Consider the following 72,089-nt stretch of genomic DNA (forward strand, 5'->3'; position numbering starts at 1 on the left):
GCACAAGTGCCGATTTCCCTTGACCCTTAGGGTCTATTTATACTAATGAGGCTCCTAGGGTTTCACCCTTAAACCCTAATTGGATAACTTAGGCCCTAAGCAATCCAATCCCCTTCGTGATAAGCCTTTGGACGATTTTCAAGGCCTATCCAAAGTCCTTAAAACCGTCCACCATTATCTATAAGGGATTTACAGCCCAAAGTACAACTATCATACAATTGACAGTTTATGCCCCTCTATTCAATTAATCTCTTTAAGTCACCAAATTAATTCTTAATTAATTTATGACTTATATTAATCAAATAATAATATTATTACTCTTTATATTATTCTCATAATATATTAATAATATTACTTCTCTCATAATAAATCATCCTGTCAAGTTGCTATGGTGAGGCAACCCAAAAGGACAATGCACAACCGGGTCAAATACTTGCCTAATATAGTTGCAGCCTTAGACACTATTCCAACAAATACTTGCGGGATGTTAGAGATGGGAAGGTTAAGGCCACCCATGCAGTGCCTAAAAATAAGTAAGGATTTGGAGCACGAGAAGATAAACTTGATCATGGGAAATAGGAAGGTTTCACCCGTCAAAAAGATTGGAGTTTACTCTTTATTGCTTAGTAGTGGGTTAGAGTTATATTTGAATAATTGTTGCTACTCGTCTGAAATGGCAAGAAATATTATTTCTTTTCATGGTTTGTACAAACAAGGTTTTAGTTTTTCATTTGAAAATGAAATTGGTGCTATTAATGCTTATTATAATGGTGTTTTTTATTTTAAAGCATTACCTTGTAATGGTGTATATGAAAGTGTGATGGTTGTAGACAACCTAGGAAATAATGTGTTGCACATTGATTCTTCCAATGAATTGGATAATGCATGCTTGTGGCATTGTCGTCTTGGACATGTCAACAAGAAGCGCATAGGCCAACTCCAAAAGGTTGGAGTTTTGGAGTTATTTGAATTAAGGTCGGATGACACTTGCGAATCTTGCTTACTTGGAGAGATGACTAAGTCACCCTTCATTGGTACTTGTGAAAAGGGGTAAAGGTTTGTTGGATATCATACACACCGATGTGTGTGGGCCCTTCAGAACCGCCACAAGGCATGCTAACCGCTTCTATATAACTTTTACTGATAATTACACTAGATATGGCTATGCCTACTTAATCAAGCATAAGTCTGAAACCTTTGAGAAATTCAAAGAGTTTAAACAAGAAGTGGAGAATCAATTGGGCAAGAAGATAAAGATGCTTTGATCCGATCGGGGTGGTGAGTATCTTAGTATCGAGTTCCTTGACTATCTTAAGGAATGTGGAATAGTTTCATAGTTGAAACCACCCGGGACACCACAGATTAATGGTGTGGATGAGAGGCGTAATCGAACCTTGTCGGACATGGTTCGTTCCATGATGAGTCGAGATTTGTTACCTATCTCATTCTAGGGTTATGCCTTAAAGATTGCCGCCTATATCCTTAATCTAGTCCCAACTAAGAAGGTTGCCAAAACACCTCACGGGATGTGGACAGGGAACGTTCCCTCGTTATTACACCTCAAGGTTTGGGGCTGTGAGGCTTTCGTGAGATGCGAGACTCACGACAGTCTCGAACCTTGTAGTGAGCGGTTGCATCGGCTACCCACATAAATCCTTTGGTTATCTCTTCTACAGACCGACTGAAAATGTTGTCTTCATTGCGAGGAGATGAGTCTTTCGCGAGAGAGAGCTCATATTCCAAGGAGACAGTGTGAGGAAAATTGACCTTGTAGAGATTTAAGAGTTAACCGGTGAAGGAGCCTCAAACACTAGCAATGAACCTAAGGAGGAAACTCCTGTTGAGCTGATTGATGAGTCTGTACCTCTGAGGCGTTCCAGTGGAGTTAGAGTTCCACTTGAGTTTTATGGGTTCCATATTACTGCAGAACATGATACATTTATCAGTGATATCACATTGGTAAATTTGTATGAACCTAACAACTACAAGGAAGCCATGACAGGCCCCAAGTCTGCAATATGGAAAGAGTAAACACACTAAAACACTCAAATGGCTCTCTGAAAACTAGTCTAAGCAACAAAATGAGCAGAATGAGCAGAAATAAACAAAGAGTTGGAATAGCTACTTTATAATGGATCCCAAGGAGCCTATTTATAGGCTTTGGGAAAGCCCATGACATGGGTTAACCAATAAGGTGTTGACACATCACCATGACTTAGTCATCAGTTAACACATTTTCCATACTTAACAGAGAAGATATGGAATATTCCAATTCCGTTAGTATTCCGTTAGGGTTCCATCCATGTTTTTAGTCTTTATTTCTCTTGAGATTTCTTGATAAACATTGAAAGTATGATGAGTATCATGAGCATCATGTTGCTCCATTGTCTTCTAAGATGTCATCAACTTCTAGAAGTGTCATTGATCAAGTTTAGTTGTTTCTTGAATGTTGGAATGTGTCCTGAACTTTAAGATGTATAAGCACATGATCATGATGTGCCATAGATGAACTGGATGTGCCATTGCGAACTTGGACGTGACATCATTGAGAATGTTCAATAGATGAACTGGATGTGTAATTGAGAACTTGCACGTGACATCATTGTACTTGATGTGTCATGTTCAATCCTGTTGATCCATAAATGTGTTTAGGATTCTCTATAACTTGAGATGAGCCACCAAGTATTCATGTTGATCCATTAACATCTTGTTAAGCCATAGAGTTATGGATGAGCCAACAATGTTTCTGATTATCCATCAATATTACAAATGATCAATCAATGTCTTGATGCTCCACATATGATCTAGATGTGCCATCTGAGATCATGAAGGTCCAACTTGCTTTCAGCAAGTGCACCATGAAAGCTGCAAGTACTCCTTGTCAACTTCAAGTGCTGCATGTCAACTTCAGGTGTTCATTGTCAAGTTTCAAGTGCTCCAACATCTTATTCTTCAAACACTTGTTGAATCTTCAGGATCTTTCCAACTCGAAACATTTTGATAATGTTTATTGGAAAATGTAAATCAATACTCAACTTATTTCAAGTGACAATCACATAAAATATTTCCAACACCTATTAAATCTAAAACCATTTTTAAAACTATTACATCCTTGAAAGAATTACATCAAAAACTTACATATTCTCCAATGAATTACATAAAAAAACCAAACACATTCTTGACAAATGTGTTGTTTAAGTAGGAAATTCTCATTCGTTCATTCTATCGTTTTCACTCATTTTGTTTCTATCATTTTTATTCATTCTTTTTCTTTGAGTAGCCTAGCGGTTTATTGATTCAGTAACCTGCAGATTTGTTGGTTTAGCATCCTCATAATTCAGTTGGGGGGGGGGGGTTGTTGATCTTGAGTCTTTATACTAAATAAAACATCAATTCTTCATAAAAAACCAAAATATTTAGATTAAAAAAATAAAAGGTAAAAAATCATTCATGATAAATGCAAATTAAACTATCAAATGTTAAAAAAAATTCTAAGAACAAAATCAAATAGAACTTATTCGATTATGTGATTAAAAAGTTAAGAAATTCAAATAAATACATTCTTAAATAATGTTTGGGTGATACAAATAAATACATTCTTCAAGAATGTGTTCGGTTAGATAGAAAATCAATTCAATCTATAGTACATCAGGGTGTTCAAATGCGAATTTTCGGATAATGGATTTTGCTATGTGAATCCATATCCGAAATTTCCAATATCCTAAAAATTCAATCATCCACAACTGCAATGGGAGGTTAAAAATTGTTCAAGTGGGTGTAAGGTTTTCATGCATCTGTTAAAGACAACAAAACCATTTTAAAAAGGTTTCCTTTTTAAACTTTGAAAGTACTAAGGAAGTCTATGTTGTCTTCTTGATGTCCGCTGATTAGTCATAATGTCATATACCCTTAAATAGTATGACTTTATGAAGATATAAGTCTAATCCATATTAAAATTCAAAACTAATAACTACTCTAGTATTTAGACGAGTATTAGTAAAGAAGAAATCTTTGGGAATTTAAATGGTTAAAAATAATAAATGAGTATCATGTCTATATTCCAACATTCATTATTCAATGAATAAAACTAAATAAATACTTAAAAAATTCATCCATTAGCACCCTATTCTTTAAGAGGAAGAAATCCTTATTAGTTTGAATGTGAAAATGTCACGTAAAAAGAAGCAAAGAAAGAAACGCACAACGACTAAAACTTAATTCAAATTAAAATATCGAGAAAGTAACACTTGGATTCTTAGGTTTTGAGAATAGAGGCTAGGACAGGTAGACATATGCGTTTAGGGTTCCCAGGAGAGATGGTGGTCATGTGTAGCAGCCCCTAAGAGTTTGCTATCAAAATTTTGGTCTTCGTTATTTTCTTTGTCATTATTCACCTTCTGTGGAGAACATAACAGTCGGAGATGAGGTACCCATTTACGATTTGGGTAAAAGAAATGATAGATGGTGGCTTGTGGCTTGTGATGAACACGTATGTATAGAAGGTAAAGAAAGAGAAACAAATACCATACTTATATTGTGTAAAATGACAAATCAACCATTTATTAATTAAATTTAAATCAAAAAAATAAATATATAATGATTTGTCAGGAGTTGGTTTCACATTTATACAATATATGTTTGTTGACATATGAACCTATTTATTTCTCCCTCCCCCCCTCTCTCTCTGTATATATATATATATATATATATATATATATATATATATATATACTACAAAAAAAATATAGAAAACGGAGAAAAATTGCAAGAGAAAAACATGATAGGAAAAATAATGCAAAAATCAACGAAAGTGAACGCAAAAAAAATTGCAATTTACTCATACAAATGTCGACCAAACCACCAATGTCCTTTTTCTTCATCATCCTGCAAGAATCAAAACAATCTAACATCATTTATGTTAGGGAAAATAGTCGATACTTTTCAAGACTCAGAACAAATCTGATGTCACTTGCCAAGTTCTGATGACCCTTGTTACGAAGTAATGCGGATAACAAGCAAAACAAAAAGCACACAAAGACATAGTATTTATGTGGTTCGGTTAATGTGACCTACATCCACGGTCAGGATGGTAGTATTCTTTATTTTAGAGTTTATCGTAAATATATGTTACAAGTATAATTAATCATAGATTCGTCCTACTCACTACGGATACAAGATACAAGATGCCTTAAATGACTAAGAAAGAATCCCTATTAATACATGAGGGATCTGACCTAAAACCCTAATGGGTCAATCCCATTGGTCAATAGTCCATGAATGGTGACAGGCAATCATATTCCACCATACAACATCTTCTAGAACATTCTTCCATGTCGTACAAGCCATGAGCATCAGCAACACACATGATGGACCACCTTGACCATAATGGAGAAACATGATGCATAGGCGGAGCATCATGATCACTAATGGTCTAACATATATCATGGTGACACAACATGATCTATTTCTTGAGCATGAACATCTTCTAAGTAAACGTGGATCAATATGGCACAACAAAGGAATCAAGATGGCACATCATGTAGCAAGAGGGTCCGTGACGGTGCAACACCTCCTACATGGGACAACTTTCCTTCTTGATGGAGCAAAAACATCTTCATGGCTCAACTTATCCTTGGCTCAACATCTCCTTGGCTCAACATCATATTGGCACAGCTTGAAACATGATGGCTCATCATGCTATCATTTGGCACAACATCCCCAAGGACGGAGCAACTTCCTTCTACATAGTGAAACATGAAGTTTAATGTTACTCCATGTTGCTCCAAGTGCTCCAAGTTGCTCCATCTTGATCTAAGTGCCCCAAGTGCTGCAAGTGCTCCATGTTTCTCCATATCCTCCAAGCCACTCCCAGTTGCTCCAAACCACTCCAAGTTGCTCCGAACCTCCTTTTGGAAGATCTCTTCCTTTGTCACTTGATCTTTTCCTTTTGTCTAATGATCCAAATTCATCTAAGATGATTCGTTCTTTTGTCACTTGCTCCATGAACCTCAAGTGCTCCATTGAGATCTAAGTGTTCCAAATGCTCCATGAGAATGCTTTAGATGCTCCATGAGAATACTCCAAATGCTCGAGTCACATTTAACAATCTCCAACTTTACTTGAGCATCCTATGAACTCCACCTCAAACAAGAAATTCCTCTTCTATCTTGCCTTCAATCCCCGAAGGGCTTACCTCCTACGAGCATCCATGTCTAAGAAAAGCTTGAACTTTTCTCTGGCAACGACGTTCTCACCATGTCTTCTGGATTCTCCTTGGCACTAGACTTTTGAATTCATAACCTATAATAGAGCATGATAGGTTTCTCCACCTTCAAAGTAAGACTCTAAACAAGACCAAATGCCAATGATCTTCTTATCTCTGATCACTTTCATGGTCAAGGTCTATCAATCCTACCATGTCCGTATGTCGTGAATTTTCACCATACACTAGAAAACATCAAGCATTCCCTTCATGTGGTTCAAGATCCACATGACCACTTCCCAATGAGCATTTCCCCAATTACCTTAAACCATCAAAGAAGTACCAACTAGTTTGAACTAATCACGATAGAATGACAGCAAGACTTTCTCAATGTAGTGAGAAATATATAACCATCATGCTCTTCTATCACTCCAAATATCCATTCTTGTTATCTTCTTTTCAGCTCCTAAATTGTTCATCACAAGCTTATTCTCTAGAAGCATTTTCAAGTTAACTTTCCTGATATCAACATCACCATACACTTCTTCCCTGGGTTAAATAAGGGATTCCTCACATCTATGTTGTTCCATGCCCACAATGTTGTTCCTTATTTATCATAAAACTTCGTGCGGTTTCTGTTTCAAACTCCACCTTCTGGCTAGCATCCTAATCGTTCCCTACAACACTTGTACCACCTCCTCTCTGGTTACACATAGCAGATTCGAAGGTCATATCTCTGCTAATAATGAATTTTGGAGTTTTTTCTTCTATACACCATAGACTATGAACTTTCCCTCCAGATACATGTCCTAGAAATATGTGCTTCATTTCACTACACTAGTTTACCATCACTCACGCGAGCATAAGCAGAGCATCCAAACATTCGTAAACCAATGTTCTCAGAGGGTTTCCCTGACTATACCTCTTGAGGTGTCTTAAAATAAATTGTAGTTGATGGAGACGTATTCGCCAGATAGCAATCAATGTTGACTGCTTATGCCCAAAATTGCTCCGATAAATCAGCAGATAATCGAATGTACTGAGCATGCTCCACCAATGTTTGGTTCATCTGTTTTGCTACTCCGCTTTGTTGTGGTGTTAGCCATACAGTGTGATGCCTCACTATACCTTATGTTTTGCAGAAGTTGTCAAATAAAGCCATGCAGAACCCTAACCCATTTTCTGTTCTAAGTGGCCTGACATGGTTCTCAGTCAATTTCTTAACCATTGTCTCCCACTCCTTTAACCAGCCAAACATTTCATCTTCATCCTTTGTCTTCAGAAAATACACCCAGGTCTTCCTTAAGTAATCATTGACAAAAGTCACAAAGTATTGACATCCACCATGAGATTTCACATGAGAGGGACCCCATAGATATGAGTGAAAACACTCAAGAATCTCCTTACATGAATGTTGAACCGAACTGAACATCACCCTGGTTTATATCTCTTGAACACAAGCTTCACAAATTTTAGGGTGCAAAGTTTTTGTTGGATGTGGCTTACCCTCTTTGGGTGTGTAATGTGTTTAGCCTTTCCTATAAATAGGAAGTGAGTGGCTCCCACTTTATGTAAGAACCATTTGTGAGATTAGTCTAGTGAGAGAACTATTACATAACCCACTTTGTAATAGCTTACTAGATTAATGAGAGCTTAAACGAATTATTTACTCTTTGTGTTCTTCGTGGTTGATTGATTCTCTTAATCTTTACATTTCCACACTCGTCATCATTACCGGGTCACTACAATTGGTATCAGAGCGGGTGTTCTTCAAGTTTTCAAGAAAATTGATCCTTGATGACAACATGATTTGGTGAATTATAAATTGTTGTAAGTTCTTAATTTTTTAGAGTATTTTTGGTTCTAGAAATCTAATTGTTCTTTGATCTTGATTCAAATTCGATTTTCCCTCTCTATAATTCATGTGGTTTTTGCTTTCCCTCTCTAGAAGTTCATTCAAAATTTTCTTTCTCTCTTTAGAGATTTCTTTCAAATTCACTTTCCCTCTCTACAAATATCGAAGTTCTTGTGATATTTTTTTAATTGATCACAGATTTGTGTTTGGATTATGATTTCTGGATCTTGATGATTGAATATGTCAAGTACAAAGTCAGTGAAGAACAATATTATGGATTATGGTTGAATGGTGGATTGATTATATGGAATACTTTGATTTCTTATGGTAACAAGAAAGATGATCTTTATGCTCTTGAATTTGTCGAAGAAGTTCTTGAAGAATTTCATCTTGTTCATGATGTTCAAGCCAAGGGAATTCAATATGATTCTCATGTTGTTGTGAAAGTTTTTTGTTCAATTGGAGTTCTAACTGATGATTGTTCGTATTCTCGTGATTCGTTTGAAGGAATGGTGCCATATAGGAAGCCTTGAATCCAAGATGTTCAAATGTATGAAACTCCAAAATATTTGATTCAAAGTAGCCAAGTTCAACTTGTGAAGAATGTGTTTGTTCTTTCAAATCTTCAAGATCCTAAAAGAAGATGAAGTAGAACAACAACAACAAGAAGAAGAAGATCAAAAACAAGAAAATTTAGGTTTCCAAACAAATTTTTTCAAATGTCGTTTTGATGCCGAAATCACCGAAGGAAATTTGGGTTACAAAGATAAAACTCATCAAATTCTGTTATGAAATCAAATTCCATAGCCAAAATTGTTGAAGATTTTCAAATTCAACATGATGATAAAGTTAAGATCTTGGAGAAGTAAGAAGAAGTTCCATGGATGGTACAATGTACAATTTGGAGATTTCTTAATTCTAACCAAGGAATCTAGATATTCGATAATTGATTCATGTATTAAAATGGAAAAATGATTTTCAAGGAGGTTTCTTATATTCTCAAGTAGATTCCAAAAAGGTGGTGTTAATTTTCATACCTCGTTTATTGAAGAAAGTTATTGTTCATCGATTCACATAATTGAAGCCCAAAAATCTCGATCTTTTACTGTTCATATTAAGTTCAAGTCCATTATTATAGTCTTGTAACGGTTCATCTTTTTGAGCCCAAGTCATAATCGATTTCATCACGTGTCATCTCTATCGCGTCAATCATTAGTTCGATTGGGGTTTATGGATGAAAGTATTGAGAACTTGAGTTCTTAAGAATCGAATTTGTGATTATGTGTTTGATATTGAGTTTTCAAGCTGGAAAATTTGAAGTCGATATCGAAGAACTCGTGTCAATTGATCTGAGATTCGAATGCTTGAAGCATGTTGTTGATTTGTCATTGAGAAGGATTGATTGAAGTATTCGAAGTGAAGACTGAGTATCGAATTTGATAATTGATTTTGGATCTCGCTTTTGGTTATTATCTTTAGCATCGCTGTAGTGTTCTGTGTTCATCCGAGTCAAAGGAAGTGGTTGAATTGGGAATCAATTCTGAGAAATCGAAGTGCTAGTTTTCTCAATTTGACCCAATTGAATCTCATATTTGGTCTTGAAATTGGAATCTAAATTGTGCGTTTTCGATGATGGAAATCGCAACTGGGTTATACTGAAGAGGATGGTTCGTTATGAGTTTTGATATCTGTTGATAGCGTCTGGAATAGTGAAGTTTCAATTTTGATACGAAGAATGCTCCGATAGATCGTTATTGGAGATTCAAAAGTGATATTAATTGCGAAAGTTTGAGTATCGAGTGTTTGGTGTTTGAAAATTGATTTGTTGCTGTGTGTTCGTATCGAGTGGGTGACACTCATACTTGATATATGTTGGTGATGTCGAAAACGAAAAAGAAAGCAGTGCTCGACTTCAAGCTGGTCTCCTAATCGGGTTTTCGCATCTGGGAATGATTGGATCGAAACTTGTTTTGAGTTGTTCAAGTCAAGAGGCCTACTTTCGACTGGTGTTGGCTCTTCCTTGGAGTCAAATCGATTTCGACTGGCACTTGTATTCATTCGTATTAGGAAAGAATTGGGGAAGGAAAAAAATTCGAATCAAGAGTTTGCAGTCTCGATTTTCCTTGATATTTGCTTGACTCGAAATTGTCATGGCGTTAATAGTAGAAAGTCTTTTGCTTGGAGTCGAAATTAAGTTCGATGGTGTTGAATCTTCATTCGAGTTGAACTAATTTCGATTGATGTTGATGTACTTTACGTTCGCTTATAGAACCAAGTGGGGAAGAAAGAGATTTGATGTTTCACTTCAAGTCCCCACAATTTAAGAATTTTGACAATTTATAGGCAGTTTCGAATTAGGGGTATATTTCTGTGAAGTGGGAAGATTTTTTAGATTCAGTCCCTGAAGCTTATGTGAAATGATACTTTATACTCACTTTCGCATTTAGGGTAAAGTTTCGCATTTGAAACTGATTTTTAGCAACGGGCCCTACAATATTTGTGAAATTGATAGTTTTTACCCAATGTATGAATTTCTTGCAAATCCTTCTCAAAATTTGAAATCTTCACAACTTTTGAAGATTTTTTCCTCGACTTTTCGTGATTGTTTTTCGTACAGGATTTATGTGGTTTCATTTTTGTCACGCATCGAGGGGAATTTCGCATGGTTTATTCCTCGAGCATTTCTCATACTCTTGTTGGTTTTATAATCATTTTTTGATTATAAAAATGGGATAATGTTGATGTAACACCGAAAATTTCAAAACAATCTTTCATTTAAAAATAATCGTTTAATTCTTAAAATACTTTGCTTAAAATCTCATTCATAATCGAATTACAAAACATAACTCCATTTTCACTTGCATAATAAACCAGAATCCTCAAAACATGACTCTTTCTCTGGTGTGTACAATCGATCCGGTGCCGTCCCGTGATACTGTAATAACCTGAAACACACAACACAAAACATTGTAAGCACGAAGCTTAGTGAGTTCCCCACACTACCGCATACAACACATACGCCACTTGAGGCTACAGTACGACCCTCCGGTCGGTATGTCTTAGCGGGACCCTCCAGTCCCGTAGCTCGTTGGACCCTCTGGTCCGATCATAGCTTGTTGGGCTCTCTGTCCCGCTCTGAATCGTTGGACCCACCGGTCCGGTCTGTATCGTTGGACCCTCCGGTCCGGTCTATAACTCCGCATAGCATAAATCACAAAGACATAATGCATAGCATGTCACATACAATAGGATAACATAATACTCAATGTAAGCACATACGACCTTCCGGTCACACAATACTACCACTCAAGGTAACGTAGAGTGAGAAGACTCACCTCGCATATCTCGATAACTCGCAAATCCCGGAAATCACTCGCGCTCGATCCTCCGAGCTATAATCCTCCTATAACACCATAGATCTATAATTAACACTTTCTCAACTAAGGTTGACTAGCCCTATCAAGTCAACACTGGTCAACTCTGGTCAACGGTCAACGGTTGACCTGACTCACCGAGTCTGTCGTGGACTCGCCGAGTCCCTACGGGAACCCGATCCCTCTGAATCTCTTCCGACTCACCGAGTCACTCACCTGACTCAGTTACTCAACCCCTGGTTCGTAATCACTGAACAACCCGCACCAACTCGCGGAGTCTGGGAATGGACTCGGCGAGTGCATTCCATGCACAACCCCAAACGACCTTCTGAGGTCAGATTCGCTTCACTAACTCATAGATCCAATCTCCTTAAGCTTATTGACCATGTAAAGTTCAAGTCTTGGTGCTTATTAAGCACCAAATAGCTCATGAATGGTGTTTTAGCCTCAAATACATTGATCCCAAGCCAAAACCTCCATGGATGCATATAAAGCATTGGTAAATAGGTGCTCTGGACCTCTATGGATCCAGATCCAGGACCTTAACTCGCTAAGGGACCATGAGGACACTAGATCTAGCCACAAATGGGTTCAAAAGCCCTAAATCTACATGAACATCACAATAACAGAGAATGATTCGGAATGGTACCTCAGTTGTGATGTCCTGGACCTCAGTTCTTCAGGAATCCACCCCTCTCTTGCTTCCTCTTGGCTAGATTTCCTCTTTCCTTGCTAAGAAATAGCTCCAAGATCAATAATGGCTCCTTCCCTCACTTGAATCGCTAAAATGCTCTAGAGTTTCACTCTAGGGACTGATGAGCGCAAATGACGGCCATAAGGCCCTTTAAATATGCCTCAAACCCGAGAAATTAGGGTCTCATTAAACAGCGCAGACTCGCCGAGTCTACCAAGGCGACTCGCCGAGTCTACCAAGGCGACTCGCCGAGTCCGGGCATCAATCTGGGTAGGAGATCGCATCTCAACTCGGCGAGTCTACGCACTAACTCGCTGAGTTCTTCCTCAAAACTCAAAATAGAAAGAATAATTAATATTCCTGAAATCTCAGATGTTACAATTCTCCCCCACTTAAATCCGACTTCGCCCTCGAAGTCTCATTCCTGATATAGCTCTGGATGCTGCTCCCGCATCTCCCGCTCTGGCTCCCGGGTCAACTCGGATCCCTTCCGATGTTGCCACTGAACCTGTACCAGAGGCACCTCCTTGTTCCTCAGAACCTTGATCTTTCGATTCACGATCGCAACTGGTCTCTCCGCGTAGTTCAGGCCCTCATCAACCTGAATGTCCTCTAACGGCACTATCGCCGACTTGTCGGCTATACACTTCCTCAACTGAGACACATGGAAGCTATTATGAATCCGCTCCAATTCCACGGGTAGCTCCAAGCGATATGCTCCCCTGCCCACCCTCGCGATCACCCAAAAAGGACCGATATATCGAGGCCCCGACTTGCCCCTCTTCCTGAATCAGATCACTCCTTTCCAAGGAGAGACCTTCAGGAGTACAAAGTCACCGACCAAAAATTCGAGCTCGGACCGGCACCTGTCCGCATAACTCTTCTGGCGACTCTGAGCGGTCAACAACCTCTGCCTGACCTGTTGTATCTTCCCTGACGTCTGAAGCACGATCTCTGTACTTCCCATCACACGTTGCTCTACCTCTCCCCAGCAAATGGGGTCCAATACCCCCTCCCCTACAACAGCTCAAAGGGCGACATACTGATGCACTAATGATGGCTGTTGTTGTAGGAAAACTCTGCCAAGGGCAATTACGGGCCACAATTTCCCCCCGAAATCTAATATACATCCCCTCCCAACAGAGACGGAGACTCCAGTCTCGCCTCGGTTTTAACCACCAGGCTCCAAAAACTCAACACTAGGGCTACTCAAGCCTAAAACTCTTCTGCATCATGCACTTACCGGAGAACACTCCATCATCACACTCTCTTGCCATCTAGTGGGTACTATGGCTTCCCACAACATTACGACAGCCTCTGACTAGTGAGTACTACGGCTCCCCGTAGCATCACAAAACCCTCTGACTGGAAAATACTACGGCTCCCCATAGCATCATGACTCTCTCTCTCTCTCTCTGACTTGTGAGTACTACGGCTCCCCGTAGCATCACAACACCCTCTGACTGGTGAATACTACGGCTCCCCATAGCTTCACCTTATACTCTTATTCTCATTACAACGCCACACTATGTTCACTAACTCATGCACCAAAGACTATCATAGATAGCTACACACACACTTGCCCTGATATGCATTACGGACTCTGGCGGCAACCGCCATAACACATAACCTCCCTCTGCGGTGATCCACTTCCTTAAATAATCCCTCTTGATGACAATACACGAAGGGCTCCCACTGGAACCGTGGATACATGATACATCACTGGTCATCTTAAGCCCAAGACTCTGAATAACTCTAAAATCGGGACGCTATCCGTGGAAACCACAGAACACCCTAACAGAGCATCACAATTTCCTGTCTCTGCCACTTATTCCCTTACTCCCAGTACCATACACATACAACAATACATTTCCTCTGAATCCCATAACAATTTCCTATATCACTCGATGCGCAACTTCAGTGCATCCAAACACTCTATTGGAATACAAGGCGCTAACCCTTCAGAACACAATGATGATCTTCTGAAACCCTTCCCACTATTGCTCAAAATCCAAGCAAGAATACACATCCCAGCCCGGGAGTTGGCTACTCGACAATCTTCTACCCATATTTCAACCCAGAAGTTCTCAACTACCCATACCATCATTACGAGCCTTCCACTTGAGATAACTCTGACCACCACCAGATTCCTAACCATTGACCACCTGCCGTGGAGACACCCATCCTTCTCTCAGACATATACCACATGCATTATCTCGCCCTGCACCTTTCCTTGATCACCAATGACCCTAATCTCATGAATTCAAGCCGCAGGTTTCTGCATCCAACCCATAACCGCTCTTTTGGTCAAATCTCCGGGTCTCTCAATAAACCACCCAGTTCTCCCCCACTTAGGGTTCGAACCATCACTATCTGACACATCAACAACCTCACGAACTATTTTCACCAGCAACAACGCACCTGCCCCTGGAAAGTGCTACGCAACGCCCGATAATCCCCTTTAAGGAAATCAATCGATCTCATAACTCTGAACCTCAGGTGAAATCAATCGTTCCAAGTCTCGTACCAATCCAATACCAAGCAACTCAACTGTCCAATAACATCACTGACTCATAAACTGGACCACGAAATCATCATATTCCCCCACCTCGACTCATCAACCGACGTTCCAATATCATCTCGAGAACAGGGACCCACTCCCATAATCAATACCCAACATAAATAGGAAAACCACTGCGCTGATTTACTCGACTAGACTCCCCCACTGATACCTCTACAATACGCCCTACTATACTCAAATAGGTGTAACGTGGTCCTCCACTATCTCAGTCCAATCTGACTATCTGCTCATGGTAAATCACTGTCTCGCAGCACACGTGCTACCTGATACTCTGATGGAAAATCATCATCAATGACAACCTGCAGGGGTTTACCCCCAAACCCGAAACTTAAACATCAGGCCTCTCATGTTCCGCACACGAACATAAACAGCACCACTCAGGTCATAGAAGGTGACATCTCCTCTATCGACTGATTGCTCAACTCAAACCGAAATTCTCCCCTCCCTATAACTCCTTACCAAAAATACTCTGATAGGCTCTCGACGTCCCTCTCAAGGGACGCCTCTTCGAACTCAATCATGGCCCACATGCCTAAAACCCATAGTGTCCAATCTCTACCTCATCAATCGTGACCGGATAACCGGAGAACCACAAGCATCATTCACTACGAACCATGGTACTCATCCCATGACATCTCTTCTCAATATGCTCCAGTGTATGGTACTCGAACAATAACATCACTCCTCCATCTGTTCCGATGTATGGTACTCGAACCATAACATCATTCCTTCATCCGCTCCGATTTATGGTACTCGAACCATAACTTCACTCCTCAATCCGCTCCGATGTATGGTACTCGAACCATAACATCACTTCTCAATTCGCTCCGATGTATGGTACTCAAACCATAACATCACTCCTCAACCTGCTCTGATGTATGGTACTCGAACCATAACATCACTCCTCAATCTGCTCCGATGTATGGTACTCGAACCATAACATCACTTCTCAATCCGCTCTGATGTATGGTACTCGAACCATAACATCACTCCTCAATCTGCTCCAATGTATGGTACTTGAACCATAACTTCACTTCTCAATCCGCTCTGATGTATGGTACTCGAACCATAACATCACTCCTCAATCTGCTCCGATGTATGGTACACGAACCATAACATCACTCCTCAATACGCTCCGATGTATGGTACTCGAACCATAACATCACTCCTCAATCCGCTCATTAGAACCTTCAGAATACTCCCTGTATCAAGTATGGGTCCTCTGTTTTCAGTAGTACGGGCCCATACTACCTGCCACATCTACCCATACTTTCCACACGGACTATCCCGGAGACCCTAAGTAGCTGTTCGACCTTCTCGTTCACCAATTCCGTCGCGCGCTCGCTCCCCAGCGAAATTCTCTACTCTGCCAGTGCACTCATCTGGCTAAGGTTACTCCCTAGGCTCTTCCTAGATTCCCACACTTCTCTGCCATCAGCTGCTGAAGAGCTCCTAATGATGCCAGCCATCTACCTCCTGAATATTGTCATATTCGCTTGGTAGCTGACTCCCATCATCGAGAGTTCCACAAAGCACGAAGCAAGCAGCATTCGAGCATCGAAGAATATATGTGACTCACTCTGGGTGATAACTCTGCTTGCTCTGCTCATCCTCGAAAGTACCACCGAACTCTACAACTCTTCCCCTCGCGGGTTCTAACTATTCTTTCTCTAAGTACCACGGTACTTATTTAGGCATCTCCCCAAGATTACTCCTCTACTCAAATCCCCTAAAGGATTCCAACTAAATATTCTCACTCATCACATACTCAAAAGCACCTTGCATATAACAGCAATCCCTAGGCTAAGGCATCACAAATCAGGCCACTCTACTCCTAAGATATGAAATACCTAGCCTGTCTCTAGCATGCAATAATATCTCATAAAGTGCATCATACATATCTCATGTTAAAAAAGTAAGGGTATTTTGGGAAATCACCGTTCGGGCTCTGGCTGATTGTACACAATGCTCTTTCTTGCTTTCTCTTAGAACTCTTATTCGCTTTAGAAAATTATTTGTTTGAAAACTTTTATTACTTCCTCAGTTTGAGTCCAGATTTACCCGAAGGTGCATCCGAATCCCTCAAACCAAGGCTCTGATACCAACTTGTAACACTGAAAATTTCAAAACAATTTTTCATTTAAAAATAATCGTTTAATTCTTAAAAAAACTTTGCTTAAAATCTCATTCATAATCGAATTACAAAACATAACTCCATTTTCACTTGCATAATAAACCAGGATCCTCAAAACATGACTCTTTCTCTGGTGTGTACAATCGAGCCGGTGCCGTCCCGTGATACTGTAATAACCTGAAACACACAACACAAAACAATGTAAGCATGAAGCTTAGTGAGTTCCCCACACTACTGCATACAACACATACGCCACTCGAGGCTACGGTACGACCCTCCGGTCGGTGTGTCTCAGCGGGACCCTCCAGTCCCGTAGCTCGTTGGACCCTCTGGTCCGATCATAGCTCGTTGGGCCCTCTGGCTCGGTCTGAATTGTTGGACCCACCGGTCCGATCTGTATCGTTGGACCCTCCGGTCCGGTCTATAACTCCGCATAGCATAAATCACAAAGACATAATGCATAGCATGTCACATACAATAGGATAACACAATACTCAATGTAAGCACATACGACCTTCCGGTAACACAATACTACCACTTAAGGTAACGTAGAGTGAGAAGACTCACCTCGCGTATCTCGATAACTCGCAAATCCCGGAAATCACTCGCGCTCGATCCTCCGAGCTATAATCCTCCTATAACACCATAGATCTCTAATTAACACTTTCTCAACTAAGGTTGACTACCCCTATCAAGTCAACACTGGTCAACTCTGGGCAACGGTCAATGGTCAACGGTTGATCCGACTCGCCGAGTCTGGCGTGGACTCGCCGAGTCCCTACGGGAACCCGATCCCTCTGAATCTCTTCCGACTCACCGAGTCACTCACCCGACTCGGTTACTCAACCCCTGGTTCGTAATCACTGAACAACCCGCACCAACTCGCCGAGTCTGGGAATGGACTCGGCGAGTGCGTTCCATGCACAACCCCAAACGACCTTCTGAGGTCAGATCCGCTTCACTAACTCATAGATCCAGTCTCCTTAAGCTTATTGACCACGTAAAGTTCAAGTCTTGGTGCTTATTAAGCACCGAATAGCTCATGAACGGTGCTTTAGCCTCAAATACATTGATCCCAAGCAAAAACCTCCATGGATGAATATAAAGCTTTGGTAAAGAGGTGCTCTGGACCTCTATTGGTCCAGATCCAGGACCTTAACTCGCTAAGGGACCATGAGGACACTAGATCTAGCCACAAATGGGTTCAAAAGCCCTAAATCTACATGAACATCACAATAACAGAGAATGATTCGGAATGGTACCTCAGTTGTGATGTCCTGGACCTCAGTTCTTCAGGATTCCACCCCTCTCTTGCTTCCTCTTGGCTAGATCTCCTCTTTCCTTGCTAAGAAATAGCTCCAAGATCAATAATGGCTCTTTCCGTCACTTGAATCGCTCAAATGCTCTAGGGTTTCACTCTGGGGACTGATGAGCGCAAATGACGGCCATAAGGCCCTTTAAATATGCCTCAAACCCGAGAAATTAGGGTTTCATTAAACAGCACAGACTCGCCGAGTCTACCAAGGCGACTCGCCGAGTCTGGGCATCAATCTGGGTGAGAAATCGCGTCTCAACTCGGCGAGTCTACGCACCAAATCGCCGAGTTCTTCCTCAAAACTCAAAATAAAAAGAATAATTAATATTCTTGAAATCCCGGATGTTACAGTTGAAATGGGTATTCAAAGCTTCTCAGATATTCTTTTTTAAAGTAGATTTGAAGACCGGTGTTACTTCTAGAGGGAGTAGGGTCTTGATCGCTTGGAGCCCGTATACATATTGAAGCCGAGACATCCAATCCTAAGTTTGAGGGGGAGAATGTTGGGGTGCAAAGTTCTTTTTGGATGTGGATGACCCTCTTTGGATGTGTAATGATTTAGCCTTTCCTATAAATAGGAAGTGAGTGACTCCCATTTTTTGTAAGAACTATTTGTGGGATTAGTCTAGTGAGAGAGTTATTGTGTAACCCAATTTGTAATAGCTTACTAGATTAATGCGAGCTTAAACTAATTATTTACTCTTTTTGCTCTTCGTGGTTGATTGATTCACTTAATCTATACATTTCCGAATTCGTCATCATAACTGGGTCACTACAATCAGGTTCAGTTTTTCCAGTTGCATCTCCACCAAATAACCCTTCTTGCTCACATATCCCAAATTATGATGCCACAACTTTCTTTTTTCATCATATTGATCCAAGGATTGGGATACAATCACCGTTCCCCCAATCGTACAACCATCCATAATATAAATCCCATGAGGATTCATCATTTCCTTCATAACTATAAGAGCACCCTTGGAGACTCTTCACTAGACACCCTCCCCAGAATATTTCAATCCATCCTTCGCCAATGTGCCAAGAGAAATAAAATTCATTTGAAGTTCTGGGACGAACCGCAAATCCAGTTTCCTTACCATTCCATAATGCATCTTGATATGCATCGTGCCACTGTCCTTGATATTGCTCGCCCGATCAACACCCATCTTGATTGTACCATTCCACTCTTTGAAGGAGTTGAACCAATCGCACTTGCATATCATATGATAGGATGCTCCAAAGTCCAAGACCCAAGTATCAGCAGAACTAGATGTACAAACTATCAAAGCTTCACCATCACCCCCTTCATCAGGATTTCCATGAACCACAACAACATTATTTCTTGGTCTGACACCGTTATTCCCTTTCTTCAGAAATGGACAATCTCTTCTAAAGTGACCTTTTTCCATGTTGTTATAACATTTTAAGTTGGCTTTAGATTTGGAACTTGATTTCCCTATGTTACATCCACCTCTATTTGATGTTCTTCATCTTCCTGCGAACAAACCAGAACTGGAAACTTCTTCTACAACTAAACTTTTCTTTTTGAGTACCTTGGACATCAGTGAATCCTTCACATCATTCACAGTGATCATTGTCCTACCATATAACATGGTATCTACGGAATTCTCATAAGAATGCGGTAGTGAACAAAAGAGGATAAGTGCTTGATCTTCATCTTCAATCTTTACATTCACACCTTGTAAGTCCAAGATGATCCTATTGATGTTGTCAATATGATATTTCCATATTTATACATGTTATTAGGCAATATTTACTTACATTTTTATACATATTTTGGTTATTTACATTGAATAATGATAATTATAAGTTTAAATAGTACTTTGCAGCCAAATAAAAGGCATTTTAAAGAAAAGGTACTAAAAGCGTCAAAGGAGGGAACTTTGGAGGATGAGCATTTGAATGAACAAAAATCCAGCATAAACACGCTCTCACAACGTGATTTGGAATATTCCAGAAGATAAGCTTCACGTAGAAGAATGCTTTTCAAACACGGATAACCATTGAATTCACGTCGTGAGACATACTTGTTCACGACGTGAGTACGGATAATCCACAAACTATATATATCCTTGATCCTTACGACTTTAAGGAGGTTGACTTACTTGGAAAGGTTTTAGAAGTCGAAAATTACAGCGTTCAAAGGCTTGAGAATTGTTCTTAACACCAAGGAAGAAGAAGAAGAAGAAGAAGAAGAAGAAGAAGAAGTCATAATTCGATACTTAGTTTGGTACTTTTAAATATGACTCGTGTTAGCTTATTTGTTAGAATGTCCAGCTAAATCTAGTTGCTTGTGCTAGCTAGATGAAGCTGGAACTCATGGTTTTAGTATATTAGTTTAGACTTTGCTTGTTGGTTATGTCTTGTGTTCGATTGGTATACCTAGCATGCTTGATTTGATAATTAGATTGCTTAAATTGGAACACCTAGTAATTTATTGAACATATATTATTAGAGCTAAGATCGAACCAATCTTAGTTAAGGAATTGTATTAATAAATTAGGTTGTGCTAGAGAACTCATCTTATGACCATAATTTGTGTTTGTTGACCAAATCCTACATAGCTCCTATATTATTCAAACAATTGATTATGTGTTAAATTATGTGTGACCATACGTAGATCTACATGAATTAATTGATATTAGTAAATTTAGAACTGAATTGCTAATAATGTTAAATTATGTGTGACCATACTGCCTAGGTGCATTTTAGTTAGTTAGGTTAGTTAGGTTATAAATTTAAAATTAGGTGTAGCTATTTGCACACATCACCAGATCATCATTTACTTAGGTGCTTGCTGAGATCCTAAGAGTATATAAATGGTGCTTTTGGTATAACATGTTCATCAGAGAATTGTTATGATACTTGTCACATAATTTCTCCCAAATCCCATCAGCACCTGTTTGATCCACGACCTCTCTCAGTACTTGGTCTGTCAAACTTAATAGAATAGTGTAATGTGCTCTTTCAAGAATATTGTAACATCCCAATTTTCGAGGCCAAAAATTTCATTTTTAAACAAATACTTCGCAACATAGTTTACCAAAGTCATGTGATTTTATAAAACTATGATAACGTGTTTGGAAACCATCTCAACATAAGTAATATAAATTAGAGTACAATCCCAGAAACTCAATGCGGAAAACATATGTGTGTGTGACGTGCTGCTACACCGCCGACTCCTTCCCCTTAGACAAAGAGGTACCTGAAACTAAAACTGAAACTGTAAGCATAAAGCTTAGTGAGTTCCCCCATCATACCAAATACCATACAATCACATGGCATACATACTGCCAGGAAATTCTGGGGTGCCCGACTTACCCACGTCAAGCCATTATTGGTGCTGACCTACCCATGTCAAGCCATTCTGGGGTGTTGACCTACCCATGTCCGACCGTTCTGGGGTGCCGACTACCCTCTGCTCTATCTAAACCGGCATCAAGGACTATTTCACCCCTACCTCTACCATACAATAACAAAATATAATCATACGATCAGGCATATCTAGGGTACTGACATACCCTTCGGTCCTAACAACCAAGTCAAGGAAAAGCTATTCCCTGCTAGTACCACTAACTCACATTGCATATCACATAATCATATCTCATAAGCATACCAACATAATTATCACAAAGACAATTATCTTCCAATTACTCTTACTGGTGGGCCGACATTGTGGCCTTAGACCCACCCTTACTGGAAGGTAACTCACCTCGATGTCGTGTAGCGTCTGCACTGTCCTCGGTGTGAAAGTCGGCTCTCCTTGACTCCTCAATGCCTACACGACAACCCTTCTAAGTTATCAATTTGTACCCACAACCCCTTCAAGGGTCAACTTGAATTCAAGTCAAAGTCAAAGTCAAACCCTGTTCAAGTCAACTCTTTGGTTAACCAGACTCCCTGAGTTGGTCCGCCAACTCGCCGAGTTCCTTCGTCCATATAATACTACAAACCCTTCCCCACTCGTCGAGTCTAGCAAGAGCTCGACGAGTTCACCTTCAACAACCCTTCAGTCAATCTTCAACCGACTCGTCGAGTTCTTCCTTGAACTCGTCGAGTTCATCTTCAGCATATGAATGCATCCAGTCTATGACTCGCTGAGTTGTAAGAACAACTTGTTGAGTCCATCTTCAAAGAGTGGGAGACTTCCTTGGACTTGTCGAGTGTGTTCTAGCACTCATCGAGTCCCTTGATATCCAGGTCCAAGGCAAACCCCTAGTAGGCTGAGTGTTCCTTCCACTCAACTAAAACCATTTCCATAAGACGTTTTTAAGGAAAAAGCATCTCGATTCGTCGAGTCACCCAAGTGACTCGCCGATTCCCTCCTTGTCCAATACTATACAGTCGATTTATGTGGGAGTTAATGCATCGTAATCATAGATCTAACCTCCTAGGGTCCCTTTTATATGTAAAGTCACGAACTTGATGTCCATGCATGGGTTCTTTGGCTCAAAAAGCAATAAAAGATGGTCTATAAGATGTATGGGGTGTTTATGGCAACAAGGTGGGCACCTTTATGCCATAAAGACCCCCAATAACCCCAGATATGAAGCGCAAATTGACTTCCAATACTCAATCCTGAACACAGCCTCTCTAGGGCTTAGTAAGATGTAGAAAAAGGCCTAAAATCAAGATCTAGACAATCAATAGACAAGGTTTCAGCTTTATGCCTCTAATAAGCTGGAAATATGTTAAAAGCTCTGGATCTTCTTGTGCACCCTTGATCTCACAAGCCTCCTACTTTTCTTCAAGCATCAATCACACAAAGTAACACCACAAGGCTCAAGAACACACTAAAAACGGCTAGGGTTTCAAGTTAGGGTTTGCTCTAGACGATGGGGGCTGAGTTGAGGGGTTATAATGTGTTTAAATAGGGTGTAAACCCTTAATTTAGGGTTTCAATCAAACAGCGTCTACTCGCTGATTCGGTCTCCCGACTCATCGAGTAGACTACTTAAATTTCAAGTGGATCACGACTCTACTTGACAAGTTGGGCCTCCAACTCGTTGAGTCCCAGAGAAAATATAAGAAATACTTGAATTAAAGGCATACCAGGAATCAGGTGTTACAAATCTCCCCTACTTATCTTAGACTTCGTCCTCGAAGTCTGCTGCTTGGTCCTGAAAAAGCTCAGGGTAATGCTCCCTCATCTCGTCTTCCAGCTCCGAGGTCCATTCCGAGCCCTTGCGGTGCCGCCACTGCACCTTAACCACCTCCATTCTCTTGTTCCTCAGATCCTTCGATTTCCTGTCAAGGATTGCCATTGGTGGCTCGATGTAATTCAGGCTGTCATCCACCTGAATATCCTTTAATGGTACTACTGTCGAATTGTCCACCAGACACTTCCGCAACTGGGAGACGAGAAAACTGGTATGTATCTGGCTAAGTTCGGCTGGCAGATCTAGCCTATATGCCACCTTACCTACCCAGGCTACAACCCTGAAGGGTCCAATATACCTGGGGTGTAGCTTGCCCCGCTTCCTGAATCGAATGACACCCTTCCAAGGCAACACTTTCAGGAGCACCATATACCCGACCTGGAACTCTAGGTCCGATTGACGCTTGTCAGCATTACTTTTCTGCCGACTCTGAGCAGTCTAAAGCCTGCTCTGAACATGTTGGATCCTCTCTGTCATCTTGAGTACCACTTCGGTACTCCGCATGACTCTCTGACCAACCTCACCCCATCATATCGAGGTCTTGCACTTCCTCCCATACAACATGTCGAAGGGAGGACGGTCGATACTTGCATGATAGCTATTATTATAGGAGTACTCCTCCAACAGAAGGTAAGTATCCCAACTACCTCCAAAATATAAAAAACACGCCCGCAACATATCCTCTAGAGTCTGGATGGTCCACTCACTCTGTCCATCCGTCTGCGGGTGAAAGGCGGTGCTAAAGTGTAGACGAGTACCCAGCTCGTCATGAAAATTCTTCCAAAATCTAGAAGTGAACCGCACATCCCTGTCGGAAATCACTGAAACTAGCCCACCTTGCCGCGCCACTACCTCCCTGATATAGATGTCGGCCAAGTTCTTGGCCGAAATGTTCTCCTGAATCGGAATGAAATGGGAGCTCTTGCTCAATCGATCAACGATGACCCAAATCGAATCTACCCCTCGTGCGGTCCTAGGAAGCTTTGTGATAAAATCCATAGTAATATCCTCCCATTTCCACAGTGGGATATCCAACGGCTGGACCTTGTCGTGAGGTCTCTAGTGCTCAGCTTTGACCTTCATGTAGGTCAGAGACCTCTCCACAAACCAAGATACGTCCTTCTTCATACAAGGCCACCAAAAATCAAGACGAAGATCTTTGTACATCTTCATTGCCCCGAGATGGATAGATGTGACATCCCCATTTTTACAGCCAGAAAAGACCGATTTTGTTTATGGTTTATAAAAATCAGAGTATCTCTTTTAATAAAAATGTTGTGGAATTTATTCCCAGAAAACACGATAAATATGTTATCAAAACATTTTTGAAGAAACGTATTTTATTCATTTTAAAACATTTGGGATGTCATCGTCAATACATAAACATAAGCATAAACAAAACTTACATTCATTATCACTAGTAATCTATATCTCTTTTAAGTCTCTCAGTGTAATGTGACTTCATCTCAAAACCTGTGATATAAGTAAACTGAGTGGGTCAGGTTGGGAAACCTGGTGAGTACATAGGGTTTTTAACCCACAATAATATAATTATTATGTTTAAACAATTAAACAATCAACCCAATTACCCATCCCCATTATCTTCTTTATTCTTAGGGATCTACCTTAAGAATCAGCTATTCCTCGTTCATTTATTCCTAAGGAGTATCCTAAGGAATAGGTATGAATTCTATCGTTTCAAATGACGCATCTGTCAAGCACAACTGCTAGTTTTGTCACTAGCGTGTAGCTACCAAAATTGTGACATTCTCTATGGGGCGCATCTACCGAAATAGTCCTTTAGGCGCATCTTCCGGGGTTATAAGGTTCTTTATTAGGCGCTTCTGCCGGTAGAGTCCTTTAGGCGCATCTGTCGGGTTTTATTGACAGTATCGTTTTCGAGAGTCCACTCGCAATACATATCAATGGGTTTTTAGAGTACACCGGTGAACACGTCGTTCACAACACCTATAGGTTGCGAGCCTACTAGTATTCCACTAGACTGTCTAGAATAGTCTGTGGTTGTCATCCATACTCTGTTGAATGATGTGCCCATCATTTGGGAAAAATGCTTATCACATCGTCCACCACTCACCCTTACCTCACGGTCTATTTCACCTCTCAACTTATCATCCAACTCATATTTCATCTATTACATCTACCCATGTCTTACCCCAACATTTTCATAGATATAAAATACATATACAGTTTAAATCATTTAAAACGTGTATAAAATCGTTCATCCAACATAGATAGCAAGTATTCAGATAATATGCACACATAGCACGTAATTTATATGAAATACTTCATATCTATGTGTAAGCTGAAAAGGACCATTCACTTACCTGAAAGGTGGTGACTTAGCACTCGGACAACACTTCGTTACTGCTAAAACAATTTCCCTCGGGCAAAACCTAGTATCAATACCACTAGGGTTTAGTCTAACGATAACCGCGACAATTTAATAGTCTGACTATTATTATTATTATTATTATTATTATTATTATTATTATTATTATTATTATTATTATTATATAAGCGTTAAATAACACTCAATATAACTCATAATAATAGCCCAAATAATTGTTTTAAGGACCTAATAACATTACTATAATTATTTGGAAGCTATATTAAAAATTGCGTAAGCGTAGCTCACTTACAGCGGATTTTAAAGAAAATCGGGCTTTGCTCGAAGCAGCGTTTCCGAAACCGAAAGACCCTTTTTCTCGGGACTCTGGGAGCCTCGGGGCTTCCTTAGGGTGCTAGGGGATCACCTAGGCTTAGGGGATGGTTAAAACCCTTAGAGAGAGAAAGAAATTTAGAGAGAGAAAGAAATTGGTGTGAAAAATGAAGGCTGCCTCGGCCCCCTTATATAGCCACAAGGCCTCGGGGTACGCAGGGCGTACTTCGGACCTACGCTGGGCGTAAGGGTTCGGTCGTACAACACATGTCGCTTCGCTGGTGGTGTATCGTGGCATGCTCTGGATCCACGCAACTGAAGACCGTTGGGCGTACCCTCTTCCGACGCGGGGTGTTTTCAGACGTGGGGCGTTCGTCGACTACGCTGGGCGTATGCGAGGGGTTGCATGTCACACATCCGAGGCGGGTACCGAGGTCAGCGATGGTGGGTCCATATTGCGCCACGTCATCAACTCGCATCAATCTTCGCAAATTCGAGCATTGACTTTAAAAATTCATATCTTCCTCATATGAGCTCCGTTTTTGACGTTCTTTATATCCATGCGAAGGAGGGAACGTACTCTACAACTTTTGTTTAGACTTGGTCAGCTAATTTTGAATTTATTTTAAATTTTATATTATTAACAGGCAGGGACAGGATTGGTCCGTTAAATCCTCATAATTTCTTCATCCGACGTCCGTTTTCGCCCATCTTTTTCTCGTTACGCTACTCTTAACGAGATCTTCTATTCTCGTTTAGGTCATATCGGCTAAAAATCAGTCAATCTAATATTCGAATTTCGGGCTGTACACCGCTAATCCGAAATTTCGAAAAATCATAACTTCTTCATATGAAGTCAGATTTGGGCGTTTTTTTTATCGATGTTCTCGGTTTAACGTATTCTACAAATTTTGATTAGATCGCTAAGGCTAAATCTCACTCTATCGTAAATTCACTGTTTACGTTTCCCGGTGCCGTGACGGGTCCATCGTGAAACATCGACATGTCATAACTTCTTCTTTATAACTTGGATTTCGGCGTTCTTTATATGTACGGAAACCTTGTGACATATCCTACAACTTGGTTGAGATTATTTATTCTTAATAATCTTTTGTTGAAAAGTCGCTTTCGACCCCTATTATCTCTAAATTGACTAGCCCGGATCTATGGGCGTTACAATTATCTCCCCCTTAGGATGACTACGTCCCGGAATCATCAACGAAACAGGGCTCGTATAATGGCTCCATACGTCATCTCTTCATCCTAGGTAATAATTATAATTTTTATATTCCTTCAAGTCTATCTCTTAGACTTATTGACTGTAAGCAATACTCGATCGTGCACCTACTTTCTATCTCAGGTTAGACTCCAAATTATAACCTACCATCATGTGATGCACGTTTAGACTCAGGTCTCTTAGAGTCAAATTCCGGAATGGATTATGCCTTCCTTCATGGTCAAATGTGATATAATCACATTTTATCATGTAGCATTTCGAGCTACCAACTTCTTTAACAATCAAGCGTGATACTTCTATTGATCGCTTTGATTTCAATCGTTTGGTTTAAGTCGGACACTACATCAAACTTGGTTCTCTAAACCACGTAACCTACTCCTCGTAGTCGGACTCAATGTGATATGACTACTAGGGTCGGGATAATATCAATTTTCTTAGTTATTACCGAAACAATGGTAACGACATACTTGAATAAAACGAAATCAATTACTAGTTTCTTGGTAACCTTGTGACTTTCCCTGATCTACGTGTGAGTCCTATGCTTCCGGTAGTATAGGCCTCTACTACCATCCACACCTAGTCATACTCGTCCCAAGTATTGTCCTGCAGTTTTCCAACTCACCATATAAGAAAATCACATAACAGTTTAACACATCAGATAACAAAACGAAGGCTTTTATTATTCCTTGAAACTATTACATAGGTGTTCAAGTTCACCCTAGACTATGCCTCTAATAGGCTACATCATATGATTCTATGGCTACTTCATAACTCGACCTTCGGATGTCAAGCCTTTACTCCTGAATCCTCGCATTGTCATCTGCTTCGTCAAGGATCATTTGAAATGCTCTCGTCTTTGGCTTTGGCGGCACATTTGGCTTTGTAGCCCCCTCTCTCTTTGGACAGTCTTGCTTTAAGTTCCCTTCCTCGTTACATCTGTAACACACCCTTTTGTTGAATGTACACTCGTTGGCATAATGCCCATGCTTCCCACACTTGAAACAAGTCACCTCCTCACCGCGTTTTCCAGAGTGTTTCTTTTTGCACTTCTCGCACCATCTTTCTTCACTTCCTCCTCCTCTAATCTTCCTTGTATTGGATTTGCTTCTCTCATTGGGCTTCGCAGACCCCTTAAACTTCCTCTTTTCGCTAACCCCGGTCTTGTTGGCGACTCTTCCCTTGAACATCTCCTCAACCAACTTGGCAGCCCAGATAGTTGCCTCCAAGGTAGGTGCCTGAGACACTGGCACCGCGTACTCCCATGGAAGCCCTTTTGTGTACTTGTCGATTTTCGTTAGCTCATCCGGAACAAGACGTAAGGCGAACTCCATCTTCTCTGTGAAGTTGTTGGTGTATTCATCAATAGACATGCTTCCTTTCTTCAAGGTAAGGAATTAGCTTTCTAGCTCGAGCAAATTTTAGGCTGAGCAGTACCTACGTTTGAACTGCACCAAAAACTCTGCCCACGTGAGTTGCAGGGGCTCATTGGGGCTTAGAGTCTTCCCCAGAGTGTTCCACCAACGAACCGCGCCTCGTCTGAACTGGCGTACCGCAAATGTGGTTTTTAGTTTGCCTCTGCAACCACACGTCATGAAAGCTAACTCAATCTTCGAGATCCAATCTATGACCCCGATCGGATCTTCCTTTCCTGTGAAATTCGATGGCTTGCAAGTCAGAAAATCCTTGTACTTGCATCCATTCCTCTCAACTCCGTCATCTTGGTTGTTTTGTTAAACTATTGGTGGGCTGACTTGACCAACGGTTCCACTATAGTTCCCCTCCTCAGTCTGCCCTTCGTTCAACTCGGGCTGTTCGACCTGTATGGTCGCTTCCTCTCGATTTTGTTGGAGCAAACGTGTGGTTTCCTCCATTTGACGATCCAACATCGCCTGGATCATCGCTTGCACTCCGGCCATCGTTATTGGCTCAACAGTGGCCACCACAACCGGTATTTGCTCAATCACTAGGGGCTGATCTCGGTTCCCATTTGCATTCACATTTCCACTACGAGTCCTTGCCATCATGATCTATACACCGAATAAGGTGAATCTAGATCTTTATTTAGGATTGACGTTTAAATCATTCTTATCGCCCCGAAACATTTATATGCTAGTTCTAATATCATAGTTAAACGCTTATAATCCTAAACACATAAGGTTTCTAGATCCAGTCGGCAATAGACCATAGATCCGAACAAATAACAACATATCAGGCACAAGCATTTAACACATAAAAGCGTTTTAGGCACAATCCCTAAACTAAGCTAGTGCTCACACCTCACAAATCCATATTCCTAGTTTGCTTAAACTAATGCTCTGATACCAACTGTGACATCCCCATTTTTACGGCCAGAAAAGACCGATTATTCTTTATGCTTTATAAAAATCAGAATATCTCTTTTAATAAAAATGTTGCGGAATTTGTTCCTAGAAAACACGATAAATACGTTATCAAAACATTTTTGAAGAAACATATTTTATTCATTTTAAAACATTTGGGATGTCATCGTCAATACATAAACATAAGCATAAACAGAACTTACATTCATTATCACTAGTGATTTATATCTCTTTTAAGTCTCTCAGTCTAATGTGATTTCATCTTAACACCTGTGATATAAATAAACTTAGTGGGTAAGGTTGGGAAATCTGGTGAGTACATAGGGTTTTCAACCCACAATAATATAATTATTATGTTTAAACAATTAAACAATCAACCCAATTACCCATCCCCATTATCTTCTTTATTCTTAAGGGTCTACCTTAAGAATCAGTTATTCCTCGTTCATTTATTCCTAAGGAGTATCCTAAGGAATAGGTACAAATTCTATCATTTCAAATGATGCATCTGTCAAGCACAACTGCTAGTTCTGTCACTAGGGTGTAGCTGCCAAAATTGTGACATTCTCTATGGGGCGCATCTGCTGAAATAGTCCTTTAGGCGCATCTGCCGGGGTTATGAGGTTCTCTATTAGGTGCTTCTGCCGGTAGAGTCCTTTAGGTGCATCTGTCGGGTTTTATTGTCAGTATCGTTTTCGAGAGTCCACTCGCAATACATATCAATGGGTTTTTAGATTACACCGGTGAACACATCGATCACAACACCTACAGGTTGCTGCTAGTGTTGCACTGGACTGTCTAGAATAGTCCGTGGTTGTCATCCATACTCTGCTGAATGATGGGGCGATGATTTGGGAAAAACGCTTCTCACATCGTCCACCTCTCACCCTCACCTCACGGTTTATTCACCTCTCAACTTATCATCCAACTCATATTTCATCTATTACATCTACGCATGTCTTACCCCCAACATTTTCGTAGATATAAAATACATATACAGTTTAAATCATTTAAAACGTGTATAAAATCGTTCATCCAGCATAGATAGCAAGTATTCAGATAATATGCACACATAGCACGTAATTTATATAAAATACTTCATATCTATGTGTAAGTTGAAAGGGACCATGCACTCACCTGAAAGGTGGTGACTCAGTACTCGAACAACACTTTGTTACTGTTAAAACAATTTCTCTCGGGCAAAACCTAGTATCAATACCACTAGGGTTTAGTCTAACGATAACCACGACAATTTAATAGTCTGACTATTATTATTATTATATAAGCGTTAAATAACACTCAATATAACTCATAATAATAGCCCAAATAATTATTTTAAGGACCTAATAACATTACTATAATTTAATAGTCTGACTATTATTAATATTATATAAGCGTAGCTCACTTACAGCGGATTTTTAAGAAAACCGGGCTTTGCTCAGAGTAGCATTTCCGAAACCGAAAGACCCTTTTTCTCGGGACTCCGTGAGCCTCGGGGCTTCATTAGGGTGCTAGGGGATCACCTTGGCTTAGGGAAGGGTTAAAACCCATAGAGAGAGAAAGAAATTGGTGTAAAAAATGAAGGCTGCCTGGACCCCCTTATATAGCCGTGAGGCGTCGGGGTACGCTGGGCGTACTTCGGACCTACACTGGGCGTAAGGGTTCGGTCGTACAACACGTGTCGCTTCGCTGGTGGTGTATCGTGGCATGCTCCGGATCCGCGCAACCGAAGACCGCTGGGCGTACCCTCTTCCGACGCGGGGCGTTCCTCGGCTACGCTGGGTGTATGCGAGGGGTTGCATGTCACACATCCGAGGTGGGTACCGAGGTTGGCGATGGAGGGTCTAGATTGCGCCACATCATCAACTCACATCAATCTTCGCAAATTCGAGCATTAACTTTAAAAATTCATATCTTCCTCATACGAGCTCCGTTTTCGACGTTCTTTATATCCACGCGAAGGCGGGAACGTACTCTACAACTTTCGTTTAGACTCCGTCAGCTAATTTTGAATTTATTTTAAATTTTATATTATTAACTGGCCGGGACAAGATTGGTCCGTTAAATCCTCATAACTTCTGCATCTGACGTCTGTTTTCACCCATCTTTTTCTCGTTACGCTACTCTTAACGAAATCTTCGATTGTTGTTTACGTCGTGTCGGCTAAAAATCACTCGATCTAATATTCGAATTTCGGGGCTGTACACCGCTAATCCGAAACTTCGAAAAATCATAACTTCTTCATACGAAGTCAGATTTGGCCGTTCTTTTTATGGATGTTCTCGGTTTAACATATTCTACGACTTTTGTTTAGATTGCTAAGGCTAAATCTCACTCTATCGTAAATTCACTGTTTACACTTCCCGGTGCCGTGCCGGTTCCGTCGCGAAACTTCGACGGGTCATAACTTCTTCGTTATAACTCGGATTCCGGCGTTCTTTATATGTACGGAAACCTTGTGACATATACTACAACTTGGTTGAGACTATTGATTCTTAATAATCTTTTGTCGAAAAGTCATTTTCGACCTCTATTATCTCTAAATTGACTAGCCCGGATCTACATGCGTTACAATAGAGAACCTGGATTTGTGTGCCTCCTCCATCTATACCTGACGCACACCTCCATGATATGGGACCCACACCCTACGGTGAAGAGTCAACAATCGTCGACTATAATAGTCGAAAGAGGAAATCTGACCCACAACACGCTCGCTCTTCCGATGCTCCTCCTTCATGGCTCTTGCTAGGCCTCCCGAATTTGCTCCAACAACGGAGTCACAACTGTCATCCTCATGAAAATATCCATGATCAGTGCTGCCTTGCGGCTAAGTGCGTCGGCCACGACACTAGCCTTCCCCAGATGGTATAGGATCTCACAATCATAATCTTTACCACATCAAGCCACCGACGCTACCTTATATTCAGATTTGGCTAATCAATGAGACACCGAAGGCTCTTGTTGTCCATGTAAATAGTACAACGAACACCATAGATGTAATGGCACCTTATCTAGATGGCGAATACAATGGCCCCCAGCTCTAAAACATGCATCGGATAGTTCACCTCGTGAGGCTTCAGCTGCCTCAAAGTGTAACCGATAACATGCCCTCTCTGCATCTATACCGCGCCCAAACCTGAGATGGACGCATCGCAATATACTACAAAACCCTCCATGCCCTCCGGCAGGGCTAAGATTGGTGCCTCGCACAATCTCTCTCTCAACGTCTCGAACGCGGCCTGCTGCTTAGGCCCCCCAACGAAAGACCACGACTTTCCTCGTCAGCCGGGTCGAGGGCATGGTTATCTTGGAAAATTCCTAAATGAATCTCCGATAGTAGCTTTCCGGGCCCAAAAAGCTCTGTATCTTAGATGGAGACCTCGGAACCTCCCATCTCATCACGGACTCCACCTTGGCCGGGTCAACCAAAATCCCGTTCTGCTTGACAAGGTGCCCAAGAAATTGCACCTCGCGCAACCAGAACTCGCTCTTGGAGAACTTGGCATACAAGCTCTCCCTCCTCAATGTATCCAGAACCTCCCGCAAGTGCTCCTCATGCTACTCTTGCGTCTTGGAATAAACCAAGATGTCGTTAATGAAAACTATCACTGAACGATCCAACATCGACTTACACACGCAGTTCATGAGATCCATGAACGCGGCAGGAGCGTTGGTGAGCCCGAAAGGCATCACCACAAACTCATAGTGACCATAATACATTTGAAAGGCTGTCTTCTGCACATCCTCCTCTCTGACCCTCACCTGATGATAACTTGAACGCAAATCAATATTGGAGAACCAAGATGCTCCCTATATCTAGTCAAAGAGGTCATCAATCATCGGATGCGACCCATCCTTCATCTTTACAAATAAAATCGGGGCTCCCCAGGGTGAACTGCTCGGTCTAATGAATCCATTGTCTAACAGCCACTGCTGCTGTGTAGACAACTCCTACATCTCAGGAGAAGCCAACTGATATGTTGCCTTTGCTATCGGAGCCACACCTGGGACTAGGTCGATCCTGAACTCTACCTGCCACTCTGGATGTATCCCAGGCAACTCCTCGGGGAAAACATATGCGAACTCTCGTACTACCGAAACATCTCCCGCCGTCGCCTTACCCGCCTCCCGGGTACCCACAACATAGGCAACATATCCTGCGAAATGTTGTTGAAGGTAGCACCTAGCCCTCGCGCGCAGTTGATGAGCGTCCCATTAGGGCTTAGCCAATCCATACCTATAATAACGTTGTTCCCTCGCAACGGTATGGGAACCAAGTCTACCAGGTAACGATCCTCGAACAATCTCAAAACACAATCCGTAAAAACCTTTGATGACGGCACTGACCGGTCATCCGTAATCTCGACATCTAGAGGGCAATCCAACACGCCCGAGGACTCAGGAAACTTCTTGCTAAGCACAAGAGAGACAAACGATCGGGTAGCACCTGAATCAAAGAACACCTGAACTGGGATACCATTCACATGGAATGATCCTAAACAGAAAATACATATCACATATCAAAATCACAGTGACATAACATAAAAGATTAGAGAGAAGAAATCATACCCGTCACCACATCAGGTGCGACGCACCCCTCCTCGACTGTCAACTGAAACGCTAGACTCCGCACCACTGGAGCCTCTACCTTGACCTTCTGGTCATCCACAACTCGTGTTTTCGCTGGAGTCGGCGCCACCACTGGCGCTGCTGCTGATACTGCTGACAATCTAGGGCAATTTGCCTTCTTATGGCCCCTCTGATTGCAATGGAAGCAAATCAGGTCAGATGTCTAAACTGTGGGGGCGGGGCGGTACAATCCTTGCCAAAGTGCTCCGTCTTGCCACACTTGTAGCAGCCTGGGGATCCTGCTCTACATGTTCCCTCATGCGGCATGCCACATTTCCTGCAGCGTCTATGGCTTAGCTGGCCCTTCGACCTAACATCGGATCCCTTAGGTTTCTTCCCCGAAACCCTTGTAACATGCTCAGTTTCCGCCTTCCTCTTCCTGAGGTGCTCCAAATCAATCTCCCTCTCCCGCGCCCTGGCAATCATGGACTCCAAGTTCAGGCAGGTTGAATAGCTGACATGCTCCCGAATGTCAGGCATCAACATGTAATGGTGGTGGGTCTTCTGCATCTCCTCATCCCCAACATACTGAGGTACCAACAAGGCTCTTTCCCTGAACTTGGCGGAGATCTCTGCCACTGACTCTGTAGTCTGTCTCATATCTAGAAACTCTTTGTACAGCTACTGATGCTCCATAACTAGCACAAACTCCGCCCTGAACTTGATCACAAAATCTGACCAAGTCCAAGCCTCCACGGCTGGGGCTCCCAGTGAGTCACCAACTGACTCCCACCAATCTCTAGCTCTGTCCCTCAAACAACCCGCAACAAATCAGACCTTCGACCCCTCTGGGCAGAAGCTCATCAATTGTGCAGACTCGATGTCTGAAATCCATCTCCTGGCTGCAATGCGGTCCGTCGCCCCATGAAAGTCTGGCGCACTACTCGCTCAAAAGTCCTTAAAGGACAGTGTCTGCGTACCCGATTCGCTGGACGCCAAGTCACTCTTGAATGCTCGGAGGCGATCCTACATCAGCTCAACAATCCCTTCCTTGATCAACCCGAAAATAACCAGGGTCGCCTCAAGGATACCTCTCGTGATCTTAGACGTGATGAGCTCGTGTAACCCGTCATCGACCTACTCGGACCCTACACCTGAGCCTGATCCTAATCCTGAAACTCCTGATCCATGTCGTGTGACCACCATATTCAAAATAAACACGTAAATGTCAGGATGATACATACCACCGAGAGGTCTCACACACTCTCTCGGTTTCCTGGTTCTATCTTGACCCTCCTTGACTCGAGTACGAATCCTCTGCTTTCAGTAGTACGGGCCCATACTACCTTCCACATCTATCCGTACTTTCCTCAAGGATTGCCTCAACTTCACCAAGTCCCCTGACCAATATCCCTTTCCAACTGATCTCATCCTCGGCTTTCCTAGGGCACCCTTTAACTTACTCTCCGCCATCAGTTGCATTAGGGGTCCCTACCACCTTTCCCTAAGTAGCTTGCGAATACTATTACATATTCGATTACTATTTAGTTAAAGTTAACCAGAACCCCTATAGCACAAAGCAAGCAACATTCGTGCATAGAGTAACCGAATCAAGAATAACCTAATCAGGCTATCTCACTGCTAACTACAGCTCTAACATACAGATCGATGCGCTCCTATAGCATGCATACAAGGCATCCTTCCTAGATCCTTATCCTTATTCTATCATGCAGTTCTCATAAACACATAATAGGCATACAAGGCATCCTCCTAGATCCTTAGATCTAATCTAGCATGTAGTTCTCATAGTCATATCATATAACATAACAAGTATGGGTATCTAGGGGAAAACTTACTTGAGCTCGGCCGGCCGGACACATCACACACCTCGTTCTTTCCTAGAACTCTTTAATTTAGATTTTTGAAAAACATTTCCTTGTAAAAACTCTTTCAAGCCCACAGTTTCAGTTCAGACACCCCCGAGGGTGTGTCCGAATCCCTCAAACCAAGGCTCTGATTCCAACTTGTAACATCCCAATTTACAAGGCCAAAAAATTCATTTTTAAACAAATACTTCACAACATAGTTTACCAAAACATTACCAAAGTCATGTCATTTTATAAAAACTATGACAACGTGTTCGAAAACTATCTCAACATATGTAATATAAGTTAGATTACAATCCCAGAAACTCAATGCGATAAACATGTGTGCGTGTGTGACGCACTACTACACCGCGTACTCCTTCCCCTTAGACAAAGAGGTACCTGAAAGCAAAACTGAAACTGTAAGCAGAAAGCTTAGTGAGTTCCCCCATCATACCACATACCATATAATCACATAACATACATACTGCCAGGCAATTCTAGGGTGCCCGACCTACCCATGTCCAGCTATTCTGGAGTGCTGACCTACCCATGTCAAGCCATTTTACGGTACTAACCTACCCATGTCATTCCGTTCTGGGGTGCCGACTACCCTCCGGTCTATCTCAACCGGCATCGGGGACTATTTCACCCCTAACTATATCATACAATAACAAAATATAATCATACGGTCAGGCATATCTGGCGTACTGACCAACCCTTCGGTCCTAACGACCAAGTCAGGGAAAACCTATTCCCTGCTACTACCACAAACTCACATAGCATATCACATAAGCATATATCATAAGCATACCAAGATAATTATCACAAAGACAATTATTTACCAATTACTCTTATTGGTGGGCTGGCATTGTGGACTTCGAACCACCTCTACTGGAAGGTAACTCACCTCAATGTCGTGTAGCGTCTACATTGTCCTCGATGTGAAAGTCGTCTCTCCTCGACTCCTCAATCCCTACACGACAACCCTTTTAAGCTATCAATTTGTACCCACAACCCCTTCAAGGGTCGACTTGCATCCAAGTCAAAGTCAAAGTAATAGTCGAACCCTGGTCAAGTCAACTCTTTGGTTGACTAGACTAGCCGAGTTAGTCTGCCAACTCGCCGAGATCCTTCGTCTACATAATACTACAAACCTGTCACCACTCTTTGTAATGCCCGTAGATTCGGGATAATGAATTTAGAGATAAAAGGGGTCGAAAACGACTTTTCGACAAAATATTATTTAGAATAAATAATCTTAACCAACTTGTAGAATATGTCTTAATGGTTCTGTAAATATAAAGAATGCCGAAATCCGAGTTATAACGAAGAAGTTATGACCCATCGAAGTTTCGCGACGAAACCGACACGGCACCGGGAAGCGTAAATAGTGAATTTATGGTAGAGCGATTTTTAGCGTTACCGATCTAAACAAAATTCGTAGAATACGTTAAACCGAGAGCGTCCAGAAAAAATGCCCAAATCTGACTTCGTATGAGGAAGTTATGATTTTTCGAAGTTTCAGCTTAGCGGTGTACACCCGAAGTTTGAATATTAGATCGAGCGGGTTTTAGCCGACACAACCTAAACGAGAATCGAATATCTCACTAATAGTAGCGTAACGATAAAAAGACACACGAAAATAGACGTCGGATGAAGAGGTTATGATTTTTTAACGGACCAATCCTTTCCCGGCCTATTAATAATATAACTTTTAAAATAAATTCAAAATTAGCCAATGGAGTCTAAATGATTGTTGTAGAGTATGTTCCCACCTACGTGTGGATATAAAGAATGTCGAAAACGGAGCTCGTATGAGGAAGATACGGATTTTTTAAGTTGGATGAGAAAGTTGTCAAATCTGATGTGAACCCGATGACGTCGCACGTTCTGAACCGTCCATCGCAGATTAGGGCATCGCTTCGGATTCGGACACCTCACCCTCGCCTACGCCCCGCATCCGAGGCCGGGTACGCCCAACGTACTTTGGTCCTTTTCCCTTCCGATGCAAGTGCGAGCCAGCTGGTGCGAAGCTGCCAACCTTGTCTGATCTGCGCCCGGCATAGCGAGACCGAACGCCCATCGTAGTCCGAAGTGCTGAGCGCCTATAAAAGGGCTGCGAGGGTCAGCCAATTCCTCACTCCAAAATCTCATCTTTCTCTCACTAGTTTCTCTCTCTAGCCTACCCTAACCCCATAAAAGCCTAGGTAAACCCCCTAGCACCCGAAGGAAGCCCTGAGGCTCCCGGAGTCCCGAGAAAAAGGGTCTTTCGATTAAGAAATGTTGCTCCAAGAGAAGCCCGGTTTTCTTTGAAACCCGCTGTAAGTGAGCTACGCCTATGCTATTTTTAATATAGCTTCTAAATAAATGTAGTAATGTTATTAGGTCCTTAGAATATTTAATTGGACTATTATTTTGGGTTATATAATTCTGTTATAATATCTTTTTAACCACTCACAGCACGGGGGTTCCTTTTTGGAGGGCTGCGTGGGTTGTTGGATTCAGAAGTGCTTATATGCAAAAATGATCCTGCCTGCCGGTGTTCCATGTCTGGCCTCATCTGTATACAGTGGGTGAAATGTTTTGTGTCGCGCTTATATAATAGTTATAATAGGAAGACTATTAATTAATCATGGTTAACGTCAGACTAAAACCTAGTGATATTGATACTAGGTTTTTGTCGAGGGAAAATTATTTTGAGATAACGAAGTGTTGTTCGAGTGCCTAGTCACCACCATTCAGGTGAGTGCATAGTTACTTTCATCTTACACATAGATATGAAGTATTTTATATAAATTATGTGCTATGTGTGTATACTGTTTGAATACTTGCTGTCTATGCTGGATGAAACGATTTTATACATGTTTTAAATGATTTAAACTATATATGTATTTTTTTTATCTACAAAAATGTTGGGTAAAAAATGGGTATATGAAATAGTTGATGTGTGATAAAATGATGAGAGTCCTCACTGTTTAAGATGAACTAGCCATCTAGCAAAGTATAGATGACGACCACAGACTATCCTAGACAGTCCAGTGGAACACTGACAGGCTCGTAATTTGTAGGTGTTTTTGAACTACGTATTCACTAAGTATTTTTGAACTAAGTTTTCACCGTATGTTTTGAACTAAGTGTTCACCAGATGTTTTGAACTACGTGTTCACCAGATGTTTTGAACTGCGTGTTCACCATATGTACCTTGAAAAACCCTGGCGACTACGAGACTTAGTGCCTAATCCCTGGCAACTATGAGACTTAGTGCTTAAACCCTGACGACTATGTTACTTAGTGTTTGTTGAGTAAACCTTGGAAACGATGGATTTCGTGCCGATTCCTTAGGATGATCCTTAGGAATGAATGAACGAGGAATAACTAATTCTTCGCTTAGATCCTTAAGAGTAAAGAAGATAATGGGGATGGGTAATTGGGTTAATTGTTTGAGGTTTAAACATAATAATTCTATTATTGTGGGTTGAAAACCCTATGTACTCAGTAGGTTTCCCAACCTAACCCACTCAGTTTATTTATATCACAGGTATTGATATGAAGTCACATTACACTGAGAGATTAAGGAGATAAAAATCACTGGTGATAATGAATGTAAGTTTTGTTTATGCTTATGTTTCTGTATTGACGATGACATCCCAAATGTTTTAAAATGAATAATAATACTTTTCTTCGTAAATTCTTTGATAACGTATTTATCATGCTTTACTAGGAACAAATTTCGCAACATTTTTATTAAAAGAGATACCCTGATTTTTATAAAGAATAAACAAAATCGGTCTTTTCTGGCCGTGAAAATGGGGATGTCAGAGTTGGTATCAGAGCATTAGTTTAAGCAAACTAGGAATATGGATTTATTTCTAGACTTAAAATGAGAATGCTAAGCAATGATTGTGAGGAGTGTGTCTAATAAAATATAGGTAATACACCTGAATAGACACAAGCACTAGCTTATTCAGGGAAAGTGCCTAACATGCTTTTATGTGCTAAATGATTTATGATGCAAAATGTATGACCAGATCAAAGGTCTGTTGCCGACCGGATCTGGAAACTTTATGTGTTCAGACTTCTAAACGTTTAATTACGGTATTAGAACTAGCATGTAACTTTTCAGAGTAATAGGGAGACTTACACTTCGATCGTAAAAAAAATATTTCCTATCTTAATTTTCATCGTTTCGCACTGAACGCCTGATTTGGTGAATAGATCGAAATGGTTAGAACCCGCAGTGGATCCAGGAATGTGAATGGAAACAGGAATTAACCACCAGTGATTGTGCAAATACCAGTTGTAGTAGCCGCTCCTGAGCCAATCACGATGGACGGAGTGCAAGCATTGATCCAGATGATGTTGGATCATCAAATGGAGGAAACAAGGCGTTTATTTCAACAAAATCGAGAGGAACTTACGATGCCTATTGAACAGCCTGAGTTGAATGATAGGCAGTCTGAGGAAGGGAACGATAGCAGGACCGTTGGTCAAGCTGATCTACCAGTGATTAGGAGGAACAATCAAGATGACGGAGTCGAGAGGAATGGATGCAAGTACAAAGATTTTTTAACTTGCAAGCCATCAACTTTCATTGGGATGGAAGATCCAAATGGAGTCATGGATTGGATCTCGGAGATGGAATTAGCCTTCATGACATGTGGTCGCAAAGGCAAGCTACAAACCACATATGCAGTGCGTCAGTTTAGGGGTGGAGCTGTTCGCTGGTGGAACACCTTGGGAAAGATCATGAGCCCCAATAAGCCGCTACAATTGACATGGGTAGAGTTTTTAGTGCAATTCAGGCGCAAGTACTGCTCAGCCCAAAACCTGCTCGAGCTAGAGAACCAATTCCTGACTCGGAATAAAGGAAGCATGTCCATCGATGAATAGACCAACAACTTCACAGAGAAAATGGGGTTTTCCTTTTGTCTTGTCCCAGATGAGCTGACAAAATTCAGAAAGTATGTAAAGGGACTTCGTTGGGAGTATGCAGTGCCAGTACGCCAGGCACCTACTTTAGAGGCAACAATCTGGGCTGCCAAGTCTATTGAGGATATGATCCAGGGAAGAGTCACTAGCAAGGTTGAAGTTGGAGAGAAGAGGAAGTTTGAAGGATCTTCTGTTGGGTTATGAGCATTCTAACACTCCTAAGTGTACATGCAACCCTAAATACCTTGGATCCATGTTTTCTCTATTATACATGCAAATAAGAACTTCCAAGGTATTATACTAATCTAGCATACAAAAACAATGAATGTAACAAGATAGAATACATACCTCTTTGATGTAGAAAGTCTTCATGAAGCTTGAGTGCCTAGTGCCCCAAGTGTGACACCTTAAATGGTTCACACAACACCAAGTACACTTGGAATAGCTTGAGAGAAATCTACACTTCATGAAATCGGCTAGCCCTTCTATTACTCACACTAAGTGGCCAATTTTGGTCAAGAAAAAGATATTTATATAGTGTTACAATTAGGGTAAACCCTAATTGTCATGACATTCCATTTCCTTGGATCCATGGGTTCAAATACACCATGGAGCATCCATGGACCATCCTATGGGTTTTAGCCCAACTTGATTATCCATGGAGCATTAGCCCACTATACAAGTATGGATGATTTACACAATCAACCCATATATTTAATTAGTCTTCTTTTGATCACTTAATTAATCCTAGATTAATTCTTGATCAATACTAATTAAATAATCTTATTATTCTTATTATTAATATACTAGAACTTATAATATATTAATAACCATAAGTGTCTTATTTCTCTCGTTATAGTCTATCCAAATGCATGATGCCATGCAACCCAAATGGACCATGCCGGGTCGGGTCAAGTATTACCAATTATAGTTATGGACTTAGACATTAATCCAACAGTCTCCCACTTGGATAAGTCTAAAACTAATATTGCGTATGACTTCAGGAACCAACTGGAAATCGTAGCTCTCAAAAGCTTCTGTCGAACTCTGACCTTGTCGATGAACTCTGACCTTTGTCAATGACTTGTCCATTAGATAAGGGATCATATATTCCTCCATTCTAGATATCACATGGACTGAGACATGGATTATAATCATTCTCTCTGTCCATTTGTTGTTTCCTGATTTCTGATTTCTGATTTATGACGACTGACTAATTTAACAAATCAAATCAGTCCTGGCTCGGCTGAGCATTTCCATTTGTCATCATCAAATCATCGAGGGGCCCACAGATATCGCTTTTATCCCGATGGTAAAAGGAATGGATAAACTTCGACTCATATGGCTTGTTCTACTACTTGTTGAATCATACACAAAGACATGTTTTATAGCACCGAGTTACCAAATGCGTTTTCGTGCAATCAATGTACAACCAACTCATAGTAACAACTCATATCTCTAGGTTTGAAGAATATAAGATATTATCGTCTCATGATCACTCGTGATAAAATCCATGAAGTGATTCCGATGAGCGTGGGTTGAATCCAATACTCAGAACTTATGAGCAATCATGAGTGTTGTAGCCCTTTATCCAACACCTTAGACCTTTACAAGCCAACCCATGACAGTCTTAATTCATATCTACTTCCAACATATGACTGATTGTGGATGGTTTGAATAACTTAGTCATTCCGGAAGAATAACCCAGTTTATTCGGGAAGTCAAAACATGCAAAGTGAAACACAATAATAATTGAATCCAATATGGTATCAAAACCTATGAACATAAATAAAACACCTTTTATTTATCACCATATGATTACACATTATTCATTGTATACTGTTTCAGCTATCAACTTTATTCTTGAATTTAAAACAATAGTTGTCCCATGCTCCAAGCATGTACACTATGTTTTCTAAACACTAGTCATGCCATACACCAAGTATGCATACTATGTTTGTCTATGATCTTTACTTTGTGAACTAGATCCATTGAACATAACTTCAATGATTCTCTTTTCAAACTCCCAAATCCTTACTGCAAATGCAAGAATTCCAAATTCATGCCATTTACTGAAATCTGTTAGATTCTAAACTTATATGCATTGATCCTCTTGTAATGATGATGCACAAAGTCACAAGGACTTGACAACAACCATTACAGACCATTCCAAAGGAGATCAGCTCCTTGGGAACATCCTTCTTGCATTAAGTTTCCTAATCTTAAATAGATTGAAAATTCTAACTTTGAAACATTTCCAGATTCCATTTTGACTTTCACTTCTGAACACGAGTTGCCTCCTTACAGATTATGTCAGTATGGTCCTTCAAGAATTATCACTATACTTCCAACTGTCCTTGAGCAACCAATCTTTGGTAAACCTTAGATTGTCCTCGACAATTGTTTAATCCTTATAGTCATATCCAGTTCTAAACCTTTTCCCTTCTTAATGCCCCAGGCATTTGGAAAATTTTAGAAAGGATGAATATAACACATGTAATCGATCCTATATCCGAAGCATATGGGACACGATTCATGATGTCTCACATAAAGACTAAACCAGTCTTTTGCTATAATATGTCCATTTCAATTTGCCAAGTTCTCATAGTTCAGATTATGAAAAGGGATGCCGTAATCATAATCGAATTTCAGAACGCAAATAATGGACCCATATACAGAATTTCCTTATGTTGAGCCATTCCAACATGAAATTCATATATATATATATATATATATATATATATATATATGTATCCTTGACTAAATGATTAAAACCAGAATTTCCTTATGTTGAGCCATTCCAACATGAAATTCATATATATATCCTTGACTAAATGATTAAAACCTCACGATCTAAGCTTTTAGATTTGAGATGAAGTATAATTCCTCTCCCTTAATTATAGCAGAACAACTTTTTCCCAATTGAAACCTTTTGTTTTCTATAATTAACATTGCTAACTTGCAACCTTTATCATAATTATCATGCTCCCACTAACATGATGATTATTAGCATAACACTTATGCTCCCACTAGCTTTGACATGTACCTAGAAATCAGCTGACTTTCTTACAAAAGTTCAGATTTCTGATACTAGATTGTTTTGATAAGACTTTATCAAAATCATACACATTCCCTTAGATAGCACACTTGTGTGTCTAAACAATTATGAAGAGGGATGCCGTAATCATAATGGTTAGACCTTTTTCCCACTTCTCACAAGTCCAGGTTAGTGTGCCGGTAAACCACACACGCTCCACTAACGACTTTGAGAATGCAAATATCACAATTGCTATCTAGCTAAAATCTACTTAGTGAAAGTGTTTCCTCACCATCATTTTCATGAATCGGAGAGAAACCTTATGACACTTAGATTTACTGGTGTATGTGTTCTTATCCATGTGAATTGTCAAAACCATAGTCACAAGACAGGGATAATGAGAAATCCAAACTCATATGGACTGAACTCAATGTTAATTTCTTGCCACCTAGCAGCTCAAGGGCCTGCCATTGCTTCCAAGTTGTTGTGCAACTAATTGAGAACTCTAAGAACTCATATGCAAAACCAACTTTAATTGGAATGGGCACAGAATATGGCAACACGATAGGTTATAAACCTCTAGTCGTGTGCTAGTGAAGAACTTCAGGTTTTATTCTTGATTAGTTCTTGAGACTTTCAAGACCTTTAAGACTCCCACTGTCCTCTTGACATATAAGACTTTCTTGTCAGATATTCAAGAGATAGTGTGGATTCTAATCAAGACAAAGACTTCACAAAATTGGCCTAAGTTGGTCTTTGTTTTATCCAAAACATCACAACTTACGAATTTCAAATGTACAAGAGTAGAAAACTTTTACTCTTACATTTGACAAGTGTTTTAAACCTTCTTTAAGACATGTCCCTCAAGTTACAATCTTGGAGTATGACTCTAAGACTTGTATTGGAACGAAGTATGACTCATCTTCTTGATTTAACCATTTCAACAATTCAAGATCCCTCTTCCTAGTCATAAGAAGACTCTTAGAGGATGAATTGTGATAAGGTCTCTAAATCATTAAGATGATCACAAAACTAATACTAAAGTACTCTCTCCCATCTTTTCAGATTTGAGAAACTTTTATCCTTCTGCCTAATTTGATTCTTCTTATTCGCTCTGCCTTACATTTGAACCTTTTCCAATGTCTCAGAATTACACTTAGGCTTGTAAGTATAACCATATTTACTGAACTTAAGTAAATCATGACGAATAGTCTTATCAATCTTTTGTGGTGGACTTAATCAGTGCACAAGAATGTGTACTCGATCCCTTAGTCCTTCACTTGACTCACACATCCATGTGAACAAGTAATTAGTCTTAATTTTCCAATACTTGAAAGTTCTCATTCATCATGCTATACAACTTGCATGATTCCATGTTCCGGTCCAATTGAAACTTGGGTGATGGGAATCTTTTCTTATTTGGTAAATTTAGACATTACCACAAATGAAAGAATCAATTTCATATTTCCACTCTTGCTATTAATGGAATCATATAAGCAACAATTTTTCCTCAAATGCCATTGTAAGGATATTTTAAAATAAATAAAATCAAAACTTTCTTTTATTTTAAAAGTTTGCGGAAAAACTTATCCTTACAATCCATATGAAAACTTGTTGTTATCTATTCTTATGCAATATCTCATAACTCCTAAGAAGTAGCTCAAGAATCCGATCTTCAAACTACGCAATAGGAATCCATCTATGCGATCAGATTCAGCATATTCTTTCTTTAAGTTTCTTCACTTTTCTTTGATTCTTAAAACATCACCATGTGACCCAGTCACATCGTGTATCAAGAATCTCAGAATAGAAACTTACCAGAGTTAGATAGTGGACTTTACCTGAAGTAGAGTCAAACTTATTGACTTTAACAACCTTAGGTAAATTTGGCAGCTTCGCAACCAATGCCCCTTCCTTTGGCAATATAAACATATGGACCCTTTGATAATGGTACACGGGACTATCACAGACTTAGCTTTTCTCTTTACCATTTGGTCAACCGAGTTGACTATGACCGATCCCTTTCCATTAGGAAGAGAATGCTTTCTTGGATTTCCTGTGTCACTATTGTCAATGTCCATCAAGTTTTAAGGAAGTTTATCTTAACAAATAGATAAGATCATTAAGGGTCTTGTCATAATCTGTTTCATAGGTGTCCCAAAGGAACTCACTATGTGACTTAGAAAGTGATTGAACCACCAACTTTCTCAAGACTTTGACACCCAACTCTCCCGGCTTGTCAATATGTGACTACATCTCCAAGATGTGACCACACCTAGACCTTGCCTTGCCAATAGGGCTTGAGTGACCTTGAACTTGTGGGTTAGGGAGAATAATTGGAGGAGGTGAATGAAGTATGATTTCCATGGGACATCATCTTCATTTAGGAAAGCTAGTTTCAAGAGATTTGGGAAGATCATAAATGTCTAAACCAGACATCTTTTGGGAGATATTCAAGATAGTTGATCTTAAGTCCTTAATATGACACCCAATATGAAATATTAAGGCTAGGACCCAACAAACTATTTTATAACATAGAAGAGGTATGCTGTAATCCAAGCTATAAAATATTTGAAGGTAGGTGAATGACAATTCACCAATTTCCACCAAGATAAACGAAATATATTATTAGGTTTTAATTGGTTTTGAAACTCCTAGATCTTTGAGATTCATTGAACTGTTCAATGGCATGTTTCAATCTCGAGTGTGCCCTTCAGGTTTTGTGACTGGGATGCCGAGGATCACAAAACAAGGTGTGAAGTAACCATGCAAATTACTTGGTACCCTTAAGTGTTTACCCCTCAATCGATGTGCCGGTTAACCACACACGCTCCATCGATACTAAGATAAACATTAAGTTACCCTTTACCTACCTTGTTAAATACGAGTTAGTGTGCCGGTTAACCACACACGCTCCACTAACCGACTTAAACAAAGTGCAAAGTGTAATTTCATGGATTAGCACCTTATTCACATTTTCCTAAGTAACTAACATTGGGTATTATTAAGAGTTTAGTTACTTGGTATTTATCATTAATACTTTTAATGAAGGGAGAATTCTAGTCCTGTCAAACCCGTTCGGCTAACGACCCTCCACCAGTCAAGCAAGCGGTGGGTGAGAGTGGACACCCATTAAGTTGCCATTTTATAGGCAACAACCTTATACCCACCTTATAGAACGACTTCGTGAATGAGGCGTACTAGCGGTAAGACTGACTTTACTCTTATACATATATATATTATTAACTTATAATATTATAAAGTATAAGGGTTGAATCTTAACTTTTAAAATTCTAAGGGCTAACTTGGAATTAAAGTATTCATAAGAGAAAACTTTACAAATTCCAAAACTTGAGGGCAAGTTTTGAAACTATCCAAAACTAATTAATTCCATAACTTATGTGTTGAAAGTAGTTTTAATCCAAAAACTCTTCAAGTTCCATAACTTGAGGACAAGTTATGGAAGACTTTAAACTAATAAAAGAATTAACTTTTCTTTATTTTATAACTAATGGAATTAATTAAGGTTACATATTTTATTACTTAATGAAGTGACTCTTGAACCTCCATGACTTAAGGACAAGACTCTTCATCTTTGTAACCATTGCCAACTTTTATGAGTTTTATGAAACTTAAATGTGACTTTTCATATAACTTGAGGACAAGTTACAAAAAAAAACATTTTAGAATCACCTCTTAGATTAATTTGGATTGAAAACAACTATTTCACTCAACTTTCTATTAATTTAAGTAACTCATAAAAACAAGATAATTCAAATCAAACTTTTTCATTTAATTAGTCTAAACCTTAAACTAATACAAAACATGAATATACTGACAATTATCTTTGAAATTGGATTAGCATGAACATTACCACATCAAAAACAAGTTTATAAGTTCAAAAACATCTTAGGGTAATGTTCCTAGTCCAATTCCAGCCAAAAAAGTCGAATTTATGCTGTCTGGGGGTCCAACTCGTCGAGTGCATGAACCAACACGGTGATTTGGATCGATTTGATCACTTTTTAGGCATGGACTCACCGAGTCTGATGATCAGACAGCAACAACTTCGATTTTTTAAGCAGTTTTCCAAGTATAACAACAAAACAAGCCTAGGCTCTGATACCACTGTTGGGTTATGAGCATTCTAACACTCCTAAGTGTACATGCAACCTTAAATACCTTGGATCTATGTTTTCTCTATTATACATGCAAATAAGAACTTCCAAGGTATTATCCTAATCTAGCATACAAAAACAATGAATGTAACAAGATAGAATACATACCTCTTTGATGTAGAAAGTCTTCATGAAGCTTGAGTGCCTAGTGCCCCAAGTGTGACACCTCAAATGGTTCACACAACACCAAGTACACATGGAATAACTTGAGAGAAATCTACACTTCATGAAATCGGCTAGCCCTTCTATTACTCACACTAAGTGGCCGATTTTGGTCAAGAATAAGATCTTTATATAGTGTTACAATTAGGGTAAACCCTAATTGTCATGACATTCCATTTCCTTGGATCCATGGGTTCAAATACACCATGGAGCATCCATGGACCATCCTATGGGTTTTAGCCCAACTTGATTATCCATGGAGCATAAACCCACTATACAAGTATGGATGATTTACACAATCAACCCATATATTTAATTAGTTTTCTTTTGATCACTTAATTATTCCTAGATTAATTCTTGATCAATACTAATTAAATAATCTTATTATTCTTATTATTAATATACTAGAACTTATAATATATTAATAACCATAAGTGTCTTATTTCTCTCATTATAGTCTATCCAAATGCATGATGCCATGCAACCCAAATGGACCATGTCGGGTCGGGTCAAGTATTACCAATTATAGTTATGGACTTAGACATTAATCCAACATCTTCAAGGTCCAACTAGGAGAGCAAATCTCTGATGTCTGGAGGAGAAAGAGGAAGTGGGGCAAGATGGTGCGAGAAGTGGAAGAAGAAGCACTTCGGGAGATGCGATAGAGAAGTGACGTGCTATAAGTGTGGTAGGACCGATCACTATTCTAGAGATTGTACATTCGACAACAAGAAGTCCTACGAATGTGGAAATGATGGGCATATTTCGAAGAATTGTCCAAAGAAAAATGAAGTAGCAAGACCAAATGCAATGCCAAAGCCAAAGATATTCCACATGATCCTCGGTGAAGCAGATAACAACACGAGGAACCAAGGATAAGGACTTCATATCCAAAGATCAAGATATGAAGTAGCCATGTGGATAGTATTAGGAAGTGTAGAATATTAGAGGCATAGTATAGGGTAAACTTGAACACCTATGTAATAGTTTCAAGAAATAATATAAACCCTCATTTTGTTATCTGATGTTTCAAGTTGTTATGTGATTTTCTTGTACGGTTAATTGGAAAACTGCAAGACAATACTTGGGACGATTATCAGTAGGTGTGAATGGTAGTAGAGGCCTATACTACCGGAAGCAGAGGACTCACACTTGGATCAGGGAAAGTCACAAGGTTACCAAGAAGCTAGTAATTGATATCATTTTATTCAAATATGTCGTTACCATCGTTTTGGTAATGACTAAGAAGATGATTGTTATTCCGACCCTAGTGGTCATATCGAATTGAGTCTGACTACGATGAGTATGTTACATGGTTTAGAGAACCAAGTTTGATGTAGCATCTGACTTAACCCGGAAGATTGAAATAAAATATAATCAAAGCGATCAGTAGAGGTATCATGATAGTTGCTTGTAGCTAGAAATGCTACCTTTTAATATGTGATTAGAACATGAAGGAAGGTATAGTCTCTTCCGGAATTTGACTCTAAAAGACCTGAGTCCAAGTAATGCATCATACGATGAGAGGTCATCAGAACATGACCCATCGGTCTATTATGATAACCGAAGGAAGAAACTTATCTCAGGTTTGTTAAAGAAGGATTCTGCAATAAAGATCGAGATCATGACATGCGGATAATGTTTGGAAGTCTAACATGAGATAGAGAGCGCGTCTAAGATCTGGCACCGCCTGTATTCAGGAAGTCTTAGAGTTAGATACTCGTTCAAAGAAACATCAAAGTTACAGTTATTACTTAGGATGAAGAGATAACGTATGGAGTCATCATGTGAGACCTATTTCGTTGAGGATTTCGAGACGTAATCATCCTAAGAGGGAGATAATTGTAACGCTCGTAGATCCGAGTTAGTCAATTTAGAGATAATAGGGGTCAAAAATGACTTTTTGACAAAATATTATTTAGAATAAATAATCTTAACCAAGTTGTAGAATATGTCTCAAGGGTACGTACATTTAAAGAACGCCAAAATCTGAGTTATAACGAAGAAGTTATGACCGACAGTGTCCATAAAAAGAACGCCCAAATCTGACTTCGTATGAGCAAGTTATTATTTATCGAAGTTTCAAGTTAGTGGTATACAACCCGAAGTTAGAATATTAGATCGAACGGTTTTTAGCCGACACAACCTAAACGAGAATCGAAGATCTCGCTAATAGTAGCATAAAGATAAAAAGACTGACGAACACGGACGTCGGATGAAGAAGTTATGAATTTTTAACGGACCAATCCTGTCCTGGCCTGTTAATAATATAACTTTTAAAACAAATTCAAAATTATCCAACAGATTCTAAACAAATGTTGTAGAGTACGTTCCCGCCTACATGTGGATATAAAGAACGTTGAAAACGGAGCTCGTATGACGAAGATACGAATTTTTTAAGTTGAATGAGAAAGTTGTGAAATCTGATGCGAACCCGATGACGTGCCGCGTTCTGAACCCTCCATCATTCATCAGGGCATCGCTTCGGATTCGGATATGTCATCCTCGCCTACGCCCCGCATCCGAGGCCGGGTACGCCAAATGTACTTTGGTCCTTATCCCTTCAGATGCAAGTGCGAGCCAGGTGGTGCGAAGCTGGCAACCTTATCCGATCTACGCCGAGCGTAGCGAGATCGAACGCCCAATGCAATCCAAAGTGCTAAGCGCCTATAAAAGGGCTGCGAGGGTCAGCCAATTCCGCACTCCAAAATCTCATCTTTCTCTCACTTGTTTCTCTCTCTAGCCTGCCCTAACCCCTAAAATCCTAGGTGAACCCCCTAGTACCCGAAGGAAGCTCCGAGGCTCCTGGAGTCCCAAGAAAAAGGGTCTTTCGGTTTAGAAACGCTGCTCCAAGCGAAGCCCGGTTTTCTTTAAAACCCGCTGTAAGTTAGCTATGCGTATGCTATTTTTAATATAGCTTCAAAATAATTATAGTAATGTTATTAGGTCCTTAGAATATTCAATTGGACTATTATTATGGGTTATATAATTCTGTTATAATATCTTTTTAACCACTGGCGGTACGGGGGTTCTGGTTTGGAGGGCTACTTGGGTTGTTGGATTCAGAAGTGCTTATATGCCAAAATGATCCTTCCCGCTGGTGTTCCATGTTTGGACTTGTCTATATACAGTGGGTGAAAATTATTGTGTCGCGCTTATATAATAGTTATAATAGGTAGACTATTAATTAATTGTGGTTAACGTCAGACTAAACCCTAGTGATATTGATACTAGGTTTTTGTCGAGGGAAAATTCTTTTGATATAACGAAGTGCTGTTTGAGTGCCTAGTCACCACCTTTCAGGCGAGTGCATAGTTACTTTCATCTTACACATAGATATGAAGTATTTTACATAAATTACATGCTATGTGTGTATACTGTTTGAATACTTGTTGTCTATGCTGGATGAAACGATTTTATACATGTTTTAAATGATTTAAACTGTATATGGATTTTATATCTACGAAGGGCACACTCGAGATTGAAACATGTCATTGAAAAGTTCAATGAATCTCAAAGAATCTAGGAGTTTTAAAACCAATTAAAACCTAATAATTTATTTCATTTTTATGGTGGAAAATTGTGAATCTTCATTCACCTACCTTCAAATATTTTATCGCTTGGATTACATCACCCCTCTACTAAGTTATAAAATATTGTGTTGGGTCCTAGCCTTAATATTACATTTGGGTGTCTTATTAAGGACTATCTTTATATCTAATCTAAACTTGTCTTTCTTCCTTTTCAGATGTCTTCCATAATGTTTCTTCTGGATCAAACCCTACCGACTTTTTCTCTCTCATGAACCTTTGTGGGAGAGTCATCTTTCATGGATCCAACTTTATGGATTGGATCAGGAACATTAGGATGGTCACTTGGTATGATGACAAGGAATATGTCCTCGACAAGGAGCTAAAGGAACTTGAGTCCTCAGCCACTCTTGAGGAGATCGCTGAATACTAGAAAGATGTGAGAGATGCTACCAAAGTGGCATGTATCATGTTGGCCACAATGACAAATGAGATTCAAAATTCCTATGAGGACTACTTCCGTTTTGAAATGCACCAGGACTTGATGGACCGCTACCATAAGAGTGCTCGTCAAGAGCGGTATGAAATCATTTCCTCCATGATAAAAACCCGAATGAAGGATGGTGAACCCATCACAGGCCATATGCAGAAAACGCAAAGTTATGTGGACCATTTGGTAAAACTAAATGTGACATCATTTTGCACTCCTTACCTTCGTGTTATGATCAATTTCGTATGACATACAACATGAACAAGGAGGAAGTTACACTCAGCAAACTTCACGGACTTTTGAAGACCGCGGAAAGTGGTCTTAAAGGTAAGTTGGTTGTTACTACTCCTAATCCTACCACGGCCCCTGTCTTGGCAATCGGGCAAGGAAAAGGAAGGAAGAGGAAGAGCCCTTCGTAGGGTACCAAGGGAAAGTCCCTTGATGTATCCTCTTCAAGTGGAACCAATAAAGGTTTTGTCACTCCTCCTGCCAACCCTAAAGAGGCTGAATGTGTCTGTTGCCATGAAAAGTCTCACTGGAAGCCAAATTGCCCTAAGTACTTGCAAGATGTTAAGGATGGAAAAGTAAAACCCAACCATGCAGGTATTTACACTATATTGTCTAATAACTCACCCCATTCTAATTCTTGGGTCCTTTATACAGGTTGTTGTGTTCATATATATACTGATTTGCAACGACTAAGAAGAAGTGAGAATATGAAGCATGTGAAGATAAACTTGATCATGGGGAATATGAAAGCTTCACCTATCACCAAGATTGAATTTTATTCTTTGTTGCTAAGTAGTGGGTTAGTGTTAGATTTGAATAAGTGTTGTTACTCGTCTGAAATGGCGAGAAATATTATTTCCTTTCATGGTTTGTACAAACAAGGTTTTACCTTTTCGTTTGATAATGAATGTGGTGGTATTAATGCTTTCTTTAATAATGCTCTTTATTTTAAAGCATTACCATGTGATGTTGTGTATGAAACTATGTCGGTTGTTGATAACATAGTAAATAATGTATTGTGTATCGATTCTTCCACTACCTTGGATAAAGCATCATTATGACATTATCGTCTTAGACATGTAAACAAGAAACGCATAGGACAACTCCAAAAGGATGGAGTCTTGGAGTCATTTGACATAAAGTCAGATGATAGTTGTGAATCTTGTTTTCTTGGGAAACTGACGAAGTCACCCTTCACAGGTTCTTGTGCTAAGGGTGAGGGTTTGTTGGATCTCGTACATACTGATGTGTGTGGACCCTTCAGAACAACCACAACAGATGCAAACCGTTTCTATGTGACTTTTACTGATGATTTTAGTAGATATGGATATATCTACTTAATCCAGCAAAAGTTAGAAACCTTTGAAAAATTGAAAGAGTTTAAACAGGAAGTGAAGAAATAGTTGGGCAGGAACAATAAGATGCTTCGATCCGATCGAGGTGGTGAATATCTTAGTACAGAGTTCCTTGACTATCTTATGGAATGTGGGATTGTCTCACAATTGACATCTCCTAGGACACCACAGCTTAATCGTGTGGCTGAGAGGCGCAATCGAACCTTGTTGGACATGGTTCGTTCCTTGATGCGTCGAGCTTCGCTACCAATCTTTTTTTGAGGGTATGCCTTAGAGACTTCCGCCCATATTCTTAATCTAGTCCCTTCAAAGAAGGTTGCCAAAACACCTCATTAGATGTGGACTGGAAAAGTTCCTAATCCGGACCACATCAAGATTTGGGGTTGCGAGGCTTTCGTGAGGTGCAAGTCTCACGATAATCTCGAACCTCAAAGTGAGAGGTGTATTTTCATCGGCTGCCCACAGAGATCCTTTGGTTTCCTCTTCTACAGACCCATTGATAATGTGGTCTTTGTGGAAAGGAGAGGAGTCTTACATGAGAGAGAGAGTTCATGAGCCAAGGAAAATAGTGGGAGGCAAATTGACCTTAAATAAATTCAAGAGTCAAGTGGTGAAGGAACCTCAAAACATAGCAATAAACTAGAGGAGGAAACTCCTGTTGATCCGACAAAAGAGTTTGTACCTCTGAGGCGTTCTACAAAAGTTAGGAATGCACCTCAGCATTACTATGGTTTCCATATTACTGCGGAAAGTGATACACTTATCAGTGATGGCATACTGGTAAGCCTGGATGAACCTAACAGCTACATAGAAGCCATGGCAGGCCCTGAGGCTGCTAAATGGAAAGAGGCTATGGCAGCAAGATACAGTCCATGTATGACAATCAAGTTTGGAAGTTGGTTGACAATGTACCAGGTCGTAAGAAAGTCGGGTGCAAATGGATCTTCAAGAAGAAGACTGACATGGATGGTAATGTACACACCTATAAGGCGCCATTGGTTGTAAAGGGATTTTCTCAAACTCGGAGAGTTGATTATGATGAGACATTTTCACCAGTAGTGAAGATTATGTCTATTAGGGTTATGTTAGCAATTGTTGCATTTCATGATTATGAAATATGGCAAATGGATGCCAAAACCGCCTTCCTTATTGGAAAGTTGGATGAGGATGTTTACATGAGTTAGCCAGAGGGTTTTGTCAGTACAAAGTATCCTAATAGAGTGTGTAAGCTTTAGAAATCCATCTATGGATTGAAGCAAGCACCTCGCAGATGGAATCTTTGTTTCGATGAGAAAGCCAAAGAGTTTGGCTTTTCGAGGAGTGAAGATGAATCTTGTGTATATGTCAATGCTAGTGGGAGTATAGTTAGCTTTTTGTTTTTGTATGTGGATGACGTACTACTTACAGGAAATGGCATCCCAACTCTGCAGGAAGTGAAATCCTGGCTTGGGAAGTGTATCACTATGAAGGACCTTGGAAAAGCTGCCCATATCCTAGGGATAAGGATTTTGAGAGACAGGAGTAAAAGACTAATTGGACTTACTCAAAGCACCTATGTGGACAAAGTGTTGAAAAGGTTCAACATGCAGAACTCCAACAAAGGTGAGTTACTGATCCAGTGTATTGCCAGACTGAGTAAGACTTAGAGCCTGAGTACAGAGGCTAAGATAACAGACATGAGTCGAGTTTCATATGCTTCCGCTGTAGCCTCGATCATGTATGCTATGACTTGTAATCGTCCTGATGTGGCCTTTGCATTGAGCATGGTCAGCAAATATCAAGGGAATCTTGAAAAGGATCTCTGGACTGCGGTAAAGAACATCCTCAACTACCCGTGGAGGACTAAGGACTGGGTCCTTACCCTCGGTGGGAGTGATGACTTGAGAGTAGTAGGGTATAGTGATGCTAGCTTCCAGACCGATATGGATAATTTCCGCTCTCAGTCAGGATGGGTCTTTAACTTAAACGGAGGAGCAATTACTTTGAAAAGTTCCAAGCAGGAGATAGTGGCTGATTCAACTTGCGAATCAGAGTATATAGCGGAAAGCGAGGCTGTAAAGGAGGCGATATGGCTAAAGAACTTCATCGGAGACCTTGGAGTTGTACCAGCTATAAAGGAGCCTATGGAGATTTTATGTGACAGTAATAGTGCGGTTGCCATAGCCAAGGAACCGAGAGATCATGGCAGATCCAGACACATTGACAGAAAATACCATTTCATCAGACATCGAATAGAAGAAGGACTCCTCGTGGCGAAGAGGGTATCATCGGATGAAAACCCAGCAAATCCCCTCACGAAGGGACCGAGTAGGGTTAAATATCTCCAACATGCAAGGCGCATAGGGTTGAAGGATGATATTAGTTTTAGTAATTAGATAGTTTTGAAATGTGTAAAGTGTAATTGACATTTGATGACGAATAAAAGTTGTTGTTTATTTATGAGTAAAGTGTTACTATTTTTTTCAGTCATTTACTATCATTTCATTTTGCTTTTTTTGACTTCCAGAATAATTATGTTATCGTATATCATACTATTCAAACTCTCCATAGTCGGTCATATGTTGGAAGTAGCTATGAATCAAGACTGTCATGAGTTCGCTTGTAGATGTCTAAGACGTTGGACATAGTAAACTGTTGTTGCAACACTCATGAGTGCTCATAAGTTTTGGGTATTGGATTCAACCCACGCTCACTTGTATCACTTCATGGAATTATCTTGAGTGATCGTGAGACGGTAATATCATAAAAGTCTTAAAACCTAGAGATATGAGTTGTTACCTATGAGTTGGTTGTACATTGATTGTATGAAAACGCATTCGTAACTCGATGTTATAAAACATGCCTTTGTGTATGATTCAAAAACTAGTAGAACAAGCATATGATTCGAATTTTATATGTTCCTTGCTAGATTAGAAGTGATATATGGGCCCCTCGATGATTTTGTGTTGACCCATGTACTGGGCCTGGTCAGAACTAAGTTGATGGGTTCAATTAAGTTCTATTTCAAGCAAATCGGAAATCTAGAAACAAACTGTTTGACAATAAGTAAGACATTGTTCCATGTATTTGTCCGGCTGATATCTAGAACCGAGGACTATATGATCCCTTATCTAAAATGGTGCTTCATAGTTCAACTGAGTTTTAAGAGATACGATTGCCGGTCGGTTTCTAAAGTCATGCTTGCAATTATAGTTGCTAGACTTATCCAAGTGGGAGACTATTGGATTAGGTGTCTAAGTCCATAACTATATTTGAGATGTGCCTGACCCGACCCAGCATGGTCCATTTGTGTTGCACTTCACCCGAACAATTTATATGGATAATCTTTTGAGAATAGTATGAGTTATGATTTATTAATATATTAGAAATTCTAATATATTAATATGAAATCATATTGTTTAATTACTCTTGATCTGAAATTAATTTAGTGATCAAAAGTGTGACTAATTAAATATGGACTCTTGTATTTATATAGTGTGGGCTAATGCTTATTTAGAATGGGCTAGGCTTGCGTGGTAAGTCCATGGATAGTCCACGGAGCTTTAACCCATGGATCTTATGAAAATGAAAGCTCATGGGTATTAGGGTTACATGGATGTAACCCTAATCCACCATACTATATAAAGGAATCCTTGGCACTTGAAATGGTACTAGTGGTGTGTGAGCAAAGGTGGTCGATTTCTACAAGTGTTCATACTCTCTCTAAAGGTTTCCAAGGTTTGTGGTAATTTGTGACTTCCATTTGAGGCATCCACATTATTGGTGCTAGGCTGTCAAACTCCAAGCAATCAAGCACTATTAAAAGGTATGTAACTCTACTAGCTTATTAAGTTTCAAAGTTCCCCATGCTATGCTAGTTAGGTTAAGAACCGTGGAAAAGCAAATTTTCATGTACACAATAGGAGTGTTAAAATGCTCAAAACCCTTCAGAAAATACCAACTTTATGGACAGACATCACCCATGCATGTCCCTCGCCCAACTATGTCAAAATATGAGGAAATGGCCCAAAACTTCATGCACGACTCCAAAATCTCATCAAAATTTTAGATCCGAAATATATTAAGCTTAAGGGACCTAGATGAGTCATAAAGTTGTCAACTTTATCTCACTCCATCATTCAAACTTCACTCGTGGACCAAAGCATGCTAAAAAAGACTAGATTTACAAGAAATGAGTCATAGAGTTTGAAACTTGAGGACTTGCAAATGGTCTAAAGAGTAATTCCAAGGTGAAGAGAAGTGACTTGTTGGATCCTTGTACCAATGCCTTCTTCTTTTTCCTTTAAAATGCACCAAAGACACTAAAACAAGCTTCAAACTTGCAAGGGGATAAGGTTTAGGGTGGGTTCGAATCGTTGGATGAAGGTTGTTAAATGAGGTAGCCTTAGAAGTTAATGCCCTTAAATAGGGTAGAAACCCGAAGATCTAGGGTTTGAACCAAAATGCCCACCATGTTGTAACAAATAGGCCGCGACACTATGGTACTACATAGCTCTGCATTCTAGAAAATTTTATTGCCACATCTGGGGACCTTAGCTACGACGTCGTTGCCTACCCTAAACCTTCATAATTAAAAAGCAAATATTTAAATTGGGGAAGGAATTACATAGAAATGAATGTTACAACTCTCCCATACTTGAATCAGATTTCACCCTTGAAATCCGCCACAACAAATAATTCGGGATAGTGCACCCTTATCTCGTCTTTGGTTTTCCAGGTCCACTCTAAACCATTCCAGTGCTGCCATTTCACCTTCACTAAATCAATCACCTTGTAGTGCAAAGGCCTTCATCTTCCAATATAAAATCGTAATCGATTTCTCTACGTAGTTCAGACATTTTTCAACCTGAATGTCATCCAAGGATACTACTACAGAATCATCAGCCACACAGTTCTGCATGTGAAAGACATGAAATCTGTCATGGATATGAATAAAATCGGCGGGTAGATCCAAATGATATGTTACCATGCCCATGCAAGAGACAATCCTGAAAGGTCTAATCAATCTTGGGCCCAACTTGCCCCACTTCTGAAAACTAGATGACACCTTTCCAAGGTGACACATTTAGAAGCACTAGATCTCCCACATGAAACTTAAGTTCGAAATGATGTCGGTCAGTGTAACTCTTATACCTTCACTGTGCACTCTATAACTTATACCGCACCTACAGAATCTTCTCATTGGTTTTGATCATCACTTTGGTGCTCCCCATCACTTGTTGTCTGGCCTCACTCCATCAAATTGGATTCGGAGACCTCCTCCCATAAAGCTACTCAAAGGGAGGCATACATATGCTAGCTTGATAATTTTTGTTGTAGGAAAACTCAGCTAAAAGAAGATAGGCATCCCAACTCCCACTAAAATCCAATAAACATCCACACAAAATTTCCTCAAGGATCTAAATGGTTCGCTCACTATATCCATAAGTATGTGGGTGATAAGCGGTACTAAAAAGTAATTGAGTACCGAATTTCTCATGAAACTTCCTCCAGAATCTGGAAGTAAAAAATACGGCGCGATCAGAAAGAATGGAAACTAGAACTCCATGACGTATGACCACATACTTTATGTAGATCTTAGCTAACTTTTCAGTGGATGAACTCCCCGAATTCAGATAAGTACTGGGCACCCTTGGTCAACCTGTCAACAAAAACCCATATATAATCAACCCTGCGTGCCATCCTTGGCAACATTGTGATGAAGTACATGGTGGTTTCCTCCCATTTCCACATGGGGATATGTAGAAGGTGCATCTTTTCATGGGATCTCTAATCTTCTGCCTTGACTTTTGTGCAACTCAAGCACTCCTATACTTACCATGCTATCTCCCTTTTCATACAAGGCCACCAATAACTTAGTCTCAAGTCTCTATACATCTTCATGGCTCCTAGATGGATTGAAAACTTCGACTTGTGTGCTTCCTCCAACAACATCTGCCTAACCCCACAAAAAGTTGGAGCCTATACTTTGGCGTATTGAGTCAACAGACCTCGACTATCTTTGAAGAAAAAGGAATATGAACCATAATCCTATCTTCCTTCGAATACTCCTATTCAACCCCTTAACCTACACCTCTTTGATTAAATCTAAAAGTGATGAAGTGATATTCATCCTCCAACAAAGGTATCGAATATGAGTATTAGTCGACTTATGGCTCAAGGCATCGACTAATACATTCTCCTTCCCGGGATGATACAAAATCTTCTAATCGTAATCCTTCACCACATCTAACCATATGTGTTGTCTTATATTCAGGTTCGACTGATCCATCAAATATCACAGACTCTTGTCATCCATGTAGATGGTACACCAGACCCCATATAGCTAATGCCATTAAATCTTGAGGGAGAAAACCATGCCCCCAACTCCAGATCATACGTAGGATAATTCACCTTATTAGGCTTCAAATGCCTCGAAATGTAAGCGATAATGTGGCCCCTCTACATAAGCACTGCACCCAAGGCCATAGTTGATGCATCGCAATAAACCATAAAATTATCCATACCCTCTGGGAGTGTTAGAATCGGAGCCTCACACAACTTCTTTCTAAGAGTCGCTAATGTTGCCTGCTGCTCAGGCCCCCAGAGAAAAGTGACATTCTTCTTTGTCACCAAGTTCGATAACTGCAATCTTGGAAAAATCTTGAATGAATCTTCGATAATAGTCCGCCAACACCAGGAAACTTTGAATCTCAAATGGAAACCTCGGAACCTCCCACTGCATCACTTCCTTAATTTTAGTGAGATCGACCAAGATGATGCTCTAGTTAACGAGATAACCCAAGAACTGAATCTCACGCAAGCAAAACTCACATTTGGAGAACTTTTCAAAAAGTATATCGATCCTCTAAGTCTCAAGAGCATCTCTCAGATACTCCTGATGTTGCTTCTTAGTCTTTGAATAGACCAAGATATCATCAATAAACACAATTACCAATCGATCCATCACTTTTCTGCATACTCAGTTCGTGAGGTCCATGAACATCGTTTGTCTGTTGGTGAATATGAAGGGCACCACACACTCATAATGACCATAAAGAGTCAGGAAGGTCCACTTCTACACAACCTCTTCCTTGACCTTCATCTTGAAGGTTAGTAACGATTGGATACACTTCAAATAAAATAAACAAAGAAAAAGTAAATTAACTTAAACAAATAAAGAACATAAAAAGTAAAGAACACGACATATTCACAAACTTGTCTTTCACCAAGAAAGGGTTTGTTTTCACAAAGAAAATAGGTTGTCACGAAGATGGTCACCAAGACTTACATTAGGGTTTTCCCTTCAATTAAGGGATTGTATCTAATCTATACTAAGAACCGATCCTTATCACATAGATATCAGATCTGCTATCTATTGTATACATATTTGTATAGTTACCTAATATACAAACATTACATTATATTACTTCATTACATGTTGACGCTCATCTACATGCTGAAGTTGATAATGTCTTAAGACGCTAGTGTTGATGCTTATGTTGGCGTTGGCACTGGCAGTCACTGAATAGAGTGTTTGAATCATTAGATCATAAGGTGTGACCTTACAATCTCCCCCTATCTGATGATTTCAAAACTAATCCTCAAAATTCTTCAACTTATGCTCCCCTAAGAAAGTGTACACCTCTTTCCATTTTTTATTATATGCAGTAGAAGCATTTTTTGTTATCAGCAATAGAAGAAACATTTATCAACACTTATGAGCTGATAGAATGTTAATAGTAGCTATTAGTTTAGCAGTTTGGCTCTCCCTTATATTTCGCTTCTACTCATATCAATAACACTTAGTAGTTTCTCACATTTAGCAAGTCTCCCCCTCATATTTTGACAGCAACAGCAAATATGGGACTAGAGGAAGCGATCAGTGTATCAAAGTTGCAGCTTGTAACCTAGTATGTTTTTGATGTCTCGTGATTGTAGAGGTTTGAACTACCATTTTCTGACATAGTTTTGCGATATTTCATTAGCGTGTGGTATGATGTGTGTGAGAAGCTATGTTATTTTAGCTTAACAATGGGCATATATTGTCAAACTTTTTTCAGTGTGTGATAGCTCATAGTGAATCGTAAAAATTTTATTGAGAAGAAATTAAGGAGATAATGGATTGTTTTAGTCACGTTGAGGTGGAATCAACATGGATCATCAATAATGATAACCCATCACCAAGAAATGGTTCAATCCTTACATCATAGGGTTAGTTGCCGTCTAGAATTATAGACTCACCATCAATTCATAGTGGTACCATATCATACCTCATACTAGGAGGTCAATCACATGAATAACCCTTTGTTATTTAAGGACCAAACAAGTAACTCTTATGATGACGACTATGCAGTCAGGGTAAGCCATTGGGTTATGCATAATGTTTTAGCAGAGCATGAGACTTGATGCATACGACAAGAAGGCTTTCAGGGAAAAGAGTCATATAAGATAGTTAACTAAAAACAAACACCCAATCCTTTCTATAACTTTTCATTTGGACCAGGTAATCTCACTTAGAAAGTGTAGACGATGCTAGACAATCAACGTGAGGGGGTGACTCAATGTCATCTCAGCAGATGGTCTCGCTGATGAGATACTTAGAGATATTTAGGCACATACAGCAGCATGCTTATAAGGACAATTATTTTGTAATAGTTACATACTTGGCTTATGAAATGCCACCATCAAATTTTTAAAAATGGTACACGATAAAATAATAAATAATATAAGCCAAACAAAAGATTTACTATAACAAGGAAATATTCTAAAATCGATATTTTTGCAGATTTTCAGAAATGAGATAAAGACACGATTTATAAAATCCTTTGAATTAAAGTGCCATAAATGAAGTTCTCTTTCCGAGAAATCTATCCTTCAACATTTTCTATAAAATAAAAAGAAAGCAAGATTGAAGTAATTCATATTGATTCCAAGCTTCATGTTCACCAAGAATAAGAGAAGAGCATGAACAAGTATTTCTAACCAACAAGTTAAATGGATTCAATCTTTGTAATCATCAAGTTATAAAGGTCACCAAGACAAAAATCGAAGGTTCCCTTCATTCTGATATGAGAAGGAAGAAAAAGGGGCCACTATCTTGTTGAAAAGGTCTCTAGATTTCAGAGGGGAAGTGGTGTTGCGGTGACAGCGTCTATGGAAATTACACGTACTATGTTACCTAACTTTATTCCATCCCATTTCAATAGTGGTACATTGTTCAAGAAGTAAGAGATATGTGCCTAGAAGAACACATTTTGGCACAGTTAGCTTCAATCTTGTCTCATAAACAGGATACAACATGTCAATCAACATGAGCATCAGCATCGAGGAGAGAGTAGTTGGTGCTGAAGAAAAGATGTAGAGTCAGCTTCAACTAGCTCTAGGATGAAGATGTTGCACCAAAGGAATAATACACTCATCCTCTTCAAAGGGAAAAATCAGTTTAGTTGACTATCGAGGGACAAGCATATGCATGAGCAATGTTAAATGCAAAGTGTACAATGTATACTTTTTTGGTAAAATAAAAGTTAAAAGAAATTTTTGAAGCAAAAAATCATGGTAAACTAAAACTGTAGCAGCTGATGTTTAGAAGTTTTAAAGTAGCAAAGCATAAACAAAACTGAAAACATAAAGTAGCATTGTTTAAACATATAAAATCAAAGCATAGATATGTTGTTGTCCCTTAGTGCAGTGAGCATAATTTTGTTCTTAGAGTCAAGAACTGTTTCCTTATGACAATCAAAGAGAATCAAATAACCAACATCACAAAGTTGACTTATGGAGATAAGATTCTTTTTTAGACCCTTGACATAGAACACCTCCTTTAGCTTGAACACCCTACACTCAAATGTTCCAACGTTCATAACAACTTCCTTATTCTTCTTGTCATAAACAATAGTTGGACCATCTTTCTCTATGAAATTTTTCAGAACAGACTTGAATTTGGTCATATGTCTTGAGCAACCACTATCTAGATACCAAATTTGTTCTTTACCCTGAAACTAAAATATACAGTTAATATACACCGATCCATCTTGCAACGGGTCACTTAAGAAAAAAGATTATAATCATTAGGGAGACAATTAAAAGAATTCCCCTTTTGATCCAATTATCATTACGATTGAAGATGTTATCAGGGTGAATGGAGCTCTTTTCGAAAGTGCACTCACTGACTTTGTGACAAGCATCACCACAGTGATAACAAAATTTGATTCAAATATTCTTTCCTTTAACACTAGATTTTGATTTCTTTTCAACTGCTAAATTCGAATAATTTTGATTATTTAATTTAAGAGTTCTTATCTTAGTTCTTGAATAAGGAATGTCATTGATGGTATGCTAAGATGATACCTTGTCAAGACACTTATGAAACATTGAAGAGTCATCTGAAATAAAAGACTTTGATAGATCTTTAGGTTCAGAGTTTCCAACGAAGCACTGAGCAAAAATGCTAAGAACTCTGTTTACCGAATAAACTTCACCAATAGAAATAGGAAATTTCAGCAAAATCTTAGTATAAGGTAAACTATACTCACAATGAGAAGGTTGGGGGGATGGATCAATAGCATATAATTGAGAAACGTATTTGGTGTTACAATTAGAGTCAATGGAGCAATGAGTATCAAGTTTTATTTATAAAATGAGTACTCAAAAATATGTTGTTAAAGTCTTTTTTCTAAAGAATTAGCGTTATAGAGGGTTTGTTTAGTCTCAACACTTTTTGTTAAGGAAACAACACCTTTTATATCGCCTCCAAAAAATTTCTCACAATAATGTGGAATCTGAGCATTAATAATCCTTATGACATTATAGTGAGAAAAAGCCCAATTTATTAAAATAAGTTGAATGCGTCTAGCATGATCAATATCATTTTCTTTTTCATAGTGAAGAAAATTGTTGGTCAGGAAGATACAAGTGTTTTCCTTTTTAAAAAGAGAAAGAGAATTTTCAAAAAAGGACAGTTTTTCTTTGAGAGAATACCCATGCAGATGAATACAGACCGGGTCTATCATAAACTTTTCACCGAACAGCTCAAGAATGCAACTCTGGTGAACCCTCAGAGCTATCACGGTATGATCAACGATAATCTCCACCGCCAACGAGGAATCCAACACCCCTGGAGCATCAACAAACCTCTTGCTAAGCACAAGAGACACAAAAGATCGAGTAGTCCCCGAATCATAAAGAACATGAGCAGTCACTCCATTGACTAGAAACATACCTAATTATAAGCAAATAAAACATAAGAATAATTGATTAACGCAATAAAAATATAAGAAGGATACATACTAGTGAAAACATCTGGTGCTATTCGGGCCTCCTTGGTCGTCAACTAAAATGCTCGACTTGTCACAACTAGAGCCTCCGCCTAGCCCTGGCGACCATCTCTGATCTTCAAGGTAGTTGGAGCGAGTGCCACCACTATTCCTCCTGATAACATCGGGGAGTTGGATTTCTTGTGACTGGTCTGATTGCAATGAAAGCAAATCAGACATGATCCTTGAGGCCAATCCCAATTAGTATGACTAGTCTTTCCGCACCCGTAGTAGACCAAACCCACTGATCGACAGTATCATTCATAGAATTTACGTACTTGCCATAACAACCAAAGTCCTGCTAGCCACTATATTGCAAATTAAAAGTCTTAGGTTGTTGTGCCCTCAACTGCCTAAACCTGAGCTGGCATTAGCTTCGCCCGATTCTTTATCTTAATCTCCATTTCTAGAGCCCAATCAATCATATCCTCCAAAGTCCTATATCTTGAAATGCTAACAAACTCCCTGATGTCATCTCTCGGGATGACGAAATATCTCATCTTCTTCATCTCGTCATCCATAACATACTGGGGAACCAATGAAGCTCTCTCCGTGAACATGGAGGCGATTTCTACCATAGTCTCCATCGTCTGGAGAAGATCCTTAAACTCTCTCACCAACTATTGCACCTCGATAGCAGGTGTAAACTCCACTTTGAATCTAGTAATTAAATCAAGACAAGTCATGGAATCCACAACCTTAGCTCCTAAAGCACGACCTACCTCCTCCCACCAGTTGCGGGCTCAATCCCTTAGGAGGAAAGATGCAAACCTCACCGTCGTTCCATCTGGGAAAAAACTCATACCTTGAGGACTCTACATGTCTTCAATACATTGTCTGCTAGCAATAGGTTCCTTTCTCCCGAAGAACTTTGGGGCTTTACAATCCTTGAACTCCTGAAAGGTGAGAATTCGCACCTCAAAATGCCCACTACTATCTCTACACAAAGGGTACCTAACGCTCATCCAACAACTCTAATCCCTTTCTTGATGGTTCTGAAATTCACAAGAGTCGCATCTAAGACACCTTGTGTGAACTCTGACATGATGAACTCATGTATCCTTTCATCAATTGCTTCACCTTGAGCACCTGAACCGGAACTAAAACCAGAACCTCTGGTAATCAACACCATACTGAAAGGCAACCATATAAAATATTAGAACATACTCGAAAAATCCATCAAGCTATAACTTCCTCAGAATTTTCGTGACTTTTCTTGATTCGAGTATGCATCCTACGATTCTAGTAGCATGGACCCAATACTACCTTTCACACTTATCTACGTGTTCCTCAACAATCATCTTGAATCCTTCAAGTTACTCCACTAAATGAACTCTCTTAATCCTTCTATATAAAACATACATAACTTACTACCATACTCCCTTGACTCTCCTAGTAATCCCTATCTCACTCGCTTTTGTATTACAAGAAATCTCTACCAACACAATCGGTTGCCTCGTGCATGTACATTATACACAATACAAGATCAATTAGACTTTGACTAATTGACTCCACACTAAGCCCAAAACCAAACAAAGAACATGAAATAAGGCTAAATCAATCATTCTAAGGATATATAACCCTATTCATTTACAATTCTAACACATACACTTTGTAGTTGACATTGTGTATCTAGAATCCAAGTAGCACACAAAACAATTACCTGGGTTTTAAGGCATCACATATATCAGGCAATTCTATCAAGAAATTCTTGAAGGGATCCTTATCCCCAATCTGGCATGCAGCTCACATAATAGCATACTACAACATAACATACATGTATGGATATTTTGCGAATTACTTACTTGATCTCGGCGGATTGCATGCATCACACCCCTTTTCTTTATAAAAAATATCTTTTATTTTTAGGAAAACATTTTTCAAACCCTAGGTTTGACTCCAGACACAACTAAATGTTGGATAAGGTGTCTAAGTCAATAACTATTTATGGTATGTACTTGACCCGACCCAACATGGTCCATTTGGGTTGCATGGCATCATACATTTGGTTAGACTAAATAAGAGAAATAACACTTGCGTTTTATTAATATATTACAAGTTCTAATATATTAATGGTATTTTTAATTAGTATTGATCAAGAATTAATTTAGAATTAATTAAGTGATCAAAAGACGACTAATAAAATATATGGGTTGATTATTTAAATCATCCATAACTTGTATAGTAGGCAAATTCTCCATGGATTATCAAGTTGGGTTAAAGCCCATAGGATACTCCATGGATGCTCCATGGGAGTTACAAAACCCATGGGTTATGGAAATGAAGAGTCATGTCACATTAGGTTTTATATGGTGTAACCCTAGATGTGACACACTATAAAAGGTACATTATATCATCCAAAGTTGGCCACTAGAAGCATAAGAGAGGGCAAGCCGATTTTTTCAAGTGTTATACATTCTCTCAAAGTTATTCCAAAGCATTTGGTGTTGTGTGAAACATTTGAGGCATCACACTTGGGGTGCTAGGCTCTCAAGGTTTTCAAGGAATCAAATCAACTACAAGGTATGTAATTCTAGCCATCTTTTATGTTAAAAGTTCCCCATGTATGCTAGATAGGATTATGAACCTTGGAAATCATATTTTAAATGTATTTTAGTAAAACATAGATTCAAGGTTTTCTAGGGTTTCATGTACACTTAGGGGGTGTTAGAATGCTCATAACCCATCAATGGTATCATAGCCTAGACTTGTTTGTTAATACTTGATGCAAAATAGTGTAAAAACTCGAATTTTTGAGGTGTCTACACAGGGGGACTCGACGAGTCCATGGGGGGGCTCAACGAGTCCAAGTGAAATTGCACCCAACTCGGCGAGTCATTTTCTACACTCGACAAGTTGGCCAGGCAGGGTGCAGAATTTCGATTTTTGCTACTGGAAATGGACTATAAACATTACCCTAAACTGTTTTGGTGTTGTAAAACTTGTTTTAGATAATGTAATGGTTGTTCTAATCCATTTACAATGGCTAATAGCAAAATTACATGATTATATGTGTTCATATGCTCTTGAAATTTTGATATGAATATTCATGTTCTTATGAGTTCTTGATAGGTCATAGGAATTTCTTATTTAATGCTTAATTCATGATCTTTATGTGTTTTAATGGAGTCCATAACTTGTCCTGAAGTTATGGATAACCAAAAGTCACTTTGTTTTAAACCCATTAAAAGAACACATAAGTTACAAAAATGAAGAGTCTTCATTTTAATAACTCATAAGTTATGAATTGAAGAGTTTTGGTAACTTACAAAACTTGTCCTCAAGTTTTGGAGCATGTAAAGTTATCTTAATAAACTTTTGTTCCAACCTCTATATTTTTAAAAGTTAAAAATCAACCCTTATACTTTATAATATTATAAGATAATATATATATATATATATATATATATATATATATATATATATATATATGTATGTATGTATGTATGTATGTATGTATGTATGTATGTATGTATGTATGTATGTATGCATAAGATCAAGTCGTCTTACCATTAGTAAGCCTCATTCACGAAGCCAGTCTATAAGGGGGTATACGGTTGATGCCTATAAAATGGCAGCTTAATGGGTTTCCACTCTCACCCACCGCTTCCTTAATCGGTGGAGGTTCGTTAGCCGAACGGGTAGGACAAGGACTTATAAAATTCTCATTAAAAGTATGATGAGTATTATAAAGTAACTAAATGTTTTATTAAATTCCCAATCTTAGTTACTTTAGGAAAATGTGAATAAGGTGCTAATCCATGAAATTACACTTTACACTTTGTTTGAGTCGTTACTGGAGCGTGTGTGGTTAACCGGCACACTAACTTGGACATAGCAAGATAGGTAAAGGGTGAATTAAGGTTTATCATAGTATCGATGAAGTACGTGCGGTTAACCGACACATCGATTGAGTGATAAACATTAAGGGTACCAAGTGATTTGCATGGTTACTTCACACCTTGTTTTGTGATCCTCGGTATCCCAGTCACAAAACTTGGAGGGCACACTCGAGATTGAAACATGCCTTTGAAAAGTTCATTGAATCTCAAAAGAATCTAGGAATTTCTAAGAACTAATTAAAACCTAATAATTTATATTTCAGTTTTTGGTGGAAATTGGTGAATCTTCATTCACCTACCTTTAAAATATGTTATAGCTTAGATTACGGCATACCACTTCTAAGTTATGATATATGATTAGATCCTAGCCTTAATATTACATTTTGATGTTTTATTAAGGACTATCTTTATATCTAAACTAAACTTGTTCTCTTCTTTATCAGATGTATTCCAACAACACTGCTTCTGGCTCAAAACCTAGTGGCTCCTTTTCCCTTATGAACCTATGTAGGAGGGTCATTTTCAATGGTTCCAACTTTATGGATTGGATCTGGAACATCAGGATGGTTACTCGCTACGAGGACAAGGAATATGTCCTCAATAAGGAGCTAAAGGAGATCGATGAGTCCACTGCTACTCCCCAGGAGATCGCTGACTTTCGGAATCATGAAAGAGATGCCACCAAAGTGGCTTGCATCATGATGGACGCCATGACAGCTGAACTCCATAAGTCCTATGAGGACTATGTGACAACCCGATATTTCAACTCTTTGTAACGACCAAAATGGGTCAAGTATTGTAACCACTTCTGAGTAATAAAATTTACTTTCATAATAAAATGTACAAATAAGTTCTATTTAATTTCCTTCTATGATTAAATGTCTTTGAACCATGATCGTACGTAAAAAGAACGCCCAAATCCGACTTCATATAGCGAAGTTATGATGTTTCCAAGTTCGGCTTACCAACAGACAGCTAAAAACTCGAATCGGAAATCGAGCGACTTTTGGCCGGAATGACCTAAACGAGAATCGAAGGTCTCGACATTAGTATTCCAGCGGTAAAAAGTCTAGCAAAAACCGACATCAGATAAAGAAGTTTTGAATTTTCAAAGAAATTCCTTAAACACGATGGGTTTTTTTATATATAATAAAAAAATAATTTCGGAATTTGCCGACGGAGTCTAAACGAAAGTTGTAGAGCGTAGTCTCACCATCGAAAACGGAGTTCGTATGAAGAAGATATGAATTTTTGAAGTTTATTAAATAAATTAATTATTTATTTTAATCAAAATTCGGATATTATCCGAAGGGGAGTCAGCGTCCTCATCCGAGGTACGCGCTGCGTACCCCTGTACGCCCTGCGTAACCGAGAGGATTGGCCTCTGATTGCCCATGTCGCACTATCCGAGGAATCCGACCCGTCCGACCCGTCCGACCCGCCGTCCCATCCGACCCGCGTACCCAGCAACCCGTCCCATCCGAAGCCGAGGCAATCGAGGCTTCGGTCATGCATGACGTACGCGTACGCGCTGCGTACGAGCGTACGCCCCGCGTACCGAGGCAGACCAGCCTTACTATAAATAGGATGCGAGGGCTTGCAAGAAAAGGGCTCATTTCTCTTCTCTCTCTCACAACCTTGCCTCGTTTTCCGTGTCCGTTCAAACCCGAAGCTCTGGTCTTTTTGGCTCAAGTCCCGAAGGTCGATTTTACTCCCAAGATTCCCGAGAATCCCGAGGAACATCCGTTTCCCGAGACGAAACTCCGCCCGGTTTTCCATCTCGCTATCTTCAAACTTTCAAGTGAGTTTCATACCCCTCAATCAACCTTTTTAAATATTCTAAACGCTTTTATATGCTTTCAAGGGGGGGATTACAAGTAAAACACACGAGTATTATCGTGTGTTACATAAAGAAACTCTTTTATATACTGTTATATATTCAAATCACACGCGATTTATAAACCTTTAAAGGAACTTATATATATATATATATATATATATATATATATATATATATATATATATATATATATATATATAACATATGTTACAATAGCATATATCTTTTGAAATATAAATTTGTTGTAATGCACGTATAAACTAATCTTTTCTTAGATTATTCTTGTCTATCTTAGACTCTACACCAAAAATCTATGCTTTCATAAACAAGTGATTCTTTTTTTTTGGTATTTCTAAACAAAACAAGACACACTTTTTGAAAAACTATAATAGGTATAGTTTTACGAATAGATTTCTAACTCTTATGTACTAGAAACATAAATTTCAAGAAGTTTACTTTCGTATACAAGAACAAACGTTACATTTTAACAAGTAGATCTGTTTTTATACCACGGTTTTGTGAGACACTAACTTCATGTACGTTCGAGTACACATTTCAAGTCCTGTATTATATACCAGAATCCCTTGGAGGGGGAGCATGGTGTTTGTGTATAGATCTATACGGGCTTGACAACCCGCGCCCTGACTGTTAGCTGCTGTCCACCGTTTGGGGTGACAAACGTCATAACATTCCAACGCCTGAAGAACTTTGTGTATAGGCATTCCGAGTCAATAGTATGGTTATAAAACTCACAAGGGGTATTAAAAATGCATTGATTTACAAGGTTTTCAAACTCATTGGCTATTTTACATTTACATACATTTTGGAAACAAACATTGGTCTTGAGTGAAGGCTACTTTTATACTAGTAGAAAATATAGGATTTTCTAAACACAAACAAATCAAGATAAAACATTTCATTTCATTCAAACATTGTCACTTAAATACTTATGAAATTCACCAGCTTAAATGCTGATCTACTATTTCAAAATTACTTGTATGTCCCAGGAAATCAGTAATTTCAGGTATTCATTTCGCTTTTGATGAAGGGATGCTGCGGCGCCAGTTTAATCTCGTATTTTGACATCATATTGTAATTGAGTTTTGAACATGTAACTTTTGACAAATGTAAACTTTCAATTATATATATGATGGTTGTATTGCTTTCTTTACTATGTATTCATTTGTTACGTTACCACATGAAGTCATCCGCCCCCGAACGTTTCCGCCGTTCAGGTTTGGGGGTGTGACAGATTGGTATCAAAGCAATGTTTATAGTGAACTAAGTATATCGAACCACATAAGATATACAAACTATAAATGCTTAAGGGACTAATACTCTCTGACAAAACAAATTTTCTTTTTACACTTAAGCAGCATTTCGTTCAACTTA

This window comes from Lactuca serriola, chromosome 6 (assembly GCF_051521515.1).
Source record: "Lactuca serriola cultivar US96UC23 chromosome 6, Lser_US96UC23_V15, whole genome shotgun sequence".
NCBI lineage: Eukaryota > Viridiplantae > Streptophyta > Magnoliopsida > Asterales > Asteraceae > Lactuca > Lactuca serriola.